We start from the raw sequence: 71,685 nt of genomic DNA, 5'->3' as shown, positions 1-71,685 counted from the left end.
CAAACCCTTTACCTTTCCTGCTGAAATACCTGCCCTCTAACCACTGTCCACATCTCCTGTCACTCTGCCCTCTCCTCGTTGATATGGCTATTATCATTTTGGCTGCGTGTCCACATGGTGGGCTCACCTTTGTCTTAGGATCCTAATGTTTGCTATTCTATACTCTCCTCTCAGATCTGAATTCAGATCTGAACCATCTCCTTTTCTTGTTCATTCAGGCCTTAACTCATGTGAGTGTCTTTCTTGAAGGGGATTCACTGTCCTATTTTTCCCCTAATCTGCCAATCTCTCATCTTTGCCTTTCTTCTTAAAGGATCTACCTGACATTATTTTGTGTCTTTACTCCCTATTTTATGTCTTGTTTACTTGTACCTCTTTTGCTTTTCTTCACTAAAATGTAAGTTCTGTATATGTAGGGACTTTTCTTGTTTTATGTGCAACGGTATTCATTACATGTATTTGTTGAAAATGGTGTTTAACAAATACTAAGTGAAGGAATACATCAAGAATAAAGAAACCTCTTCAGGGACTGTGATTGCCCATAGCTGACATTCTTAGCAAAGGTAGGAAAACTGGGGACTGGGTTTGATGGTCAGGGGTAAGGCCAGGCCATCCTGCCCAGGGTGATGGCATTTTAGCAGGGCACTGGTCTCTGGCACTGGAAGCCAGCTGTCCCTGGCACTCAGGGTTTTGTGCTCTTGCTTTCCTCTTTTTAGGAGGCACTTGGCTGACCTCCAGGGTGTATATCTGGTTCTTCTCCAAGCCACTTGCTCTTGCTGTTGAGAAATGACTAAGCAAATTCTGCATCTCCTGGTGGCTTAGTGCCAGCCTGAGAAAGTAGATGCTGCCAGCCCACACTGGCTTAGGAGAACATGTCTCCTTCTGAAAGAGCCCCTTCTTTTGCTGAGTGTTCAGAGAAAGCACAAGGCATATGCTACCTTTCTAACCCTCTGGGAAATGCTTTTCTGCCTCCTCTGGTTGTCTCCCTCTAGGCTGACTCTGTAAGTGAGAGGGAACTAGAACTTGGTACAGTTCCTTTCCTCAGAACCCAATGGCCAAGCCATTGTTGGGTGTTGCAGAATGGCTGGCAGGAGCTACGTAGATGGTAGCATAATAATGCATTCATCATTTTCTCCTTACTGAGTGTTTACTATGTGTCAGGCATGATAATAGCCTCTCCAGGTACTAGTAGCTCATTTAATTCTCATAATGCTCATTTGAGCAAATGGAGATAAAGAAAGATGAACAAACTTCTCCAAGTAACTAAGCTCAGAAGCAGGTAGCAGATATTATATTTAAGTACAGGCCTCTCTGTTTCCAAATATGCATGCTTTTCTCATTCAGACATTCCTACTCCTTACCATATACATAGTTTCTAAAGCTGAATACAATTGAAGCACAGAAAAAAGCCAGAAAATATCTCTATCATCATCCTCTTAGTTTACTTCAGAAAGACTTCTCCTAAGTTTAGTGCAAAGTAATCAGGTTTAATGTAGAAAACTGGTTTAGTAAAGAATTAAATTGGGAAAAATCATGTATGTGCTAGAATTCACTGCACATTTTCAAGGGGAGATAGATTATACTACAGTACTGAATTTCCCAAGGAAAACCCTTTTTTCCTCTCATGACATCTTGAGTGTCTGACATTCCACGAGAACTATAGAAATTGCTGAGCTAGAACAATATAGTTATGGACCTATAAAGATACCCAAGCATTCCTCTTCATATTACTTGACCCATCTTACTTTCCCCATCTTGAATCGACCTATCTAGCCATCTATCCACTGAACACTTACCACATTCCAAGGACCAACCAAGATGTTTTTCTCTTCTGATTCACTCTTACCACAGCCTTATTTTATAGATGAGAGGATCAACAAGGTCACAAAGCTGGGCAGTTATTGGGCTGGGGTTAAATTTCTACTTTCCAGTCTAGGTTCTCTGATTTTTTACCTGTTCTTCAGAGTTTCTTCTCCTAGTTAGTTGTTTATATTCTGGGCATATCTCAGGTCCCAACTCAGACCTTGTCTCCTTCAGAAAGTCATGGTTCCTTTCTTTACCGTGTACCCTGTGCAGAGTTTCTCTTTCTTCAAAGATTCATTCCACCAGTTCTTAACCAGAATTTGGGACCCACTTCATCAGATTATTTGTTAAGGAGTGTGTGTGTGTGTGTGTGTGTGTGTGTGTGTGTGTGTGTGTGTGTGTGTGTGTGTTGCACATCAAGTGAGGTTTAAACAAGCACTTGGCACATATCATCTCCTTTAATGAGAATACCAGCATTCAAAGAAAGTATTGTCACACTCATTTAGTAGATATTAAAGCTGGTACAAAAGTATGGTTTAGTTATTTGTCCAACATCACAAAGAAAGTGAGTGAAGCAGCCGGCATTTGAACTTAAATCTTCTGGCCTTAGAACCCGCATTCTTTTCAGTGCTCTATAGTGCCTCTACCTTGTTCAACCTCTGTGTCATAGCTGAGGATTCTGAGGCCTAGGGAGGGAGGTGGCTAGACTCAGCTCACACAGCTTACAAGCAGCAGTGCTAAGACCATCTGCAAAGACTCACAGATGACCAGGGCCTCTTCTTCCCAGCAGGCTGCCTCCCTAGGTTTAGTACAGGTTCCAGCTACTGCTGCCAGTCAGCTCCTGTTACCTGGATGCCATGGAAATTATACCCTGTAGCTCCAGAGACAGCAGGAGCCTAGTAATCTGCACCCTGGAGAATAGCCAAGGAAGGTCAGCCTACCAGCCTGCAGACCAAGCACCTAAAATAAACCAGGCAACAGCCCCAATGGAACCCAGGCGGCCAACCCAAAGAAACCACCCAACCTTTTACAAGCCCAGGGCTTGACACAGCTCCAAACAAACAGATCCCTGTGGTTGAACACCTAGAAAAGTACTCCAAAGCTGCTGCTTATCCTGTCTTTTAAAGAAAATAGGGCTACATCACTCTGCTTCTAGAGTTGGGGGGCTAGTGGGAATTTCTAGAGAGGTGACAGAAAACTGAGGAGGGCAAGATGAAGTGGAGCAAGGCCTAATTCTCAAAATATTGTCCACCAAATCTGAATGTTCATAAGAATTACTGGAAGGGCTTTAAAATGATTCAGGTTTCATACCAGACCCATAGAACCAGATTCTGGAGAAAGGGTGTGGAATTTGGTATAAGAATATGTTTTCCAGTTTGGTCTATTTTGGGTCAGACTAGAACCAGAATCCTGTAACCTGTATGCCGTGGTGAAGTGGGATGGGTGATCTGAGAGTTAATATGAGTAATTAAGTTTGGAAGAAAGTTTGCCACAGGCTCATAGCCATCAAGTAAAATGTATCAAGCTATGTAGTTTGTGAACTGCCATCCCAAGTAAGTTCTTATAGCTTTCTTGGTTTGTTAGTGCACTTGATTTGTGGAGCTCTTGCTAAGTCCTTATATAAGCACCTGTGCCTTCAGTAGTCCTTCAGCTCTTCTAGCCCTTTCTTAGCCATTCTGTAACCTGTGTAGCACTGTGATGTGTAATGTGCCATCTGAGAGTTAATGTGAGTAATTGGGTTTGGAATAAGAGAACCTGTTTCCCAATGGCTCATAGGTATCGAGTGGCATCAGTAGTACTTGGTAAAATAATACCAGTGATATTATAGCTTGTGATTTTTTTGCTATTCCATAAATTACTGATATTGTATGTTGCTGATATAGTTCACTTATGACATGACTCCTATCTTCCTCTTTTTTTTCCTTCTTTTTTTTCTTCTTTTTTTTTAAACTACCTTTGGCACATTGGGATTTGAACTCGAGGCCTTGCATGATTTGTAATGCTGAGACTTGAATACAGGGTCGTACCAGTGAGTGAGTTTCATCACCAGCCCTCTAGGCTTGTATAACTGAAATTAGAAATTATCCATGTTCATGGCATTATGGGTTGGCATGCTTAAAATGCCAAATTGGGTTTCTGCTATATATTGTCAAGAGGAGATTTTAAGTTTTCCCATTAAGGTGAATTTTAGGGGGGGTTCTGTTTTGCCAGAGGAGCCCATTTTCCCCGGAGAATGTCACCGCTAAAGAATGGCAATGCTTAAGAAGTTTGTCTCCACAGGGGCCCTTGGTATCCAAGGCCCTTCATATTCCAGGCAGTCTGTAAAAGTTCCAGGTTGCTGGGGGTAACCAGCAGCTGCCAGGAGATAGGCTATTGTATTTAGATTTCTTGTAAATCCCTAGCCAGCAGCTGGAAATACCTGTTGAAACAGGAGAGTTTCTTTTCTTCTTCTTAAAGAAGAGTTTCAAAAGTTACTTTCCTTTAGCTCTAGAGGGAATCAGGCATTGGTGTCAGCTGCAAAAGGCATTTCTGTTTTCCTTCTTTGTGCCCAAGAGGCCTCAGGGGAGTGGTGAGCCTTTCTAGCCGATTGGAAGACTAGAGAGGAAAAGCAAACAGAGGCAAGGCCTTCAACCAGCCAAGACAGATTCCAGGGGTAGAAACATCCCAATGCCTGACCTCCAGTGGGGAGACCCTGTGTGGGGATTGACATCACCTGGATGTGAACTCTGGGGGCTCAACTTGTACTTGTGTGTGGGGTTTGCTCCCAGGGCAGGGATTCTGGGAAGTAGTTGGCAGTACCTCATTGGGCATAACATCGAACTCCTTTCTGTACCCTCTAGCAACGTGACTGGTGGATGACTATCTTGTAAGTTAGGCATCATAGATATTTTGTTAGGTCCAGAGAAGTGGAAATCACTAGAACAGAATTGGTACTTGAGAGAAGTTTTGTCTGGAGGCAAACAGAGACTGGAAGATGAATGACAAAGTAATGGTCATCGAATTCATTTGCCAGCTGGATTGGTGCAATCGATGATGAGTAGCCTGCATTGAGGGATGCATGGCACTTGCTATGCTTGGCTCTGAACAAGTGGCACCATGATTTATGCAGCAAGAGAGAGCTGTGAGTGCCACCACACGGTGGATGGTTCCAGGTCTCTAATGATTCCAATGTTCATGCTGCTTCAAGATAGATGAGGTGGGAAGTCTGGGCAGGGGGATAAGATGGGGGAGGGAAGTCTGGGCAGGGGGATGACTACTCCAGGTTCTGATGATGAGCTCTTATGTGAACTCAGAGACATTTCCCCCTTTTTGCATCCAGATAGTTCCAATGCCTCAGCCCTATCTTATAAAGTAGACCAAGTTTGTCTTTGGGGTTCTCTTTGTTTGAACTCTAGTCCCCTTTTGTCTTTGAGCAGGTTCCTTTTTTATTTCAGGGAGAAAACTGCCAGATAAACAAATTAAACCAATAATGATAAACGGCTCCAGCAAGGCTTCTGTTTAAAAGGCGATGCAGGGTGGAGTGGGGGAGGGAGGGAGTGCAAATGTATTACCAGCTTTGGAGGTTGTGTAGTCTCTGTTGCCTGGACCCAGCTGAGCTCTGTACTGCAGAGCTGCTATCAGAGCAGCTGTAGGCAATACTGGCAGGTGGATGGGAGTGGCCATGTTCCCCTAGACCTTAGCTTCTGAACACAAATTGGAATTTGATGTGTTTATTTATCACGAAGTACAATTTATTTTTGCATTTTCTAACCATTTAAAAATGTTAAAAAGAAGTTCAGTTCACAGGCTATATATACACAAAACCAGGACTGGCTCAGGGAAAAAGTTTTCTCTAACACTTGCCTCAGAGTCTCTCTCTGTATAGCCTGGAAGTTCATCTCACTTGTGCTCAAAACAACCTACAGTGCGGCTGGGCACCAGTGGCTCACCCCTACTCAGAAGGTTGAGATATGACGAACATGGTTCCAAGCCAGCTTAGGCAGACAAATCCAAGAGATTCTTATCTTCAACTAACTGGCACAAAGCCAGAAGTGGTGGTGTGGCTCAAATGGTAGAGTGCCAACCTTGAGCAGGAAAAGCTAAATGAGAACATGAGGCCCTGAGTTCAAGCCCCAGTACTGGTATATAGACAGACAGACAGACAGACAGACAGACAGACAGACAGACACACACACACACACACACACACACACACACACACACACACACACACCATCTATTATGCAATCAGGCTACTCAGACAATAATTCAGAAATGAATAACTAGTGACTGCCCCTAAGGTAACTTCCATTTCCCTGGCCTTGGTGGGAAGAAATGTTAACCAGGCCTCAGTGTTTGCTTCCTTGGACTTAGGAGCTTAGCTTACTTGCTGTACTGAGCTGTGGATCTTAAGCACAGATCTGTTAGTTATCAGCTTGAGGAGAGCTGTCTGGCATGCTTAGAGCTAATACGCTGAGATAGATTTAGTATTCTGAATTCCCAACTAAAAAGTCCAGCCAAAAAAAGAAAAATGAATAAAATAGCATAGAACCCCAAAGACCTTAGGGCTCAATGTACTCTGCTACAACATTCCAGTGGGATTCTGGGATGGTTGTCAAGAGCCATGGCTGCGCTTCGACTTTCCCATGGCCTATTCCAAGACAACCACTGATCTGCAGATGTTCCCTCAGGACCGGGTCATCGCTAAAGCCCATTGCAACAGCAGCTACTGATGTTGCCAGGGCCAGAGGTCAGTGCTCATGTGGTCTCTGGCAGCTGCCCTGCTCCAACTCTTACCCTTTCCCAGGCAGGTGATTGAGAAGCCCTTTGAGGCCAACAGATCCCCTCCATGTTGGGAGGGGACAGATGTGGCTGCACTCAGGCAGCCTGGGGACTAAAAGGTGAGTAGGAATTTGCTCCCACGATTTACAGGGCATCCTTCATGGGGTGGGGAGCTGAGCTGGAGAGGGGAGGGCATAAAGGCAAGAAAGCCATACAGAGAGTTGTCTTTCCTCCGAGGTGCAACAGAGGAAAGATAAAACTACCTGAAAACTTAGTGATTTTAAGACAAAAGCTTTCTCTCTTGAACCCAGGGACTCAAACTCATTTGGCTTTTTTCTCAAGGCTGATGCTCTATCCCTTGACCATACCACTAATTCTAGATTTTTGCTGGTTAATTGGAGATAAGAGTCACTCAGCATTGTCTATCCTAGCTGGCTTTAAACTAAGATCCTTAGATCTCAGCCTCCTCAGTAGCTAGGATTATAGACATGAGCCACCAGTGGCCAACCAACAGAAACATTTTATATATCCCAGCTCTGTGGAGGGATTGGGCTCTGTTAGGTGTTATATTTGTATTTCACCGGGGTTTCTCTTGTGCACTTGTAGTCGGATTGCAGTTGGAGCTGGCGTCATCAGAAGGCTTGACTGGCTGTGTGTTTAAGAAAGTTCATTGGCTTACCTTTTTGGGTGGATGAAAGATCAGCGGTCTGTCAGTGTCTCTCTCCATGTGGCCAACATGGGTTCTGTGTGGCTTGGAAGGGCTCAGGATAACTGGACTTCTTAAACAGAGGGTAGCTTCATAGAGGGAATAAGAAGTAGGAAATTCCTGTTTTCTTCAAGACTAGACTGGATTCTGTTGGTGAAGCATTCTCTAGCCATCTTAGATTCTAGGACATGGAAGATTAAACTCTCTCTCCCAGGGGAATGGCCAGTGTATGCAGGGAGAAGAGAGGACTAGGGTAGCAATTTTGGAGATAAGCTAAAGGCTCTCAGGTTTGGTGTATCAGAGGACCTGGAAGACAGACAGCATTGCTGGGCCAGCGTGAAGGATAGCGTGAACGAGGCAGACTTGATTTACACAGGTCAACTGTGGTAGGGAAATTTAAGGTATTTTGTTTTTAGACTTAATCCTGGGGCACTGTCCTTTGGTGCTTTTTTTTTGCCCAAGGCTACTGCTCTACCACTTGAGCTACACCTTCACTTCCAGTTATTTGCTGGTCAATTGCTTAGGTGGGCTTTGAACTATGATCCTTAGCTCTCAGCCTCCTTAGCCATGAGCCACTAGCATCCAGGAGAGATTTTTTTTTTTGCAGGTCCCGGGACTTGAACTTAGGGCATCTCTTTGTGCTCAAGGCTAGCACTCTATCACTTGAGCCACAGGGCCACTTCTGGCTTTTTCTGAATAGTTTATTGGAGATAAGAATCTCACAGACCTTCCTGCCTGGGCAGGAATGGAACCAGGATTCTCAGATCTTGGCCCTCAGCCTCTTGAGTAGCTAAGATTACAGGTATGAGTCACCGGCATCCAGCTCCAGCAGATTTTTTTTTTTAAATGAGTGAAAAATTTTAGCTGTTCTTCTTTTCAAAGGCTGAAAAATCTTAATCCTAAGGAATTTCCCTTCTTCCTCCTCCTGGTCCATCCCCATTTGCTACCAGTAAGTTATCCTACAGTCCAGTGCTGGTTCTCCTCAAGTTCCCAGAACTTCAGTGAGTACTCATCCTGAGCCAGACTCAGAATTCTCAGCTCTAAGGCCTCTGCACCAAGCTGTATACTTATTTCCCTCTTACTTTTGACTACTATGTTGCATTGGACCCTTTGCCTAATCCTCCTCCTCCTCCTCCTCCTCCTCCCCCTCTTCCTCCCCCTCCTCCTCCCTCTCCTCCTCCCCATCCTATTCCTCTCTGTCCTCCTCCTCCTCCTTCTCCTCCTCCTCCTCCTCCTCTTTCTCCTCCACCTCCACTTCCTTTTCTTCTTCTTCCTCCTCCTCCTTCTTTCTTCTTCCTTCTCCTCTGTTTTGGAGATGTCTCTTATAGCTCAGGCTGCCCTCAAACTCACTGTGTGGCCCAGGCTGGCCTTGAACTTTTGATCTTCTACTTTAACATTTTTAGTGCTGGGATTACAGGTATGTGCCTTTATCTCCCTGACTCCATGGCCTTGTAAATTGGTCATTTTACCCAGAGTATCCTCCTGTGACCCCATCTCTTATCACAACCCTGCCCATCCTTTAAACATACTTCTTGTGTCATTACACTGAGTGTGACCCCTCACTCTTGGGAAGCCTAGTTCTTCCTGACTCAAAATCTAGCCAGTGGTTTGGAAGGAGAAATTACATCTCTTGTTTGTCTCACCCTTGCTTTTATGGGTCCCCTTCCCATTGCCTCGAGCAATGACCTTGTTGCTTCTGCCTTAAGGCTCATGCTTTGCACACAGCAATCATTCAGCTGATGCCTGTTGTATTAAACAGTGGTTTCTCTGGGCCACCAGCCTCCAATTGTCTCCTTCCTTTCCCATGGCAAATTGCAGTATGCAGCTCCCAGCAACTCTGGGTCCATGGCCCCAAGGTTCCTGGCAGGCCTTTCCTGGAAGGATGGTGGGGCTGCTGCTCCCAGATGGCCAGGCCTGCGTAGCCCTGGGCTGGGTCCTGACATGATGGAGAGCTTCTGATTCCACAAGCCCCGGGCTCCTCTCTTTCCAGCTGCTTTGTGCTTGTTTTCCTTGGCTGGAGGAAGCCCTCAGCCACTACTTTATCTTCCATTTATAGGCATATACATATCTTTGTTATTTTTTTTTCACCAAATGACAGTGTTCTCAGCTTGCAAAGGAGGGAGAGACAGAGAGAAAGAGAGAGAGAAGAGAGAAGAGAGAGAAGAGGTAGAAGTACTCAGATTGAAATGGCATTTCATAGCAAATTTCTGGGGCTTCCTACAAGAAGTCTACCCATCATGGAGAATGGAGGCCATCTTCCTGCCTTACCCCTCTTTCCTTCATAGCTCAGCTTATGCTTCAGCTCCTTGGCCATTACAGATAGTTATTACAGGAGAAAGGACGGCTAGGCATGGGCAGTAGATGGGATCCAGACTCTTTTTTTTTTTTTTTTTTTTGTCAGTCATGGGGCCAAAACTCTGGGCCTGGGCACTGTCCCTCAGCTATTCAGGTCAAGGCTAGCACTCTACCACTTGAGCCACAGTGCCTCTTCTGGCTTTTTCTGCTTATGTGGTGCTGAGGAATCAAACCCAGGGCCTCATGCATGCAAGGCAAGCCCTCTACCACAGAGTCACCTTCACAGCCCCAGGATCCAGACTCTTATTACCCAAACAAGACAAGAGGTGTGGTTACCTTGAGTTCACATCTGTATTGTCTGGAGTCTTCCATCTGGAGGACACATCTGTATGTTCCCATTAGTCCATGCGTCCAGTTATTCCCATCTGTCTTGTACTTGCACACCGAAGAGAACCAGTTCTCTCTCCCCACTCTCTCTGCCACCCAGTGTTTTGTAGCAGTTTATAAGTAGCAGCTCATTGAATCATCACAATAAGCCTTTGAAGTAGTGCTGTTAGATAATAACAGATGAGGGAACTAAAGCAGAGACAGGTCAAATCATACCAATGGTCAGTGAGTGGTGCAGCTAGGATCTGCATCCAGGAGGGCTGGCTTCTGACTCTGCCATTTGTGAAGCTGCTTTAATTACACATCGAATTAAAGTGTTTAAATAACCTAACAGGGTCACTTAGTCCTTCTTACATGCCTGAGTGCTCGGGAAAGGACAGCGTGTCTGAGAGTTATGGGCCAGAGGCTGAGCAAGTCTGAACCAGTTCTTGGTACAGGTAATTCAATTTGGTTCAAATTCTGACTTTCCCACAGATTTCTGTTTCTCAGTCTAGCTTTGTGTGTGTGTATGTGTGCCTATTTGGAAGGGTAGATTAGCTGAGGGATTTATTGTTGTATCCAAGAGCAACCTGCTTTGCTTGGCTCTAATTCATGGCCTGGGAATTCACTAAGTAGCCAATTAATTCATTTGCTTCACTCCTACATTTATTCACCAAACTTTGATCCTATATTTTGTGTGTACAAGGCATCTTGTGGGCACAAGGAGGAGGAGGGAAGAACAGAAAAATGAGATGAGACAGGAAAAAAAAAGGCCATGAGAAGATTTCAAGCTGTGGTCTGAACATACAAGTGTATGCTTGACATCAAACCTGATAACAGAGCTGTTGCTGTCTTCTTGCTCATTGGGATTTTTAGTCTCTCTGAGACTATATTCTATGCTGTGGATTTCATGGAGTCTAGAATGCCCATGTAACTGGTTGTCATAAGGAAGTTTGCTGGAGCTTGGATGTTCTTGAAGACCAGTGAGTCTCTCTGCTGTTCTAACTGTATAGACTAGTTAGTCACAAGAATGGTGGTGGTTGATTCCCATGTCTACATGGCACTGTGATTGACTGACTCAGGACATACAGCTGCCTTTATTTTCCCAGTGCTCTTATGCAAATGGAAACAAACTTGATGCTTTTTAGACAATAGTAATTTATTTTCTCATAGTTCTGAACTTAGTGTTCTGAAGTCCAGTTATTGCCAGGGTTGGTGCCATCTGGAGGGTCTTGGGGATCTTGTTGTTTCTGGTTGTTGCTAGCAATCCCTGGCTTGTGGATGCTTCCCTCCAGTATCATTGCATGGCCTTGTTCCCCTCCATGTCTTCGTACCTCAAATCCCTTATTGCCTTTCTCTTATAACAATCATTGGATTTTGGGTGCCCTTCTAAGTCCAGGAAGATCTCACTCTGAGATCCTTAATTATATCTGTTTCAAAATAAGGCCATATTAACAGGTTCTGAGCTTTAAGATATGACATTTTAGGGGGGTGCTACCATCTAACCTACTACACAGACTCAGAATCAATTTCAACTCAGTGTTACTGACAGCTGCTACCAAGTTAGCAATATTGCTACAGAAAATAAAATCTATTTACATTCCTAGGGTGGTAGACATTCATTTTGGTGTCCATATGTGTGCATATGGATAAAGGATAAGAGGATAAAGAGTCCTTATGTATATATATGTATATATGCACACACACATATATACATAGCAATGTATATATATATATATATATTGCTAAGAAAGGTACCTGCAGAACTATATATATATGTATACACACACATATATGTATATATATGTATATATGTATATATGTATATATATGTATATATATACATATATACATATATATACTATATTATCAGTTGGGGGTTCCAGAATCCAATTCAAATGGTTTACATAGAAAGAAAGAAAGAAAGAAAGAAAGAAAGAAAGAAAGAAAGAAAGAAAGAAAGAAAGAAAGAACAAAAGGAGGAACAAAAGGAGGAACAAAAGAAAGAAAAAGATTAAATGAAAGAATGAAAGGAAGGAAGGAGAGATTTAACCCCCATCCTTACCCCCAAAAAAGTCTTAATGAAGAACTACTTATAAAGGTATAGCTAAGTTGAAAGAAACCAGTAAGATGTTTTGCGTCCTTGTGACTAGCAGCAGTGGAAGCTAATAATACACTTGGGCCTTGGGGAGGGAGAGGAAGGATCATTACGATCAGAATTCCAGTCAAATATGGAGCTGCAGAAGAAACCCTACCTTGGTCTCAGAAGATCAGACACTGCCTGAAATATACCTCTAAGTAGGGAAGGAGTGAGAAAAACACCTAGATCTCACTCCTTCAAAATTCTAATCTGTTGATAGTTTTGGTGGGTTTTTTTTTTGGCAACCCAACCAGATCCTGTTGTGAGTGTGACTGTCTCCAACTTTTCATTTTCCATATGAGGAACTGGGAAGCAGGGAGGGAAGGAGAGTAGAAGGGAAGGGGGGAGGGAGGGAAACAGACAGACTAGGGATAGATGAGATATAACCTTCAAAGGGGCATGCCCAGTGACCTGTTTTCTCCAGTGAGACCCCATGGCCTAATATTTCTACCACCTCTCAAAATAGCTCCACCAGCTGGGGCCCAAGCCTTCAACACAGGAGTCTGTGGTGACATTGCATTGTAAATGAGAAATTCATGACATCTTAAGAATAGTTGGGGAACAAGTGTTCTGATTAAGTTCAGAAAAATTCCTTTTCTGTATCTCATTTACCTCCTGCCGTCATCATGGCTGCGTGGACCTATTGGTTGTCATGTATGTTGAGCTACACAAGCAAGAGTGTCCCCTCACCCCAAACAGAGCCACAGTAGAGGAGACATTCTGCATTCAAGTTTCAGTAGCACTGGGCACTGCTCCTGAGCTTTGGCTCTACTACTTGAGCCACAGCACCACTTCTGGCCTTTTCTTTTTATATGATACTGAGGAATCGAACTCAGGGCTTTATGCATGCTAGGCAAGCCTTCTACCACTAAGCCACATTCACAGCCCTGACTAGCACTTTTTAAAAAACCTACACTTATCATCGTTAAGGAGCCAATCTATCCCCCACCAATATGGAGAGTCTTCTAAGGAAGCGGAGAGGAAAGTGACAATGCCCAGTGAGATTTAGAAGTAGAGATCTCCCAGGGTGTTCTCCTGTCCTAGAGCTTCTTCTACCCTTAGAGTCAGGGTTCAGTTCAACAGCACCCAGACAATTAACATTACAGGTGTTTAAGTCCAGAGTTCCAGCTTCCTAGCCTGGACTTACCCTCCAGATGACCTCCCTTGCCTCCTCCTAAGTTCTGAAAACTGTTTCCTCCGAAACCAAACCAGATGTTTTTAGAGAAAGACTTATGTCAGCACGGGAGGTGGAAGGACCTGGTCTCCTGAGATGTTGTTTTTCTGGGCTCAGTATGCTGGGCTGACTTCAGGTCCAGATGTTTTCTAATCAAGTGACAGGCCTTGAGAGTCTCTAGGAGCTCCTAGTGGAGGAGCACGGATGCACAGATGGTATGGAATCCTAAAAGTCAGAGAGGGGCCTGAATGGTAATGAAGCAATCACTAGGGGCATCAGTGGTGTGAGTGACAGTATTCTGTAAGCTCCCAAGTTCCAATCAAGGCTTAGAACCTTTACCCTTTACTTTTCTTTTTTTGTATATATCTCATTGTACCTCCTCCTTTGGTTTTCCCCTATCATCCCTTCCCTCCCCACCTCCCCAACTCCTCCCTCTCCCCCCGCCAAAGTTGTAAAGTTCATTTTCAACATAGTGTCTTGTACATCTCATCGTTACAATGGGTCAACCTGTATCCTTATTTCAACATTTTCTTATTTACCTTCCCCTCCCCAAATTAAAAAAATGTATATACAAGTTTCAGAGCACTGGAATCAAATACAGTGAAAACAGGGGTTGTACCATGGGGGAAGAACATACAAAAAAAACAAAAAAATCACATGGTACATTATAAGTACATTAAAAACAACAGCAAGAAAGATAAAACCACTCGCATCTCTATCTTGGGGTTATTTCGCTTGGCATCATCTTGTATGGTCATATGTACATAGCTTTTGAGCTTTTCTGCTTGTCCTAGATATATACTAGTTATTGCAAATAAGGGAAACCATGGGACCTATGCTTCTTTGGTCCTGGCTTACTTCACTTAATATAATTTTTTTCCAAGTCTTTCCATTTCCTAACAAATGGGGCAGTGTCATTCTTTCTGATGGAAGTATAGAATTCCATTGTATATATACACCACATTTTCTTGATCCATTCATCTACTGAGGGGCATCTGGGTTGGCTCCATATCTTAGCTATGGTAAATAATGCTGCAATAAACATAGTTGTGCTGGTAGCTTTAGTAGTATTGTCTTGTTTGTGATCATTTGAGTAAATGCCCAAAAGTGGGATTGCTGGGTCATAGGGGAGCTCTATGTGGAGTCTTTTGAGGAACCTCCATACTACTTTCCAAAGTGGTTGAACAAGTTTACACTCTCACCGACAATGCAGTAAGGTTCCCTTTTGGCTGCATCCCCTCCAGCATCTGTTGTTATTAGAGGTCTTGATTAGATTTCATATTAGATTACTATGGCTTTGTAGTAGAGTTTGAAATTTAGTATTGATATTCCTCCAGCACTGTTCTTTCTGTTAAGTATTGTTTTTTACTATCTGGGGTTTTTGGAAGTTCCCTTTTCTTTTCTGGAAGGATTGGAAAGAGCAGAGATGGTGGAGCCCTTGGGACACCTAGAGGGTGGTGTCATGTGATAGGTGTATAGAATGGTGTTGATGATAAGGGGCCATGGAAAAAGATCTGGGAGATTGTGTGAGGAGCTCATAAAGTTTGAGACCTGACCTGGAAGAGATGTTTTGAGACTCCTTTCCTTCATTCCTTATTTCATGGGAGAAGACTGACTGGTTGCCAGAGAGAGGGAGAGAGGGGACGGGGAGAAGGAGAGAAGTACTTGCTGCCAGGCTATGGTGGCTCGCTCCTGTAATCTTAGCTACTTAGGAAGCTGAGATCTGAGGATTGCAGTTCAAAACCAGCCCAGGTGGAAAAGTCCATGAGACTCATCTCTAATAAACTACTCAGAAAAAGCCAGAAGTGGTCCCTTGAAGAAAACAAGCTCAGGGAGTGTGCCTCAGGGCTGACCAAAAAAAAAAAAAAAAAAAGCACTTGCTAAAGGGTTCCATGGAAGGCATTGGTACTTGTTTCATAGGTTCTGTGGGTCATAAAAGTGAGTAAGTCTTAGCTGGGTCCTCTGTTCCATCTGAGTCTTTTAGGATGCAGTCATCTATGTGTTTAGAAGGGCTGTGTTCTCATCCAATGTCTTGATTGGGGGAAACTAGACTCAGCTTCCCCTCTGTGTCTGAGTCTGGAGGTGCCATGGATTTCCAGTGATGTTCCACACACAAACCTTCCCCACTTTGCACCCAAACTTTTTTTTTCTTGCTGCCTCCTGGATGCTGTGGGCTGGTGGTTCACCTTCTCAGGTTTGTGAGCAGAATCTTTTGCATTCCTGCCTTCTCCAGACTTCTACCCTGGAGCAAGTCCCCCCAGTTCATTCTGTTGAGGACTCAATGGAGTCTGAGGTTTAAAAGAAACTTCATCCTTTTCAAGGGCAGGCTCTATTTCTCCCTCCTCCCCTCCTCCCCCCCCACAATAGCTATATAGTTTTCTGATTTATTCTAGTTCCCTAGCACAGAGATCAACCCTTTACCATTCTGATCACCCTCCTCAAATCCCACATTTGACAGTTACAAGGTGAATGCTCAAGATTCAGTGGAATGCATTTGCAGTGAAAACCACTCTAGAATCCATAAAAACCTGAGCTTGCAATTGAGAAGGAATGGACAATGAATAAATGCTTTTAACAAGTATTTATTATGTCATCCAGGTATGATAGTGAGTGTTGGAGGCATTAGGGACCAGCAAGAAAGAAACCAAAACCACAATCAGCCAGTTCATAAATTATGTAATAGAGCCTTGAATGTGAAAAGCTATATTCAAGGGCATTTTTGTGCTTTAATAATATAAAAGAGCATCTAACCTACTCAGTGGGAGTTGGGAACAGGAGAGATGGTGGTGACATTGCGTGGAGGACTTCCCTAACAATACTTCTACATATAGTAATTTTTGCTAGAACTAGGGCTCCAGGTGTCCCAACTTCAGGTTCAGTGTTCTTTTAGTTCTAACATTTAACTTTGGTTCTCAATTTCTAAACAGGAGATTGGTCCAGAAAGACTCTAAAGATCCTCCTGACAGCAGTATTTTTTCTTTCTTCTTCTCCTCCTCCTGATGGGAGCTTCAAGGAGTCCCTTGTCAGAAGCTTCATACCCATCAATTCTGTCTATCAATTCCACATGTTTGTGGAACAATTCTGATGTGCCAAATACTCTTCTAGGGGATGATAACATGGTGAAGTCCAAATCATTGCTTTTTCTCCTGGAGATGTCCAGGCCTAGAGTACTAGTCAGGTTTACAGAGCTCTCCTCTTTGATCAAATCAATATTTAGGAGTTAGATATGGAAAGAGCAGCAACAACCTGGGGATCTAGGACAAAGCATAGCTTCTTTGAGGTACTGAAGATGTCCTTGGTCTTGGTGATGACCTAGTTCTTCAGGGTTGATACCTTGCTCACCTTCAGGCATAGAATTTAAATGGTATAAGGGGTGCTGGGGCCCCTCTAACACAAGCCTAATATATGGTGGCTTTCATTCATCAGATGTATATGGAACATTGGCAACTATACTGGAGCGAAGTGGGGAGCTATAAACACAGCCTGGGTACAGGATAGATGTTCAGCACACCTTTATTGACTTAGTGGGGAGGATATTGTCCCAATCTGACTGGCCCTATCACGAGTAATGTAGATGAGACGGAGCTGATGATGGTCTGACTTGAGGGACACTGTGCTCCATTAGGCCCCCAAGACCAGAGCCCTGTAGCTAATCATAATAATATTGCACCCATAGGGGCTGAGGACTCAGAAGGGCAAGCATACAGCGAGCCAGAAAGTGAGATGTGATAAAGCCCATTTGTTTCTGCCTAGGTTGATTAGGTAAAAGGCCTTGGTGCCCTGTCGTAAACTATGGTAGGAATTTCAATGAGAGAGGCGACAGTGAAATAGAAAAGAGGTCTGGTTGCAGCGGGGTGGGGGGAGGGGGAGGCAGGGGCTCTCCTGGGTTTCTAATGACCTACTAGTTGACACCATGGAAGTCAAATGGAGGCAGAAAGACCATACTTAATAGAGTTTGGGTGTCATGGGCTGTCAACCTGTTTGTCTTCTGTCTGTTGGGGAGGAGTGGGGTCTGTCTGTGTTATATGCAGGGGGCTGGGGAAGCTGGGCCTAGAACGCTTCTCTGAGGATGCCATATCAGGTATCTGACTTTTAGTCAGGGAAGTTGAGGCAAGGCTTTAAGTCTGAATATCTTTACAGGTGGAATTTAATAAGCTAAAATGCAAGCTGAAAGAGACATTTCTCTTTTTCCACATCTTTGCTCTCTGCCAACACCTGTCCCCACCTCATGAAGCCCTGCCACCCACCTGCCCTTGCAACACACCAGGCTGGGCATGAAGCCAACCTTTCTTAGATGAAATTGAGACTGCCAGGTCGGCCGCCCCCCCCCCCCCCCCATCCCTCAGCCGGAGGCTCCACCCTTCTTCCTTCTCTGGGGAGACACAAAGGGCTTCTGTGACTCAAGCAAGACTCACAGAATCCTCTTTCTAGCAACACCAATGAGGCCACAGGGCACATCTCCTGGTGCTCGCCATCGCTTAACTTGCCACTCATCAGTCCTGGGGCAACCCCAGACTACATGCTGACTTACTCTACTCCATTAGAGATCCTTTGGGTCCCCTATTTGGTTCTAGCTAATGTTGTGGGGAGTCTGGTGAGGAGGTGGGGGATTCTAGAAAGAAACATAAAGAACTTTGCATTCACTGCATGTGTATTTTGTTCATTGATCTTGCTCAAATCCTCATGTTGATTCTTGAAAGAAGTGCCCTTGACACAGTTTTGCAGAGTGACAGAGCTCAGAGAATTTGGATAACTTGTCCAAGGTCCCTTAAATGTGATGAGACTCATGCAGATGAACGGACTGGTGCCGGCGCCTTTGCTCTTTCTGTTGAAGGTTTGTCACTTTGGGTTTGGGTCAGTTGGTGCTGCTCCTGCCAGGACAGGAGAGATGAGCAATCTCTTTGCTTTCCTCTCCTCTTTTTCTCTTTAAGAATCTTAACTCTGCTACTGAGATCCCTGTTGACTTTAGACACTGATGTGGTCTGGTTTAGGGGGCAGGTGACTAGGGAAATATTCCTAATTTTGTCTCTGTCACTCAGCCATCTGGCACATGAACTTTCTTCCAGTCCTCAGGTTTTAATCTCTTTACCTGATCTTACTGGTTCAACACATACAGGGAAAAGATGGCCTGGTTTAGTACTAGCCTGAATGGTCACTAGCCAAAGGACCTTGGATAAACTACTGGAACTTTCTGTGCTTTAGAAAATTCCTCATACCTACTTCATGTGACTGTGTTGAGGGTGAAGGACGTTGGTACGTATGAACCTTGTAGCATAGTTCTAGGTACGTTTTATAGTCTTATTATTCTTAGGTGTAAAAATTCCTGAAATTTTAGCGAAATGAGCTTCCTTCCCATAGCTTAGTCCACTCCTTCCTTTCTCCACAGCTTAGCATGCTCCCTTCCTAGGCAACACTAGGCCCATGTAGTAATCAGCCTCCAGACCCCCTTTACCTTGGAATGGCACTTTTCTGGGCAGCTACCACCATATAAGGCAACAGGAGCCCCTTAAAGTGACCTTCAGGTCTGGGCAGTTGCAGGACCCCTTACCTACTATTTGGACAGCAGCCATACATCCTAGTCTGCCATGATGAAGCCCCTGGCCCCCACGTCCACACCAGGGTCCACCTCCTAGCCCCTTCTAGCCCCTCCTAAACCTCCTAGGTTATATAGTTCACCCCAGACAATGGCCGGGGCTTCTCACTTCTCCCTTGTGAGAAGGAGTCTTGCCAGCCCCCTTTCCTGCAATAAACATTTCTTTGTTGTCTGTACCTGGATGTTCTTGTGGTTCTCGGGCAACGTCTAATTACTCTTTCACAAACCAATACATAGTAAATGATACATTTAGAATTTAAAAGACGAGTGCTACCCACTCATTTTTTCTTCTCTGATTTGTGCCTTTCCATATGCATGACACAGAGCTAGCAGGTAGTGATGGATTGGATTGGATTATAGTGATACTGAAAAGTCTTATATACCCTATGTCTCAAACTTCTTAAGATGTAAAAAATGCAGCTTAAACATTTTTATATATTAAATGTTTTATGAAAAACTAAATTTGGACCCATTCATTCGAACTAAAATTTGTCTGGGTAAAAAAAAGAACAAAAATGTACAAAAGTGTAATTTCCCCCCAGATATGCAGATTTGTTGATCATTTGGGGACATCCAAGAGACAGGATAGGCAGAAGAGTACAGATGCTGCCTCCCAAACCCTTAGTTCTAAAGGATTAAGTTTAGAAAGCAGCAGAGAGACTGAGGGGTGAGTGGACAGACAGAGAGGGGAGGGAGGGGCAAGGGGAGGAGTTGGGCAAGGTGGGTTAAACAATGGTTTTTATTCATCTCCCTGCAGTGCTGCCTTAGCACAGCCTAGCTTAGCCTGGCAGTGTAGGGCATGAAAAGTTAATGAACTGTAAAAATCGAGGGGATCCTGGGCCAGGCCAGATCTGCCCATGGCGGGGGGGGGGGGGGGAGAGGGAATATATATGTGTGTGTGTGTGTGTGTGTGTGTGTGTGTGTGTGTGTGTGTGTGTGTGTGTATACATATATTTATATATATGTATATGTTTTACAAGTCACTTTTGTAACTTGGACTTTGATTGGTACATTAAAAAAGAAGCATGTAACATTAATATTTAGTTCTTTAACCTACTATATCTAAATATTATATCAGGACACAACATAAAACTTAGCAATGAAGTATTTTGCATTGTTTCCTTATACCAAGTTTCTGAGAGCTGGGCACTTACATTTTAGGTAGAACGTATCTCATTTTGAGCTGAGATACATTTTGAAAGCTCAGTAGCTACCCATGATCAGTGGCTTCTACACTGGCACAAGGAGCTTTCATCTGCTAAATCAGGTTACTCTTACTTCCTGGATTTCTGGAGTGGAAGGAAGGAAAGAGTGCAGTCATTCTACTTAGGAATCAACATGGGAAGGGAGTTCCCCAAGGTCAAGGCTTCCTCTATCCACCTCATCTTTGTCTTTTATGGACATTATAAGGTCCATCTCACATATATTCAGAGTCTGACTTGTAGGATCATTGATGAATGCCAAGGCATGAATATAAAATGTACTCATCCACAAATGCAAGTGGCTTTGATCTAGCTAGTATCAGCTCTGCAGTATAGCTCTGTGACTCTCCTTGGTATGTCTCGTCTGTTAATGCTTCTGATGTTGTTAACAATTGCCTATGTGGGGGAAAATCAGCTACCTTCTGGTTCTGGTGGTGAAAATCAAATGTGGGTTATATATGCTAAGTAAATCTTTTGTGCTGACATACCAGTTTTACAGGAAAAGCTGTATGTTATAAGAGTGCGCACAGAGTTACAGGTTCAAGAAACTGTTCTATGCTTAGAAATGCTATGTTCTTTTACCCTGTGTGGTCAGTACTCTAGAATTCTTTGCATAACAGAGTAATGGTTTCTTGTGTCTGGAGATGATTAAATCTCTTGGGGTAACTAGCATACATATTCTTCTCTAGCAAGTGTCTTCCTTTTTTTTTTTTTTTTTCAAGACCAATCCTGCCCCACTTAAGCTGAACCACCATGTTCTCTCTCCTGGGACTCTGAATTTTGGGACCAGTGATGTAATAATGGAAAGTAAGCTGAGTCATTTCAGTTAGACAAGAGTGTGTTGAGTTTCTGTGAACCTCCCTGGCTCCCACAGAGAGGCCCAGTTGACCAGCTTTTCTTTCTATCCACTGACCTCTTGTATATCCTCCAAATGGATTCTTCCTCCTCTCTGCTTCTGAGTTAGAGAGAGCCTGTTTCTGTTGGTCTAAGCCCAATGCAAGTGGATGTACATTTTGATCAGCAGGTGGGATGGGATGTGGCTCAAAATTGTGCAGCCTTGGGAAGGCCAACAGAAAAGGAAAGGGGAGAAGCCTTACTGTGTGCTAGCTATTTTCTTGTCTCGTCTCTCCCTTTCTCTTACATATTCCTGGGAAATAGTGCTTTCTACATTGAAGTAGTGTGGCTCACCCAAGTTCAGAAGCATCAGAGAAAGACTTAGTACAGGCCAACCCTCTGCAGGCTTCACAGTACTGTTTTCAATGCCAAGAGAAAGCTGACAGATAGTGATCGCTGGGCTGTATTTTTCTGGTCCTTTCCATCTCTTGGGACTTAAACAAAAAGATCAAGGCACCAATGGCTAACTCCTGTAGCCTACTAGTAAGGCTGAGATAAGGAAGATCAAAGTTCCAGGTCAACCCAGGCAGAAAAGTCTATGAGACACCATGTCAATGGAAGAAGCTGGGCATGATGATGAGTGTTTTATCATTGCATATTAGGCTTCCTGTTTTAGGAAGCCTAAAATAGGTGGATCACAGTCCAGGTTTGCATCTGGGCAGAAAGTGAGACCCTATCTCAAAAATAATCAGTACAAAGAAACCACAATGGCAAGAATTATATTTCAGTAGAAAGGATGCTTGTTGGTTTAGGGTCTGCTTTTGGGTGTCTAATTAAATATCCTATTCACTCTAATATTTGTTGTGTGGTTCCTGGATCAGAGTCATTGCCACTAGTTGCTTAGAAATGTAGACTCTTAAGCCTATTCTGGACGTGCAGATTTAGAATCTGAGTCTTATTGGCATCCCTGATTTTTTGCACATCATAGTTTTGGGCAGTGTTGCATGGTATTGCTCTGGGTTTCCAAAGGAAGCAGTGGTTCACTAAAGTTCCACTTTATTCAATCAAAGGGCCCTTCAGTGCTGAGGATAATCCCCATGTATTATGAAATCCAGGCTCTTTATGTTTTCAGTAAACCTTCACAGCTAATTAATTGTAGAGATTCTTGTCTATCGAGAATGGAAAACAATAAGCATGATCCTAATCAGCGAGTTTATTCATCATGGCTCCTTTTCAACATTTATACTCACATTTTTGTTCTCTACAACATACTAAGTTTTGAGGTGGCTTCATGGCTTTGTTTTCCAAGACACATGACTGTGTCTTAATGTGACTCAAGGTGCTTCCTCATGGATGGTATTGCCTCTTTCTCCAGTGTAGTTGGAAAAGGAAGACTATCTCTAGTTTCCACATTTCATAGGAGAGGGAAATAGGTTCTGGGGGAGATGGGAGCATTTGCTCATCTCAGGATCTAAGCAAGCACCAGGCTCAGGGGAGGGTGAGCGAGGCATTGGGTCACAATAAGAGCCTGGAGCTACTCTGTGTAGGGTAAGCTGCCTCTCTCCCTTAGCAGTCTATGCACAGGTAGACAGCTGAGCCTTACCTGTGTGCACCCTGAGACAGAGGTCTGGGAAGCAGTGCATGAGTTAGGTCAGGCAGATATAATGGTACTGAAGGGGCCATTTTGAGAGAAAAGAGTTTCTAACTCATTCAGGACCTGTTATTTCTAGCATTGTAAGTTTTTCAACATATGCCTTGTGAAATAGCTATTACCACTGGCACTTTTACAGATGTGGAAGATGAGGCTAGTGGAGGTTAGAAATTCACCTCAGATCACACTAGACTAGGCCTTCACACACACAGCCAGTGCTGGTTGGTCTTATCCTCTGCCTTGCCAGCTGCCCAGGATTTCTGATTCCCTTATGCCTAAGGTCAGGCTCCAAGTAGCGGTGATGGCTGGGCTACAGAAAGAGATGAAATGGCCTCAGTTGTGTGTGGGAGAAGTGGTCGGTCAAGGTCACAAACCCAGAGGAGTGGCTCAAATGGAATGCAGACACCAGATTTAGTGTTGGGACACTCACTGACTTGCTCCCAGACAGAGTGGGAAGAGAACTTCTCTGAATTGTGTTGGGGTCTAAGCAGAGAGGAGGGGGGCAGGAGGGAGAGAGAAAGCAGAGGTTGGAGAGAGACAGAGGACAGAGGTGGGGATGGAGCCAGATGTGAGGAGTGGCAAGCTCTGTCAGAGCAAAATAGCAGCTTCACCACTCATCAACCGGGCAAAGCACACACATCTGGCACCGAGTGCTCCTACAGGTCAGGAATTAAAGCCTGGTTCTTTCCCCAGGGTAAGCCTATCCTCAAGCACTCACACTAAAAAGCCAAAGAGCAAAACAGAGTCTGCAATTTGCCTATTTTGGTGACCCTCACAGCCAACCTCAAGGGTCATGTCTGATGTGTACCAACTCACCCCAGACTCCTAGCTGCCATTTCTGCCTTCACCTCCCCAACTCGGCCCTGAGCTTTTCTCCAGAACTTCCTGTTTGCCTCATCTGGCTCTACAGACCTACTGGTCCCACCCAGGGTCATCTGGAGGGTACTCAGGGCAATGGGGTGCAGGTCACTGGGCTACAAATCCTCTGGGCTTTACCACTCCTATGAGACCCTACAGAGAGAAATGAGAAATATTCTATATCCAAGTCAATTCACAGGAAGGTCAAGGTGACCCAGAAGAACTTGCAAGGCCAGATTTTTTTCTTCATTTTTTTTTCACCTTCCAAAAAGGCCAAACAAATGATGACTTCAGGACATGGCGTTCCAGAGAAAGTGGGAGAGGAACTGAGGAGATGGAGAAACATCCTGCATCCAGTCCGCATGAGGTCTTCCAGGCTCTCTAAGGCATGTTACGGTGCTCAAAAGACCCACAGGTTCTCAGTCTGCTGAAGCCATAAAAAGGGACAGAATGCATGTTCCCAGAGGACAGGGACTGTCAACACTGGGGCTGGAAAAAGTCCAGCATGGGCCAGGAACATGTTGCTCCTACAAAGCAGAGTTTCCGGGCGGTAACACCACCGTCTAGAGGGCAAGACTGAGGTCATCAGGGGCAAGGAGCAAAGATCTGTCTGTCCTGACTGGCCTTGGGCTGCTTTCCACACGTCTCCCTCCTCACAAGAGTTTAGACTTTCAAGGGGTCTCCATTGTCCAGTCTGTCACAGATTGGACAAAGTGGTTAGGCAGTCTGTGCAGGAAAGTCTATGGAGTGCCAAAGTGCCTGGGTCCTGAATTCAACTCCAATACCAGCTCTCTTCTCTCTCTCACACACACACACACACACACACACACACACACACACACACACACACACACACACACACACACACACACACACACACACAGCTGGAAGTTGAACTGTAGAGTTCTCTGAGTTCAGGTAAGTTCAGGCCACCCCCCAAAAAGAAAAACCTCTTGTGATGTCATTGGCCACCCACCCACCCTTTGAAAGATGAGTCTTGCCACTATGCTGGGCAAGCAAGAAACTAGTCTTTAGGAATCCTTGCAAGGAATGCTAAATCTTTGGCTCAAAACTCCTATGGAGAGAAAGAGATGTACATTGGGACAAAAACAACAGTAGCCAGGCATTGGTGGCCAATGTCTGGAGATCCAGGTTCCAAGCCAGCCTAGGTAGGAAGGTGAGAACTAGGCTATACTCAACAAACTGAGTTGTGCTCAGCCTTGAGGAAAAAAAAATTCTCAGGGACATCACCCAGACACTGAGTTCAAGCCCCCGGACCAGCCCAAAACAAAAAACAAAATCCCAACCCCCATCTGACAACAATGACTTCATGGCCAGAGCTGGACCACCACGGACCACCATGAGGAAGTGTGTTGTATCTTACTTAACAATTCAATACCATCCAGATCTTACCCAAGCCTGTCAGCTTAGAAACCAGTTCCCCTCCTCCCCCAAACCAAAAGATCCAAGAAAATTTTTTTCCCAAGTTTTATTGAGATGTTGGGGGAGAAACAGCCCACATATACATTCTTCATTTCCGTCATTGTCTGTTGCTTTGATCTAACGTGAGGTCTCCTTGGCCGTCTCCCTCGTCATCTTGTTGCTGCCCCATGGTGGTCCAAGTTCACCGGGGCAAGGCTCTGTGGCTGGTCACAAATGGGAGCGATGCTTGTGATGGCCTGGTTGGGGGGGAGGTGGGGAGTGAGGAGGGCAGGTTGGCAACAAGGATCCTTTTCAGCATCTGCCCATTTCAAAGCTCGTTCCCACCCCCCACCCCCGACCAAACCCCACCCCAAACCAGGGGTGTGACCAGGACCCTGAGGGGCCTCTCACTCACCATCATCACCATGTTTCCTACATTTTAGGCTGACCTTCCGGCATTTTTTTTTGTTGCTGCTCCTTTTGACACCTTTGTGAGGAGATCGGTTCTTGGCCCTCCTCGTGCCATGACTCTTTGACTTACAGCTGGTCGACATTGCAATTTCTGCCAAAATGAGGGCCTTAGCGAGGCTGTGAAGCCTCTGCGTATTTAAGGCCTCCGCCTATTATGACTGAGAAGGGGCGTGGCTTAGAAGCTGGGCGTGGCAACGGCCCCTTCAGTACAGCTCAAAACTGGCCTTCAGTTTGGGGAGGGTGAGGGGCTTTTAGTTTAAAGGAGGCTTTCCATAGGGATTGTCATTGAACAACTCAATCTGGGCCCTGTGCTAGGCATGGGGGAGGGGAAAGAAGGGGGAAATAATACAAGTGATCATTAAAGTGTGTCTCCAGCCTGTAGAACATTTAAGTTATTGTGTGTGTGTATGTGTGTGAGAGTGAGGAGTGTGTGTGAATGATTGAATCTGATAGTAGCATGTTATTTCCATAAGCACTGACTTGGAGAGCTGAAGCCATGCCACCAAAAATATAAATTATCCTTCTCAGGGTTTCTCACATCTTGCCATTTTAGACACCATGGAACTGGGTAAGTTTTGGTGGGTTGTCCTGGATATTGTAGGATTTGACAATAACTTCTGGCTAGATATTAAAGGGCAGAACACTGTCATATGGTACGCTTTTTTTTTGGTGGGGAGTTTCCTGGGGAAAAGGAAAGTCACCATGACTAAGAACCATTGGCTTGATAATTAAAATGTAATCATATGTATTGCTTGTAATGAGTATCCCATGCTCCATGAACTTAGGTGCTAGGAAGAGTGGTAAAAAAAAACAAGTATGGATCTTATGGACATCAAACTTTCACAAACTGGATAATTTCTTTGGTGGTTAGGAGACTGTGGGAACTTTACAAAATGGTACAAGTTGGAAAGGCTGACAGAGACCCAACTCTCCTCAAGTATATCGGAAAGCTCCAGAAAATGTTGAGGACCACATGATGTTCTGAGAGACGGCTCTGTGAGTGATTATGCAGTTGGGAAACTGAGTGAGGGGAGAGGCTATGTCCACAGCAGAGCCTCAGGAGGAGGGACTTGATAGTGCTGTAGAACTGAGTTCAGGGGGGTCTTTGGGATGTAGAGGTAGACAATGGACTAAGTCTTAGGTTGGGTTGGGAGAGAGCAGATGATATAGAGGGTGTGGCTTTTGTTTCTGTGTGGTACAGCTATATGGATGCTTATGACACTGGCTAGGATAAGACTGGGAATGACAGTGATGATAATTAAGATGTACTACATTGGATTTGAAGTGCTTCTGAGATTTCCATGTATGCATAATGACAATTGAGTATATGAGTCTTGTAGATTTAGCCAACTTTTTCATCTTTCTCTGTAACTCTATAAAAAAGAACTTCAATAGAACTATTCCTTTTGTCCCTCATTCTTTCCCCATAACTGTTTTCCTAATTTAAGAAAAGAACATCTCACATGCATTTGCTAGGCAACCATGCTACCACTGAGCCATCCCTCCAGCCCTTGTATGTCTGATATCTATAGATGTCAACATATCTTTTGTATTCCAGATTCCTTCAATGGCCACCATGAGTGACATTTTTCCATGTTGCAAGTTCCTGACTGTTGGTGCTTTTATTATAAAGAGGGAGGGGGCTTTACAAAACAGGCTCTTGCCTTCCTTGAATCTCAGGAGAGCTCATGTCCAATAGTTTGTTCCTCCTACAAGTAAGTTCCAAAGCAGGGACTTCCATAAAGTCAGGAATTTAGGGATTGTATTCACCCCTCTGTAGCTCTGCATACAGAATAGGATCTCAGTCTTTGTAGAATACATTTGTTGAACAAATAAAAAAGAACCTTTTCTCTCTCTCTTTCTTTCTTTCTTTCTTTCTTTCTTTCTTTCTTTCTTTCTTTCTTTCTTTCTTTCTTTCTTTCTTTCCTTCTTTCTTTCTTTCTTTCTTTCTTTCTTTCTTTCTTTCTTTCTTTCTTTCTTTCTTTCTTTCTTTCTTTCTTTCCTTCTTTCCTTCTTTCCTATCCTATTCCCCTCTACTTTGCCCCATAGTTCCCAGGAAGACTTCTACTCACCAAATTTACTCAAAATCTATTGTCCCCGTAACATTGGCCATCAAGTCTAGTTAACAAACTCTTAATTGTGGGAAACCCTATTTGGTGTCCGGATTGCCATGTATATTGCAATTAGTCTCAACAGGAAGTGATGTGTCTTAGTTCTGTTCCTAACTGGACTTCCTTGGTTTATAAATCAGCAGGCTGAACTAGATGGTCCCTGAGATGAGTCGGCTCTGGTGGTGGTGGTCTCATAGAGATGGGTTCTTTTTTCCTTCTATACTTCTTACAGGTGGTAGCATGAACTACAGAAGATGGTCAGTAAATATTTGTGCAGTCTAGTCACTTTGGTGTTTTATAGGAACAGAGAGTCCAATCCAATCAGATTGACTGTACAAGTGGCAGCATTTCTGAACAGCAAAAGGAGGAAAGGAGATTGTCTCTCCATCTTACTCCTCTGGTGTTCACCTCTGATATCTGACTCTGCAGGCTAAACTGCTTCAGAGGAATTGGTCTTTCTGGCTTGAGAGACGTTTTCTGGGTGGTCCTAAAGATTGTATACTCTCTGGTTCCTTGCCGCCTCCACCCCCCACCCCCAGACCTGCTCTGCGAGGAGAAGCTGAGATCACAGGCAAGAAGGCAGAAGGATTTGAGAAATGATGAAGAAACAAACAAACAGAAAGGGCTCCTTTGCTCAGTTGAGCAGAGGTCCTGGTGGCAGACACCCATGCTGAGAAACTTGAGCTGTAGAAAGCCCCGTGTGGGGAGCCGATTGAGAGGCCAGGGAAGGGTGAGGCTGGGGGAGTATTTGGGTTGGCTCTTGTATTGGACCTCCTGGGGTGAGGACGGAGCAGGGTTGAGTATCAGCCACTTCTGCCGGCTCTGTTTCTCTTTCCATTTCTGCCCCATGAGCCAACAGGCAATTTAGATGGAATACTATGAGCTCACTCTTGACTCTTAGCAAGCCCAGAGTGAGCTCTTTCCTTAAGAGCCATCTGTTAGCTTGATAGGATATACCCACTGTCTCCTTACCTTTTCTTCTTTATTCTTTTCATGTGGAAGTAGGCACAGAAAGGATACCGGGGCTATGTCAAGTAACTCAGTAGAGAAGGAGAGGCAGCCCGGTCAGCATCACCTTACCTAATGGAAGCTAGCTTTTGTTCCTTCTTGTGGATTTTCTTCTGGTTTTAGATTTGTTTCTGATTGATTAATTGACACGGATATTGTTTGATAGTTGTTGGCAGAAAGAGAGGTGGGAGGGAGGGAGAGGCAGTGTTTCTAGCCTTTGGAGAAGTTACCAAGTACTGAGTTCTTGGGGTTGAGTGTGTCTTGCTAGGCCCAGGTGGATGGACTGCATGGTGTCTTTATCTCCTAAGAGGACAGCCAACGTTGCACTGCAGGGAAGGGCTAGAAGGCCAATTCTTCTAGAATAGGGCTGGCCCCATTCTTAGGTTAAAAAGGCCAGGCACAGGGTGTAATTATTTTGGAAGTCAGACCTCTAGTTGGAGCCTGTCTCACCTCTGCAATTCAAATTCACTCTATTAATTTTCCTGAGAAGCCCCATAGACAGTTTCATGGGGTTGGATCTGCCCAGCAAGCTGGGACTTGGAGTTTATTAAGAAGGAACACGGAAAAATTGCTGACAGACCTTATGCATGCTCATGACTCAGTCTGAATCCCTCTCTGAAATCTAAATCTCTCCAGATGTTGACCTCAGCTGGGGAGTGGGGATCTTCTACCCTGTTTGCACACACACTCTCCTGTACTATTGTGGATGCTGCTGTTGCTCAGACAGGGAAAGGGCACTGGGACAAGCTGAAGGAGGTGGAAATGTCTGGGAGAGGGGCCTCACTAAGGGGGAGAGCTTTCTGAGCCTGGAACATGTATCTGGCACCTTTAGTGGGGAATCAAGTGTTGGGAGACCCAGGCCAAGAAGTAGATTTCAGAGAAGAAACAAAGGGGATCTTGACCCTATTCACTTTTTCCACTTGGTGCTGGAGAATCAGGGTCATGTTGGTTCTGAGGATGGTCTGGATTCTACCTAAATATCTGTTGTTCTTTTCCAGTTCTCTGCTGCTAGCTGTTACATTCTTTCTACTGAATTCTCAAATTATCTTCCCACAAACAACCCCTAAGATTTTAGAAAGAGATACCGGGCTGCCTAAAGGTCAGAGATGCATCACAAGAGTAGTGACAATGAGGGATGCTCAGGGACCTCGCTCTGCCCTTCTTTGAAGGGTCTCAGTTTCTCTAATGGACTGCACCTAGGTAGAAGAGTCAGGGGTGAATTCAAGACTACCTACTGTTCCACCTTGCCTTCCCTACTGATATCTGGCATTGACTATCCCCTTTGCTTGTCATTTCTCTCATCTGGGTGCTATTAGGATCCTAGCAAATGAATCTCACATTGAAGGTGGGGGAGGAGAGGAGAACTGGGTAAAAATAGTATATTCCGTTTAGAGGCCGGTTGTAAATCTGGAGGCCCTGTGGACAAACTAGAAGTTCTCGTTTTGAAAATATAACAAACTTTCATCTGATTTTTAGTTATTTTTGGGCTTCTGAAAAATTACTTATTTTCAGCCCCCTTTCCTTCCCAAATCACCACTAACACAAAGGCCTCGTGATGAGACATCAAGAAAATCCAAATTTTATGCTTCATAAGGCTCTGAATAGTTTTCCCTCCTCCCATCATTTTAATATACCTATAATACTACGGAAGATGTCCCTTCCCAGAATACACTGGGAATTCTTAAGCCAAAGTACAGCTGCATGTCTAGGGTGTTAGAAAGGGGAATTATAATACAAAAATAGCACACATGTATTAAACCATTTGGCTTCATTTTGTGTTAGGAATGAATGTGTTTTGATCCAGTGCAAGAAAATTGGAATTAGTTGGCCTTCCATTTGAGGCATGTCTCATCCCTATTGCTTTTATTGTTTGCTTTTCTTTTTAAAATAAGGTTTTGCATCTATGCCCAAGGCTGGCCTGTAACATGATCCTTTTTTTTTTTTTTTTAACTTTTTTTAGGTGTAAAAAGCACCTAACTTTTATTGGTTAAGATGGAGATCTCATGAACTTTTTGCCTGGACTGGTCTCAAATCTTGTTACTCTTGATCTCTGCTTCCTGCCTCCTAAGTAGGTAGGATTATAGGCATGAACCACTGTGGGTGGCTTCCTTTGGCATTTTAGAATCATGTCATCATCTGAGGAACATTATCAGTTCCTTAAGTTCTAGGCTGTCTGGCCCTTTGAAAAGAGAGTGTGCCACCAATAGGGGAAAAACTCCAGAGAGACAGAGTAAGACAGAGTAAGGTTGCTACAGGCAAAGGCCTATGCCTTCACAATAGATTTCAAAGCATTATGACCCCACTGGTGTTTAGTGCATTGGGCAGAGGAGGTACTCAACACAGTCACGTGGTACTTAAAGAGGATATATGCCAAGAAATATGATGTGTTCAGTGATTTTGCTGTGTGAATATCATGGGCTATTCTTGTACAAACTAAGATGGCTATAGCTTCCTGTAACTAGTGGCAATATAAGCTTAAGGAACCACTGTTGTACAGGCAGTTCACCATTGATTCCCTAATGAGAAACATGACTATTTCTAGATTATTTTTTTTAACATAAATGCCTGTTTTATAACTCCACTGACCAGAGCTGAGGTGCCTAATAGAACTTTCCTGACCAGGGTTGGATCAAAGAGAGAATATGTAGACTCAGTCTTATCTCTTTGGTGTCACCTGCTGGACCTCTTTTTCCTGGTTTTTATGATGAGCAATGATGACAAGGGAAGAAAGGAAGAGAAACTGAAGGTATGATGATTTTGCTTTGTGAGTATTGGATAGAGCAGGGCAAGGAAAGCTTGCAGAATATCTCTCTCCACATACTTGGTTTCTCCAATGTTCTTTTGGGCAGAATTTTTATAGGAGGTTTAGTTTTTATTTGTATTTTATTTATTTTTGCCAGTCCTGGGGCTTGAAATCAGGGCCTGGGCACTGTCCTTGAGCTTTTTGTGTTCAAAGAGTGCTGTACCACTTGAGCCTCAGTTCTACTTCTGACTTTGTGGTGACTTAATTAGAAACAAGAATTTCAAGGGATTTTCTTGCTGGAGCTGGCTTTGAACGGAAATCCTCATATTTCAGCCTCCCGAGTAGCTAGGATTATAGGGATGAGTCACAGGAAGCCCAAACAGTTTAGTTGTATTTATATGGAAGAAAGTAAACAAAGTAACATATTGGCTACTTTTTCTGGTCCTGGAATTCTTCAGTCCAAAGCACAAAGGTTTATTTACATTTGAACTTTTCTACCCTGGTGCTGGGAGAGCAGATAGAAATTGTCTAGAGAGGGCTAGGAATGTGGCTTAGTGGCAGAGTGCTTGCCTAGCGTGCATGAGGATGTGGGTTCAAATTCTTAAAAGTGCCACATAAACAAAATAAAATTGTATTTAAAAAGGAATTGTCTAGAGAAATCTTCAAAGTCTTCGTTTTTAGAAAAGACTAAAGATGTCCACAAATGCAGTAGTCAGATTTTATTTTTGGTACTGAGTAACCTTATTTTATTTTATTTTTACTGAGAAGAAATACAAAGGGTAATGACATGACCATCGTTTGATGTTTTGGAGCAAATGGTGTAGAAATACTTGTTTCATCAGAAAACCACTATTCTGCAATAGTGAAAATGATACTTCCTTCACATTTTAAGGATGGGAAGACGAAACTAAGGTTTAAAAATTCCCTGATTAGGGTGGAAGAGGCTAGGAAGGACTTTAGATGGACATGAAAGGCCATTCAATGATTTCTATATATTCCCAGATCATTTAATTACCCATTTGGCTGTGGTTTGGTCTATCTTACCATTTTGTGTAACATTTGCTCCAGGCAAAAAGACATGTCTTCTCAGAACCAGTTACGATCTTTATATAGAGTATCAGACAAGATGAGTATGTTGGCCTCTTGTTGAAAATTAAGAATTTCACTAGTCAGTAGTGGCTCACACCTATAAACCTAGCTACTCAGGAGGCCAAGATCTGAGGATTGCATTTTGAAGCCAGCCTGGGCAGGAAAGTCCATGAGACTATCTCCAGTTAATCATAGAAAAGCTGCAAGTGGAACCGTGGCTCAAGTGGTAGAGTACTAGCCTTGGGAATAAACAAACAAACCCTCTGAGACAGTGCCAGGCCTTGAGTTCAAGCTCCAGGACCAATGAAAAAGAAATTAAGAATTTTTCAAGAGTGATAGTGGAATATAAAATTAGCATCCCTCTGAGCATGGGGCACTTTGCAAAGAATGAGACCCATTTCTACAACCACCATCCTGGCTCTTTTTTGTCATGTAAGACACTTCGCAGATACATACTCATGCAGTTCTTATACAACTCTACCAACTTCCCTTTCTTCTCTTCTCCAGCGGTGTGGCTCGTCCCAGGATTAAAACTTTGGGTCTTGGGTTAAAAACTAATGGAAGAACTATAGATTTTTCAGCCTCTAGAAAAATATCTTTCTTTCTTTGTGAAGAGTAGAAACTCTGCTTTAAAGAGAGGAAGAACATCTCCTGGGACCCTTTTGCCAACTTGATATTGCTGGTTGAAGCAGCCTGGCAGTGACTTTACTTAGGCTTGAAATCCAGGCGTATTCATGGACTCTTCCCTTTTCTTTCTGGCCTTTGCCAAGTCTTCAAGATTATCATATTTCTATGACCCAAGGCACGAGCCCCTTGATCATTCCTTCATTCCTTGTCACCTTCAAGTTACATTATTTAAGAGGTTACTTGAGTTTCTCTTCTTGAAAAATGTTGACCAATAAAGATCAAGCACTGAGTGCTGGTGGCTCACACTTTTAATCCTAGTTACTCGGAGGCTGAGATCTGAGGATCATGGTTCCAAGCTGGCTCTGGCAGAAAAGTGTGTGGTTCTTTAATTAGCTGTGGCTCAAGTGATAGAGTGCCAGCCTTGGGCAAAAAAACGTAACATAGTACCCAGGTCCTGAGTTCAAACTCAGTGCTGGCACACATGAAATGACTGGTCATATTTTTCTGCAAAAAGGTTGGGGAAGTCATTTACTATGTACAGATGTAGTTCATTTCTCTCTTATTTGTTTCTATGCCTTCCTCACAATTCCTTAATCCTATTGTCAAGCCATATCTTCATTTTCTCCCTTTGGCAATCTCTGTCACTATAGTTGAGCTGGGTTATTTCCCTGCACACTAACAAGTGATTTAAAAAAAAAGTTTCTTAGCATCATTATCATCTGTTAAATTCCTCTTTACTTAAAAAAAGGGGCCTAAAGTTTATAGTTGATTTTTTTCCCATATAAACTTCTATAAGGCATATTTTGGGGCACATTTTACTTTTACCTGATTCAGTCTCGTATATTATATATGTATCTTCTCAGACACAAAGCCTTGTTAGATTGAAGCTGTCTCTCTTTGGGGTTCTGGGGAAATGGAGCAGTGATAGTGGGTTCAAACATTGTGCTAGTCTAGACCTTTATCTGCCATATTGTTGAAGACTGAAGAGGGATTGGAAAGGAGCTAGGGAAAATCTACACAGGGACGCAGGGGACCACTGGGAGTGGCAGCTAATCAAGCTTACCACCTCAGTTAGTGGTGGTGGATTCATGGGTGTGTACCTGTATCAAAGCTCAAATTATACTTGAAATATTGTATGCCAACTATTCATCAAGACATTCATTAAAAGTTCTACATTGTTCAAGTCCTTGCTAGAGACTTCTAGAAATAGGACAGCAAAATCAGAAGTGCCTACCCAAATAACCCAGTAGACAAGGACTTTGAAAACAATGGATTCATGTTTGAGAACAAAGGGAATTTTACTTGGTTTGTGTCATTCACGGAGTTCCTATGGGTTGTACTGATAGCAGGCATCCATCAAATATAAGGAACCCTTGTGAGTGCTTTCTTGATTTTTATCTACATGACTCAGTTTTCCCCTCAATACCCAGCAAAGATCTCCTGTTGACTTCTAGTCATTGTGACCAAACATCATAGATCATCAGGTCCTCTTAGCAGAAGAATCTATGTCACAGTGACTTATATAAAAGGAGAGATGAGTGGACTGCTTTGGATCAATGGACTTGGGGTAAGGAAGGGGAATGAAGGGGAGGGCAGGCTATTGTTCCAACCACAACCTTACTGCTAGCCGGAGAAGATGGTGAAAGTCCGTAGATGTAGGTGTTCAGCATGTCGCCTGAAAAATTTCCCACAGAGACAGAAAGCAAGGAAGTTATTCCAGAAAAGAAACACAAACAAAAGGTATTGCACTTTTGACACTTTCTGATTACAAAAAGGAATGTCATAACTGAGGGTTTGTCATCCTAGTGTGGTCAGTGCCACAAATGTGTGCCTTTCTGGAAAGCATGACTCTCCATACATTTTCCGAAAGAATGTCCTGGATTCTCCCCCAGCAACTCCTTCCCTTATGCCCCCTCTACTCTCTTTCTAAAACACCGGACCCTTTCCACACTTCCCTCACTCACACTCCTGCAAAAAGCCAGATTCCCTGTGTTCATGGGTTAATTATATTTTGTGTTGGATAGCCTCCCTCTAGACTTGGCTATTCAGTAGAGATTAACACTGGACTTAACTCTTGAAGATGGGTTTCACAGATTCTTCTGAGAAGAAACAGAAACACTGATCATCTATCTATCTATCTATTTATCTATCTATCTATCTATCTATCTATCCATTCATCCCCCCCTCTAGATACAGATAGATTAAATCTATCTGTTTAGATATCTATCTCTATAGATATACAGATATCTTTCTCTACAGATATATTTCCAGAACATATACCTTACATGTTCTCATTTGTCTCCTTAGTCAGGCACATATGTCAATGATTTGGCTGAAAACATTGCTGGAAGCCATGCGTTTCAAGGTCAAGTTTTCTTCCTCGGCCAGCACAATGAACAACTCTTTCTGCTGCAGGCCCAAGACCACCATAATCATCATTGAGTTCCCTTCTCCAACCCATAGGTCTAAATAAAATTTGTTTCTTTTCTCTGAAAAAAAAACCCAGTGGTTTTAAGTGTAATTATTTAGCTGAGGAGTGATCTATGGTCCCGGGAGGACCCTAGCTGTCTTGTTCTTCTTTTTTTCCATGTAATAGGATAGTAGGGTGTGGTAGGTGGAGAGAGGCAGTGAGTCAGGAGGAACTACATCGCTTTTTCCTTTTGTCTTGTTTCAGAGATTTATTAATGAGATTTATGGTTGGGCTTTGGTTTGGGATCAGTTGAAATGCTTTCTGGATATGAAAAGAATTTACGTGGTTTGCTAAACCTTATAAACTGGGCCAGATAAACTGGTATGTGGGTGATAAGGGGTACAAGCAATTATTATTGCTTATACTATTAGCTCACATTCCCAGTTTCATCTGTCAGCAGCAATGAGGATGTACAGCTTTTGTGTAACCAGTGTATGATCCTGAGTTCAAATTTGACTACTTAAAAAAGTATATTTTTTCTAGAAACAAGCCAGACCTTTCCAACATGGAGCGTAGGAACTGAAAGCAAGAAGAAGACCAAAGGAATTACAAGAACCTAAATTGGTACATGTGTATTTTGAACATTCTTATAGGGCAGCATTATCAAGCTTCTTCTAATACTGTACTTCAGATCCAATGTGGTGTTGGAGCATTTAAAGTCAAATACATCTTGGAGCTATTTACAATTCTTCGTGTAATTGAAATTAAACCTTGTGCATTTTACATAGAGTTACTGGATCACCTCTTAATTCCACTTTATTTCCATTAAACATCAGAAGCTCTATTAAACATAGCATGTTCCCTCTACAAATCACATCTGTAGTCATTAAAAATCACGTACCAACAAGGCCAAAATTAATCAGCAACTCAGTGCAAGGCCTCACAACTCAATTCTCCTACTGGTTGTTGGACATGAAATATGTAGAAACTGGAAAGGAGAAATGAATTGGCTTTCAGTTGACTTAGACTTGACCACTTTGGCTCCTTGATGGCTGCATTTGGACTTGGTATGGGGTTGGAGAGCGATGACAGTTTACTGTCTGAGCATGTGACAATGTCCCTGGTTTCAACAAAGAGTATCTTGAGGTGTGTATATTGTACAATGATGGTAATATCAGTATATCTTGTGGTAGTCTGTGGTATTAATATGTTATAAGTGCATCATTTGGAACTAGATTGTGGTGATATGTTACAGGTACATAATCATATTCAAGTATATCTTACAGTAAGTAGTAGGTTGTAGTAATACATAATAATAATAGGTATAGCTTGTAGTGTAGTAGATTGAGGGTAATGTTGTGAGTGTATTAGCATAGCCTTGGCAGAAGTCAAAGCTAGACAAGGTCAGTAGCCTTTCCTGCTTCATTTTGGTACTGGTCGTATAAACCATACTCACTAGTGTTGCTAACTTTATTTGTGGTTGGCTGACTGATTGCTGGTACTGGGGCTTGAACTCAGGGGCCTTGAGTTCTCGCTTGGCATTTTTGCTCAAGGCTAGAAATCTATCACTTGAGCCATACCTCCACTTCCAGCATTGTGCTGGTTAATTGGAAATAAAAATATCACAAACTTAGGGCTGGGAAGGTGGCTCAGTGGTAGAGCACTTGCCTTGCATGCATGAGGCCCTGGGTTTGATTCCTCAGCACCACATAAGCAAGAAGAAAAAAGCCGGTTGTGGCGTTGTGGCTCAAGTGGAAGAGCGCTAGCCTTGAGCTGAAGAGCTGAGGGACAGCGCCCAGGCCCAGAGTTCAGGCCCCATGACCGGACTCCCCCCCCAAAACCCAAAAAACAAACCCCACAAACTTTTCTGTCTGGGCTTGCTTTAAACTATGATCTTCAGAGCTCATGCTCCTAAGTAGCTAGGATTACAGCCATGAGGCACCAGTGCCCCACTTGCTAACTTGTTATAGTTTGTTTTACTATTGAATAATGCCAATATAGCTATTTTCTAAGATTATCTAATCATAATTAGAAAAGTGTAAAATTACCAGTGTAAAGGATCTCTGTATCAACTTAGTAGAAAACTTATATTGAAGTTAGTAACTGTGGAGGAGAACTTTTAGGATATGAACATTTGCACCTAGTGTCTAGGGCATTTCATATTTTATTGATTAAAGTCCTGTGAAAGATAAGCAATTACAACCCAAATTATACTCTACCATAGTGTTTCCAAGTCATGTTAATCTTTGTGGGTACAAGTGGATGGCTATGGCTATGATCTGATAAAATTACAATGATGTCTGCAGACTGGATTTGGCCTGTGGGCTGTACTTTGGTCAAGTTCTGCTCTAGAACTTATTTTATTTATCTAGCCTGTACCATCCAGGTAACTATTATATCCAATTTAATAAGTGAAACAGTCTGAATAATTAACTTGCTTTAGGTTATATGGCTTAGGTTGTGCTTAAGTTATTAGCACCTATGTCTGATTATATCTTCAAAAACACGTGAAGATTGAGCTAGACTCCAGTAGTCTTCTGGTCTACTCTCATAGGCATCTAACCCCTGGGGTAATGTTTTTCCTTTCTTTGGGTCTTCAAAATCTTTATTATTAATTACCCGTAACTAGTTGCACAAAGGGGATTCAATTCAACACATCCGTTTGGGTGTACAATACTTCTTGATCAGTCATTCCTTTCATCATTCTCCATCTCTTCCAACCTCACCCATCCTCTGTTTTCCTAGAATTTTCCCATATGTACATTGAATATTATGCCTACGTTCATGCCCCTTTCCCCTTTCTAATCATCTGATCCCCCTCCCTTTGACCAAACTGCCTCCCATCCCCTGACAACACATGTTCCAGCTTCCTGGGATTCATTCTGTAAGTTAGTTGTTCAAAGGAGTTACACCAGTGAAATCCTGTGGACTGCCATATACCTTACTTAATATTGTTTGTGTACGTGTGCATATGGCCCTACATGTTTATATGTACATTTATAATTTATATCTAACTTCCATATAATCTTTTTTTTTTGTCAGTCATGGGGCTTGAACTCTGGGCCTGGGCACTGTCCCTCAGCTCCTTAGCTCAAGGCAAGTGCTCTACCACTTGAGCCACAGCACCACTTCTGGTTTTCTGGTGGTTAATTGGAGATAAGAGTCTCTCGGCCTGGGCTGGCTTTGAACTGTGATCCTCAGATCTCAGCCTCCTGAGTAGCTAGGATTACAGGCATGAGCCATCAGTACCTAGCCCATATAATCCATAATCCATTAACTCTGTGCAAGCTTGTCTTCTACTAAGATACCCTTGCCTCTTGCTGGACATCTTTATGTGATGGCTTATCTTTCTACTTGTCTTAGGATGTTGATGTTCTGTGAAAAGGGCCGCTTTATGGGAAGGTGAAGGGAGTGAGGCTAAGGCACAGAATCTACTAGTTCCAACCAGACACTGGACACTGGCAGGCCAGTGTCAGGAAGAAAGCAGCAAAGAGGCTATTTTTAGGGCCAGAGCCTTATGTGATACAATGCTGGCCATCACATTACAGTCTCATTATAACATTAGCCACTGAAACCAGCTCCAAATTAAAGATCACAGGATTATGAATTTGAGTGCAATTCCTCTTACCCATTTTCAACACATTCCCTAAAATATTTCTTCATTTTTTCCATTTAATTTTTTTTTGTTTCAGGCACAACTTTTTTTATTTTTATTTTTTCCGTTTTGTTTTTAAATCACTAAAAGAAACTGGGCGCTGGAAGCTGCAGTGATCTAAGCAGCAGCAGGTTTGTACATTTGTCCTTTTTTTGTTTTTTGTTTATATATATTATCCCACTGCTGGCACACTTTATTTGCATGAAATTCTGTACCATATATACTAGTTGTAGTAAAATTATTTAATCCCAATCTTGGGGTGGGAGGGACCTATTCTGGAAGATAATTTTCACTGAAATTTAATCAAACTGTTAAATGGATTGTGACAAGATTATAAATGATATGAAAAATAACATTTTAACATTTGGCCATCAACTTAAGAAAACAAGTCTATTTGGCCTCCATTTAATTTTTTGTCTATTACAGTGTTTGTTTGTTATTTTTCAGCACTACTGGAGTTTGAACTTAGCACTTCCCACTTGCTAGGCAAGTGCTCTACTACTTGAGCCAGACCCCCAGCCCACTTTGGGCTTTCAAATACTTTATCCAATTACAGTAGATAACTCTACTGATGTGATACACAACCACCTTGTGGCTTGGGAGTCAACTATAACCTACTTGACATTCTATGTAGGCCAACAAAGGATGAGCAAAAAGTCATTTGAAGTAGGTGCTATCACTGTGATTGCAGCTGTTTTCATGTAAAGTTTAAATTTTTGACTTCTTGACTGATTTTAAAAAATAGAGTATTTTTCAATACAGGATCTCAACTGCCTGGAGCTGAGTCATCTTTCAGAGGGGAATGCTTTCTTCCCTTTGCCCTTGCTTCCACAAATCTCTGCTCAGGTTACTTACATGTTACCTGCTGGACTCCTGTTGGCTCTGTCACCTCTGCACTAACCCCTCATGGCTGGCACTACTGACTCTGCCAGGCCCCACTCACACGGGCTCCCATTGATCAGATGGTCCTGAGGCCACTTTGAAGTCTGGAAGGAAAGTGGAGTTTGTATAAGGCAACCCTCTCCCTTGGATTCCCATCCAAATCTCTATCTAAAACCATGCACTGTCTATCTACTTCATCCCTTTTTTTTTTTTTTTTGAGGTACATAAAGGAAATTCAAGAAATTATACCCAAGAAGAAAGGAACCCAGCTGTCTATTTGGATGTGGCTTGGGCTCCAGGTTGGAAAACGGAAGGAGACTCATAATAAATCTCAGCTCTCCTGTGGTTGGCACTCAGTATTGTAACTCTGTGGTCTCTAATGCTCAATCACATTCTAAGAAGCTGGAACAGCAACAGAATTTCTTAGGGATAGAAGAACTGCTTTCAGCAGGTCCTAGTCCTCTGAGTCTTTTTAGTGTTATAGGTCCCTGAAGGGCAGAACTGTCTGACCTGGATCATGTCCCTGGTGTCTCATAATCATAGTAGCAGTGATAAGCATCATAGGATAATTATAGGAATAATAGGATAATTCAACGAATTGTTAGTTTATATGTATTTTTGTGTATTTCTCCTCTGCTTGATCTAATTAGAGAACCATATTTTCCTTTTGTGGGTTTTTTTGGGGGGGGATCTGGGCGCTGTCCCTCAGCTCTTCAGCTCAAGGCGAGCACTCTACCACTTGAGCCACAGCGCCACTTCCGGCTTTTTCTTTTTTCTTATGTGGTGCTGAGGAATCGAACCCAGGGCCTCATGCATGCAAGGCAAGTGCTCTACCACTGAGCCACCTTCCCAGCCCCAGCTTTTGTGTTTTTTCTTTTTATTTGAATGAGAAATGACCCAGAAGCTTGTTGTGCATAACTCCAGTCCTGAGTTTTTGATATCCATTAATCTGTATGAAAGGGGAAAATATGTTTTGGAGATGTCTTAATTCTATCTCACCTTCTAATGGAGCTTGGGATAAGGATGTGAGTCTAGGCTTTACAATGGAAGAAGACTTCAGGAAGAAGAGAGAAGGCAGGATATATGGGAGATAGAATGAAGAAAATAGACAATATGTTTCTGAGTTGATTACTATTGTGAGTAACTGGGGTTCCATTCCATTGGGTACTCTCTAGGGGATTCTGTGGAATGTGCCTCAGATTTTCTCTTTGAGTTGTGGGAGACTGAGTCATACGACCATGATTTCTGTACCCTACTAGTTCAATTTCACCCAGGAATATTAAGTACCCTGTACCTGACTGCCTTGCCCCTGTGATATGTGGAATGCGTTAATTCTAGCATTCCTGTTATTTTGTTCTCTTCTCTTTAGGTCCTTAGCCAAAACAGAGACAGAAAACACATCGTTTTAATATACTTTGGCATGTGTATATGTGTGTATTATCTATGAATACAAAATGTTATATTACTTTGATTTACATAATCTGTTACCAGTATCTGATATTTAGTGACTTCTTAATGATTTATTTTAATTAAAGTGTATACAGAATTTATGTCTTTATTCAGTAGTTTTTTGGCATTAAAAAATGGCCAAACATATGAAAATATTAAGTGGGAAATTCTAAGAATAAACAAATTATAAGTTTTATTTTGTGTGCTATTCTGAGTAGCCTGAAGAAATTTCACAGCTTCTTGCTTCCTTTTACCAGGACACCAATTATTCCTTTAGACAGGGTGGCCAAACTGTATATGCTACTAATTCTTCATTAATCACTTAGTAGCTTTCAGGCTAATCAGCTTTCTTGTTAAAGTACCACTATGCTTGTGTTCAAGAAGCCCTTATTTTACATAATAATGACTCAAATGCAAAAATAGTGATGGTGGCAATTTGCATGTGCCCAAGAGAAGCCATAAAGTGCTTCCTCTATTTGAAAAGGGGAATCTGGAATCTAGAGGCCCATACTAATAATCTTAGTTATTTGGGAGGCTGATATTCAAAGGATCACAGTTCAGAGCCAGGCCAACCCAAGTAGAAAAGTTCGAGAGATTCCCTTCACAACCAGTAGCTGAATAAGGTGGTGTGTGCCTACCATAGATGTATTGCACTCATGCCCAAGGAGAGAGGGAGCTTTTATGTGAAAAATAATCAGCAAAAATCAAGGCTGGAGGCATGGCTCAGTGGTAAGAGTACCTACCTACCAAGTCAGAACGAAGTGAATTCAAACCCCATAAAGCAAATAGGTAGATAACTAATAGATAGATAAAATTTAAAAAATAAAAATCAGAATATTGTGAATGTATACACAGGATTCAATACTATCTGTGGTTTTAGGTATTTCCCCTAGAGGTCTTAGGATGCATCCTCCATGAATAAAGGGGGCCACTGTGACAGATGCTTTAAAAAGAATCCCAACTTGAGGATACTGCAGTCTTTGGTGGTTCTGAATTTACTCAGATAAATGTGGAACTCTTTAAATTTCAATTTGCTTCATTAAATACTTTGAAGAAATTCTGATGGAGAAAAGGGTTAAACTATTCATTGAGCTATTTGTTGAGCAAGAGACTTGATTTTTCTTGCCACTTCCTTTCCCAAGGAATTAGACTCATAATGAGAGCATGATTACACAATATAGATCAAGGGAAAGAGCAAAACAAACCCTAGACTAACCTACATTTCCGTTTAGGCCTTGAATTAGGGAGCACAGGCCATATTTCTTAGAACTTAGATGAGAGAGGGATGAAATGATTCCATTTTTCCTCCCAGTGTCTCCTCTGTCTTTCTTCCTGACTTCCTTGTTGTGGGGCCTATTACCAATAAAATATGGACCTGGTGTCTCTGGAAATGTGGAAACTGGAACTGAAGAACTTTCGGACTCAGACAAACTCAGGTTTCCATATCCTCTGGGGCTTCCCAGGTCTTTTGTTATTTTCATAGAGGAGTTAGGTGGACTATTAATTCTAACCTGGCTGATCTCCCACCAGGGTCTAAGACAGTCCATTCCTCCAGAACACCAGGGGGAGCTGTGGTGCCACTAAGTCCTGGCACCAATGTCTTTCCAAGAAGACATCTAAACCATCAAGACACAGGGTCTTAGGACATACCCACCACAGATAGTAAGATGTATAGAGTTGGCGTGGTTCTGTGGTAGACAGCAAAACATCGCACTTGTATTCAGTTACTTCCCAGACTTTTCAATCACTATTTTGCAATGCGAAATTCAGCTAAAATAAGTGGAAAGGGAGACTCTCTAAAGTAACCAAGAGAACATGTCAGAGGGAAGACAGACAATATTTCTCTGTCATAGTTTTATTATAAGAGTTTTATTCACTGATATTTTCCAAGAACTTATTCTTGTGGCCAGAACAATAGATTAAAGCATGCAAAAAGCCTCCAAAAGGGATGTGCAGGTTTCTGTACAGAGTCCTAATGATTTCTGCTCTGTGGGCACAGATAGACTGAGAGGATGCAGGGCCAGATGAGTGATCAGGCAATTGTGCTTTGAGAGCTCAGGGAATGGAAATCTTAGGAAGGTCAAAGGGATTCAGGAAGTTCCTCAGAACAGGTTGAGAGAGTTTTCTAGGTTGTAAAACCAGTCACAACAATGATCAAGACAAATCCTTGGGCACAGATTACTTTGGGAACCTTTTACATGAGGCCAAGGACATACTTTGGTCTTTGCTTCTGTGTGGGTACCGGGTACCATATTACAATGTTATCCTCAACAGTCTCTCGTTCTTTCTCTTCCTTTCTCCCTCCCATTCTTCCTTTCTTCCATCTTTCTGTCTCTTGCCCTCTCTTTCTCACTAACACACACACACACACACACACACACACACACACACACACACACACACACACACACACCACAGTCACTCTGTATGTATCCAGTGACCCATCAGTTTTCAGAAAAGCCAGGGTGAGATAAAGATGAACTACCTTCAATAAAGGCCCAATCTTTCCTCTGCCACCTTTAGATAATACTGAACCAAGCCCCTGTGTTGTAATCTTCGGAAATAGACATCTACCTTGATTGTTTGCAGGAAAATCTGTAGTTGGTACCAGCATGTTTGCTGCAGAAGTGGGGATGTTGATCAGCTGGAAGGGCTGCTCAAGACACTTGGCTTTCCAGCTCTTTAGCTTTCTACTCCCTGTCATCTTGATTTCTTAAAGCTGAACACTTAAATAAGTGGATATACCTTGCCTGAACACTTACTGAATTCATCTCTCTCTCAGACGTAGCCTGGGAAAATAGATATTGTTTCCACACAACAGATTTTTCAGGATGGTCCCAACTGTAAATATGCTGTTTTGGCAAGAGTGGTCATGGTGGCCTTTCCCACACTGTCAGAAAGAATTGTCTCCCTCCCAAAGCGGGGTGGATCCACCTTCTCTCATAACTGGGTGCTTTCATGGCCAATGCATGCGGTTACTATGGAGGCACAGACAAAGCAGTCCTGCCTTTCCTGGGCTGGTAGTGAAGAAAAGAAGAATGGAAATGGCAAGTGTTTACAAATGTATTAGCTGTAAAATGGCAGATTCATGGGAGATCTCACATAGTGTAATTCCTTAGAAAGCAAAAATCAAAGATCAGCAAAATAAAATACCAGGAAGAGAGGGTACTTGAAAGGGGTGGGGTGGGGCCAAGGGGAGAGGGATAGATGAATGAGGAGGAGAAGAGGGGCAAAGTGCACATAAAAATCCAATGAATATCCTACAAAATTAAGAAGAGTGAGTAGCGAAGGGACAGGTGAGCGTACTGAAAGAGGTGACATTGATCAAGTTATATTGTATTCCTAAACTGTTTTGTTAAGTGGAAACTCTTTGTACAATTACTTAAAGAGAATAAAAACTTATTTAACAAAACTAAAAAGTTGGGCACCAGTGGCTCACACCCATAATCCTAGCTACCCAGGAAGCTGAGATCTGAGGATTGTGATTCAAAGCCATCCAGGGCAGGAAAGTCCGTGAGACTCTTTTTTTTTTTTTTTTTTCAGGTAAGGGGTAGGTTTATTCAGTAGACCTGCTGGGACCAGGCAAGGTTGGTACTCCACGTAGCTGGGAAAGGCCTGGGAATGAGAGAGAGCTGGGAAAGAGAGGAAAGAGAGAGGAAAGAACTAGAAGAGAGTAGAGAGAGAGAGCAGAGAGCTAGAAAAGAGCAGCGAGAGAGATAGAGCTAGAAAAGAACAGAGAGCAGAGTGAGAAGAAAGCTGGGAAAGAAAAGGAAAGAGCTGAGAAAGAGCTAGAAAAGCAGAGAGAGAGCTTATCTCCAATTAACCCCCAGAAAACCAGAAGTGGCATTGTGGCTTGAAGTGGTAGAGTGCTAGCCTTGAGCAAAAAGGTGTAGGGACAGTGCTAAGGCCCTGAGTTCAAGCTCCATAACTGGCAAGAAAAAAAAAAAAAAAGAGAAAAATGCAAAGTAAGCATAATTGGAGAGTGGGATCATTTAGCTCCCCACAAAGGGTAAATCTTTGTGAATCTTTTATGAAAAGGGAGGCACCATTCATTACTCTCATTTCCAAATCCTGCTTATTTGCTGTGGACAGGGGTTCAGATCCATGTCAAGGTAGCTGTGGATGCGCAGCATAAAAGGAATAAAGGGAGGTGGAGTGACGAGTTCCAAGAGGAACTAGAAAAACAGAAAGGGGTGAGGCAGAAGCTGTGGAAGAGTGGAGGGGAAGGGAGGATGATGGGGGAGAAGGAAGAATGGAAGAGATGGACAAAGGAGCAGGGAGACCTGAGGAAGGAGAAGAAAAGACCTTTGTTTTCTATTTCTGGTACGAAGAAATGCGTCTGCCTCTCAGGCTTTCCAAGGATGGGGTGGGCCTGGGAAGACTGTAAGCATTTCTCTGCAAGCAGCTGGGGTCCTGGAGAGCTTTGCCTGCTAACCTGGCTTGACCTGAGAGGAAGGCACATCTCCTTTCCACCACATAATACCTGTCATTAGACAGCTATGTGTCTTGCTTTTCCCTCCCCACCCCTCCTTCCAATTCTCAGAACTCACTCATGGGATTCCAGGAAATGGCTGGTGCAACTTGGTAACCAAATCCTCTGAATCCTTTTGTATATCTTTCTGCTGGCCTGCCTCCTCCTTCATGTCTGTCAGGGCTGTGTCTGGTTACAGAGTAGGGCCAGGCCAGGCCAGGCTGGTCTCAGATGGGCCTTGTGTTCCAGCTCCAGGCCTGGCCGCTCACATTCACTACCCCGTGGGGTGTCTTTATAGCTCCCTAGCCCCAACACAATCTTCTCGGAGCTCAGTGGGCCTGGCGTCCTGCTGCCGAGACTTCTTCCTAAATTTCCATTGCATTTAGAGAAATCTTTGGTGCCTAAACTATGCTTCAGGCTGCCGTTACTGTTTTCTGTCTTCATTGTCTAGATCCTTCTCTTTGTGGGAAATATTTTGCATAATTAGGTTGTTATATCAGAGAAGAGAGTAGGTTAGGCTGGTGGTCAGCAAAGTTTCCTTTGCTTGCTTGCTTCCTTCATTTTTTTTTTTTTTTACAGTAAAGATTAGGTAGGGACTATTTTAGGCTTTGCAGGGTTTTCCCTTTGCATATGTTTTCCCTTCTTCCCTCTCCTCTGATGTCCTCCCTTCTTCTTTTCTCCCTTCCTCTCTTTTCCCTCCCTCTCCATTTTGTATCTCCTCCACCTTTCCTTTGGCTGGTTTTGCAAGTAAATAACTTGGTGACTGCAGATTTCCCTTTCTTAGTAGTTTGTCTGGACCTGGATAAGCAGAGCTATGCTGGTCTCGAATGCCATAGAAACAGCACCCCGAGAGTCGGTGACGGAAAGTGCCACCAGATCTCTTCCTACAAGACTTCAAAGAGCCTTTATTCTGTAAAACAGGTCCTGAATCTCTCTCAAACTAGACTCCAGGAGTTTCAAAAATGTCTCTCTTCAAAAGCATCTCATGACAGCTGTTTTGTGGAATACCCTAAGAACAACACCGCTACGTGTGAATCTCCTCTCAGTTCTGCTTTGGATAATGGTGAACCTAATTTTTGCCAAAAGTTTGGATTTTGGTCATGCCCCAAGTATCCCCAGTACCAGAAGAAGGACGTGTCTGCTTACTGCAGCATCTTTTCCTTAGAATAGTGTAGAGGGGCCCACAGGCCGGGGAGGAGGATAGTGCATTCATTGGAAGTGTTGCTGGAGGCCACCCAGTGCATTCAAGAATCCAGTGATTTCTAATGCATCCCTGGGTCTCATGGCGAACTCATTCGTTGTTCCCCCCTCAGTGAGTGCCACAGAGGCCTAGCAGCCAAGGCAAGTCTGGAGCACCAGGGTTTCCGTTCCTCAGCCTCACAAGGAACTAATTGTTCCTACAGTTGGGCACCTCCTCTTTCTTCTTGGGTCCTCAGCTTTCCTCACCTGTAACACTAGAAGAATGTGCCTTAGGCCAGCTGTGTGATTTGTTAGTGACAGGCAAGGGAAGACCAGTATGAGAATCTGGCAGGGCAGAGGAAGGACACATGGGATGACTACCGAGTGAATTCTGTGGAGATGCACAGTCTATAGACTGCCACCAGCGGCAGGGGTCTGTGAGCACGTACCCATCTCTCAGTTGTGGAAACGGAGGCCCACGTTCTCTCTGTTCCCCTCTGGATGTCAGAGAGGAGAGAAAGTGGGAAGGAGTTGGGGAGGTGAGAGAGTAAAGACTAAGACTTCCTCTGCCTCGAGGCTGTCATTTGGAAGTAAGAATAGTCTGCCTGCAGGGTTCTTTGTTCTCATACAAATATAGAATTTGGCAAGGTCTCTATGTAAGTGATAGAGATCTTTCTAGAAAGTTAGAGGCAGGCCTTGGGTCTCTTCTCAAGACCCCTTACTGTTCTTGAGCCCAAGCTGGGACAGGAGCAGCAGAGGCTCCAGTTAAAGCTGGGTGGGCTTGGAAGCTCTATGTGGAGAGGACTGTGGCTGAGATTCTGTTCTAGAGATGCACCAGAGGGTGCTAGATAAAATGTGGCAAGTGGAAGCATTACAAAGTGGGTCAACATCTTTTATTTGTTTATTTGTTTTGGGTCATTGGGCTTGAACTCAAAGCCTGGGTGCTGTCCCTGTGCTCTTTGCTCAAGGCTAGTACTCTACCACTTTGAGCCACAGCTCCATGTCTAGTTTTCTGGTGGTTAATTGGAGATAAGAGTCTCATGGACTTTCCTGCCCAGGCTGGTCTTGAACCATAATCCTTAGATTTTAGCCCTGTCAAACTCTTGATCCACAGAATGATAATTCTGCTTTGATCTTAAGCCTGGGGAGGAAGACTGTGGTGGATGTAGAGATGTCTTTGGATGGGACAAGCACTGATGTGAGTGAATGAAAGGACTGGAAGCTGGGAAGTTAAAGATGTGTTTAATACAAGGGTCTGGTGATGGAGAGAGCAGAGCTGGTCTGGCAAACTTGCTGGGGGAGCTTGCCAGTCCTTTCCCTTTCACAGAATCTGGGAAAGGGCTTCCTGAGAAATCACTGTACCCAACCTCCTCACACATAGATGAGGAGAGTGGACCATGGTGCTATCTCATTGGAGAGAGAGGGAATGGCTATTCTTCCCCTACAGGGTCTCAGGTGACCTTTGTTTCCTAAGGGTATTGCAGGAGATGGACCTGAGCAAAGGCAGCAGGTAGGCTGTGGGTGGTAGATTTTGTCAAAGGCCTAAGACAGCAGATCTCAAAGAGTGAGTGGTACCTAGACCAGCAGCGTCAGCATCAAATGGAAACTTGTTAGACACACAGATCCGTCATCTCTTCTACTTCTGAATAAACAGCTCAGCATAGGACTCAGCCACCCTGATTTTAAGAAGTCCTCCAGACCATTCTGATGCTGTCTGGATGTGGAGGGCCACAGTCGAGGGTGAGAAGCCCAGGGTCCCCATCTTGAATGGAATCACTTGAAACCCACAAGGAAATGTTCAAGAGAGAAATGTTTCCCCTGCTTCCCTCTCACCTGCAGTGTTTCTTGGGTCTCCATTCTCCTGGGCACAATCCCATTGTCACCCCTCTAGGGCTATAACCTTATTTGCTGCTCCTAGATAAAAAGTGAATTAGCTCAATCAGTCTACCTGGACTGTCTGGCTCCAGGGAGTTTTGTTGGCTGGTGTCACAGTCAGAGACAAAGACATTTGCCCAGCTAAACCCCCTTCCCCACCTGTGGGGTCCTACCACCACTGCCATCTGTCACCCAGAAAATACCAGTCCTTCCTTAGAGTCCTGCTTATCAGTCCCTAGCAACTTTCTTCTCCAGAAAGATAGGAGGTGACTTTGAAGGGCTTCTTTAAAAAGTACATTCACCATACCTCTGTCAAGGTTAGGTTGTCAAGGTCAAGCTGTCTTAGGGGTGGCTGCTGAGAAAAGAGGAATTGGACTGGAAGGGAGTCTGCCACAAAAGCAAAACAGTCTTGTCTTTGTGTCTCTCAACAGTAGTTCAGGATAACTGACACTTCAGATTACTGCTGATTCTCTGCCTGTGTGAAGGATTGTCACCATCCTTTGGCTACTACCTTGCTTGTTATTATGATTCGAAGTTAAGTAAGGTGATAGGTCAGGGTCTCCTCACATTGCAGAGAGGTGGAAACAGACTCGGGATGCTTGCTGAGTTTCTCCTGGCCCTGTTAAGCCATCAGCAGGACCCAAAGTTCCATCTTGATGATATGGTAGGAACCAGGGCTCATTTCCATGAAAGGATATCTGAGAGGCAGGTTGGCTAGGGTGTCTCCCAGATATGCCTCCGCATGCTCAGTCTGTGTGACAGGAAGGATCAGTTAAACGGATTTGTAATCCTGAGGGAAAATGGCCCTTATTCAAGGCTGGATCAAAAATTGGTCATGCAGGACTCTAGACATTCACACACACTGAGACCAAAGGAGGAACACAAAGGTATAATACCTCAGTGCCTCTGATCATATGATACAATATTTATTGAAATGAACTCCAGGGAAAAAATTGGTCATATTTCCTGTGAGTAAGGAGAAAGAGAAAGGCCAAAAAGCTAAGAGTGGTGTCAAGAGCTGTAGAATGGGAAGGTGTTGGGCTGGGCTGGGAGTAGAGGATTGGCAGCGTTGTCTGAGGGTATGTCCATGCTGTGCGGTGGCAGATGTGGGACTTGTCTGGCAACCTCTGCTCTACTCCTGACTGTAGCTTTCTTTTTCTGGGTCTGAGTTTTCTATCTCTCTCCTTGTTCCAGAACTGGGAGCAGAAAAACATCTGGGTAAGTGTCATATTCGCTGTGAAGGCAGAGAAAAGTTAGGAGATGATGTCTGTACAACTAGAGGCCAGAGGCTAATGCTTGGGGCTCTTGGTATTTGGGAAATACGTGTTTCTTCCAAAGCATCAGGTGACTCCTCCAGCGTAAAGCTTTAGTGTACGGTGTTCTATGGCTGATTAGGGTGGGGACAGAAGGCTTGTGTTTTCAGCTTGTCATCAACCTTCTTCATGGTTCATGGGACACAGTCTAGTAATCATTGAGAAACCTAATTCATTCTGCAATTATTGGCTCATCTAGAACTGATTTCTTACCACGAGGTCTCAGGAGGCTCCTGAGGCTCTTGCTTTCCTCTGATTTGCCCATAACCCAGATTTTGAAGGATTTACATAGGAGGAACACAATTGACTCCATAGAACTCTAGGTTTTCTGGCTCTTCACATGGACCTCCATCTACGGACTGTTCTTCTACCCATAAAGCAAGCTTGAGAAATAGTGTTGCTTCTTAGCCCCTGCTGGAAATTCCTACCCATTACGACCGTATCCAGGATCCTGAGAAATCCTGGCTTCTCTGTGCTCAGGCATACCTCACTTTTCTTTGAGAATCTTGTTTCACATGCTTTTAGGGAATCGATTCTACATCAACTTTCTCCTTTTCGCAGTCTACACTACCATTGGGGTACTTGTTAGCTGCCTCTCTTCCTTTACTTAACTTAATCTCCATCAGAGCAAGGACTTTATCTTAGAGGAGTGCTTTGTACCGAGTGGACAACAGTTGTTGCATGAAAGTCTGATTAAACTGGGTGCTAGGACATGCGGCTCTTTGAACCATGCCTTTATCCACACTGTCCTTCTTTGACCCTGCTCTCCTCGACTAATGGCATCACTTCTCTCTAGTCTCTAACTCACATTAGCTATGGAATCGTCTTGGCTACCTACCACCTGCTACCATCAGTCCTTGAATATACTCTCTTCAGACACCTGTTCCTACTTTATCAGATCCTGCTTGCTTGACTTTCTTCTTTGGGTGAACTAAGGAGACCAGGCTCCATTTAGTCCTGTGAAGGCTCACTGTCCAGTCTGGGCTAAGATCAGGGCCTATGCTTATCTATCTAGGCCTTCATCTTAGGAGATCACTGCCCACTGTAGAGAAGTCACTGAAACCAGCCTCTACCACGTCTCAGGAGCGCTTACAGAGTCCCAGTTGTCATATTTGTGGAGTTTTGTAAAACAGTTGTCAAGCACAGTACTTTGCCAAATAATGGTTAAGCTGTAATCATAGGCTATATAGAAATTAGACTATATATATTGGCTATATAGAAATTAGACTATTGTTATCTTTTATTTGTTGCATTTATTTGTAAATTGTGTGTTACCTATCAGCAAAATTTGTTTTATACCTACATTTTTCTTCCTGGAGAGCTAGTTGTTAACAGCACCCCACTGGCCAGTAGGGTATATTGGGATCATCCTGTGTTTAAGCTCATTGTGAGAGATTCAGTGCTGGGCAATCAAGGGGAGAGGGATTTGCTTGGTCCTGTAGGGTTGGAAAACTCATCTGAGCTCTGGAGCTAACTCAGAGCTAGAAGTTCACTCAGGAGGCAAGATGGAGAGGCTCAGACTTGCTCACAGGACAGACGAGACCCAGTTCCACAGTCCAGACCCAGCTTCCTGGCACATGCCCACCCGCATGCTAGCCTCCTCCAGGCTCTCTTATGCTTCCAGGGAGCATGAAGGTTCTCTTTCCCAGTTCTTGCAGGTTGTACAGATGCCCTCTCTCCAGAGAGGGAGGAAGACACAAGGGGAAGGGGCATCTGAGTCCCCTTGAGCCTTGCCTTGTAGAGCCTTGCAAGGAATATCTGCCACAGCTGGGCTCCTGGTCTGCCAGACACCCTTCAGTTAAGCTCTGACAAGTGCATCCAAATAAGTCAGTTCACAACAGAAAAGGGGACTGGAGAGTTCCAAGCCTAGTGAAACTAGATCTGGTCTAGAATGATAGAGAGAGAAAGGCAAGAGAGGCAGACTCCAGGCCAGGGTGGGTACTAGTGCATTGAAAGAAGCCCCAGAGGCAGCTCTCCAGAGCCGCCAGTTACTCCTTTTCTCAGGATATTCTCTCAGCCTCTGCTTTCTCACCTGCACTTTTGAGCCATTGATTCCAAGAACTTCCTGGAATCAGGAAGAGCATGTAGTTGTCTAAGAGCATGTATCAGCCACTGGAGGGCTCAGGGGAAGGGTGAGACATGGGTTGTGTATGGGTGATGTTAACAAGCCTGTGCAAGGCTCACTTGTCACTGGCTAGCTGAATTTGAAACCTTCTGTTTACCTGCTACCACTGAAAAATAAGAAGACCCATTAAGCTGGGCGTGATAGTTCATACCTGTAATCTTAGTAAATCAAGAGGTAGAGGTAGGATCACAGTCTAAGGACTGAGACCCTATGCAGTAAACTTAAAAAAAAGGACCATGAGTGTGGCTCAAGTGATAGGGTACTTGCTTAGAACTTAGTACAAGTCCTTGAGTTCAGACCCAGTACCATGACCAAGAAAAAAGAATATCAGCTTGGGTTCAGAATTTTTCCTGTGGAGGTCATGTGTTCCGAGTGTCCATTCAGACACAATGCTGGTTTATTCTTATGGCACAACAGAATCACAAGTATTGCCTTTCAGGAGCTTTTCTTCAGTTCCTACCACTGTGCCTTCATCTGAGTCATGAAGTTCAAAGACAGGGCTCTCTATGACCGTCTTTAGTAACTTGTCCCACTATCGCCAGTCTGTCAGACTAAAAAGACTCCGAGCCCAGGGGGGATGGCTTAAAAAAATTACATAAATACATACATTTTATTTGTTCAGATTCAGAGAGAACACTTGAGCCTTATTACCCCTGGCGATGATCACAGGGGTAGGTGGGAATGAGTCTGGTTGTACAGAAGAATCATTCAGGCTTGTGGGGCACCTCCGATGGGGTGGCTGACCTGGATTCAGAGGCTGGAGTCCAGACAGGTGGCCAGAGGGACACTGGAGGGCCAGCTTGGGAGTGTTTTCCAGGCCTGCGCCAGCTCCCCGTGGGTCCTCTTACTGATACACAGAATTCAGGCCACGTCTCCAGCCAAGAACCATGGGAAACAAACCTGTCCTTTTACTCTCGCCCTCACCAGCCTGCTAGATGCGGATTGTCGCCAGTGAGAGGCGAGGAGCCAGCAGGTGAATGAATGGTACCCCGGCGGAGGCTTACCTCACCCAGCTGGCATCAGGGCTGGCTCAGAGGACAGGGTCTTGTATCACGGCTGCCTCCCATGACCCCCTTGGCAGCTCTGCCCCTGAGCAAAGACCAGGCCAAGCTGGACAACACTTACATAACGGAACCTGGTTGCACCTAATGTGTAAGTGACGGTATAGCCCTAAAATAAACACTATTGACTGATAACAAAACCAAGTGCAACTTAGAAACAGGGGCTGGAAATGAACAGGTCTGAAGTTAACAGGTATTGGTAATGGCAGTGAGAGACAGAAGGCTGGGCAGAGGCCATCTGAAGTTCTTTTCTTCCCTTATCCATCAGATGCCCTTGGTAGTCCCCTCCCATTTCTTTGCTTAAGTAACAATAATGCCATGGCCAGATGGGTATATCATCCTATGTAGTTTTCAATTATTTTCCCATTGAGAAAGAGTGCTGAGGGTCATCTGAGAACTAGAGTAGGGAGCTAGATGGGGATTGTTATTCCTACTTTCCATACTAGGAAATGGAGACAGATTTAGCCAGGGGTTCAGCTTATAAGAGAGCTGTTTCTGGAGCAAGGTGTTCTGATTTCAAATTCAGAACTCTTCTCCTCTGCCTTGTGCCCCATGCTTCATCAAGAACCCATTGCTTAGGTTAGTACCTAGTAGATCTGATAAGCCAAGATACAATGAGGCTGGAGTGGTTTGCATGGTGGTTTAAAAAGAAAAAGTAAAATCATGGATGCCGAGTTCAATTCGACTTTCAGAAAAACAGTAATCCCTGCCCCCTTTTTGTTGTTTTGTTTAGTTTAGTTGTTTAGTCTGCCTCAAATATTGCATATAGTTTATTCTAAACATCTGAACTTCAAATTGAACTGGGTATCCTGCAGTTTGCTTGGCAAAGCTATTTCAACAGCCCCTAAATCTAGCATATGGACATTATTTTGACGCTATTTTTATTACAAGACTGTATCTATATTAGATTATTAGAATTCCCTTGCTAAGAGAAAGCAAGGCTGAAAGCTGATTTTCAGAATGGACTTGAAGTTAATTCTGTTTAACTAGAGAGAGATGCACATGGTTGAGCCGTACATTCTCTCAGTCTATACAACTCCTGCCTTCCCAGCTATTGGGTTTATTGTTCTAGAGCTCTCAGATAATAGGGTTTTTTTCCCATTTATTTTTGCCTTTGTATTTTAGTTTGTTTAATTTCCATTGCTCCCTCTTCAAGTTCACAAATTCCTTCCTCGGCTGTGTTGAGTGGATGAATGAGTCCACAGTGGGCTTTCCACAGCAAGAAACAGCTCACCCATATGAACTGAGGCTGGAGCAAAGTGGGACTGGTCACAACAAATGGCTTTCCTGCGGTAGAAGACATCACATTTTCTGAGAGAAGACTGGATACTCTGATCTCCAGATACAGCTATGAGGAGGTTTGTGGAGAAGGAGGCTAGATGCTAAGTGGGTCAGGTCATTGCTAGCCAGACACTTCCTTTACTGTGGTTAAGAAGTAAATAGAGGAGCTTTTCTGCTGTTATCCCTAAAATGTCAATGCAGATCCCACCTGGAGACTGGACATAATCTTAAGCCTAGGGTAAGACAAATGAGAAATGATGTTAGAGTCAAGCATGGGAAGAATGCTACCCTTAGTCTTTGTGCCCTGATATTGAGAAGAGCTAGGTTGGTTGCCTCAAGCCCTTTGAACACATGACGATAGTGACTGTCATAGTTAGTAGTTCTGGGAGTCTTGCAAAACAAGAATGTGTTAGGTAGGTCCTGGAGGTAATTGTTTATATTCTAAATGTCACAGATAACTAGTCTTTACAGAGTGCCTACCTTCTAAGGCATAATTCTAGGAACTATCATGTTAAATAGAACCCAGTTCCTGCTTTATGAAGCTGTTAATCAATATGTATCTAGTGATACCTCTCCCAGATCTTTGGGTTAATGCATTTTCCCCTGTTGTCACTTGGATGGCTTAAATGTCTGCTGTTGTGATGGGTCATTCCTAAAAGTCCAGTACTCTTTTCATTATTTTACGTTGCTCCATTGTAATCATCAAGATCTGGTACTTTCTTGTCTTTTATTATTTATTGCTTGTTTCCCCCATTCCTGCAAGGTTCTGGGGCAGGACCCTACTGTTCTCTTCTATACTACCCTTGTAGCAAGTGATAAGTATTTCATAAATTTTATTTAAAGGATGAATAAAGACAAGGAAAAATTTCTGACTATAGGTTTGCTGCAGTCAAATAAACTAATATTTGACTCTGGAATTCTTTTTAAACATCCTGCTATGTTTTATTCAATTTCCTGTTTCTTAGATGTGTTTTGCAAAAAAGAAAAAATAAGAGGATAGAGGATAGCTTTTAGAGTACTGTGACTATGTAATTTTTTTCCTACACTAAAAATCAGAGCTTAACAGATGCTTTCCTTACTGATTGATTAATGACAGTTTAAACCTAGAGAGGCTCTGACCCAGTGGGATATTCCTTTGTGAGCAGCACTTCCGCATTCTGCTTCATTTCTATAGAAGGAGGATGTTGAGTTCTTGAAAACCCTAAAGGATAATGAACAGGAATTTACACAATGATAGATACATGACAATATATTTACATGATTGAAAGAGCTACAACTTCACTTTAAACAAATCAATTCATAGCCCTGCTTTTGGAAGTATATGCCTAACAGGAAATCAGTATGAATTTAGACCCTCAAACAAATAATAAAATCCAGCAATGCTTGTCAGTTCTGTGAAGTCTCTCTGGAGAGCCTGGCTGAGCTGTTGAGGAAAGAAGAGTCCTTTGCAGCGTTTAGGTCAAAGGTCTCCTGGCTCCAGGTGCTAGGGTCACACAGAATTTGACCTCAAATCCCTCTTAGCTAAACAGACTTGACTGCCCAAAAGAAACAGGTTGAGGGAGAGTAGAATGAGGAGAGGAGTAGGCCAGCAGGACTGAGAGAGAAGTATGTGTGTGAGAGAGAGGGAGAGAGGAGGGGAAAGAGAGAGAAAGAGAAGAGAGATTGAGAGGAGAGAGAGACAATGTGAGGGCTTGAGCTAGAGGCTGCTGGTTAATTCGTTGGTCTTATTAGTTATTCTACCTTGTTTATTTGTGTCTTACAAAGGACTTTGATATATTTCTGGGCCTTGAAAAAAGTGGAGAGATGAATGAGATTAAGGCTTCTCACCTTAAAGACTGTGTCTTACAGGGATCAGAGAAATTAATCTACAGTCCTCATCAAGACCAGGGGTTTAGATTGAGATATTTGGTTTGTAAAGTCACAGACATTGAGTTAAGGCACCCAACTGTGAATTTACCAACTGTGGGCCCAAGGCTGGCAAACCCCATCTGCCTAGCTGACCTTTCTTCTTGGATGTTTTATTTAGCATAACAGAAGCCGAATTTCTTCTCATACAAACTTCCTGTACTATAGTTCCCATTCTCTGGGAATGGGACCACCATTTGCCCAAGCCTAAAATCCAGGAGCCTCCAAACCCTTTGTCCTCCTCCATTTCTAACTTACCTAGTTCTAAAACCCTTTGATTTCATTTTTAAAATGTCTTTCAAATATTCACCTTCCTGCTTCTACATCTTGGCCCAGGCGTCCATCACCTTCCATATGGAATCCTGCAACGGCCTTTCTTCTCCCTTAGGGTCCCCTTCCTCTTGGGAAGTTGAGCAAACTTCTAAAATAGCTCTCAGGGCATATCGGTTTTGGCTTCTGTTCTAGCTTATTGTCTGCCTCTGTTCTCATTTGTTCTGTTTAAATCTCATGGACCTTATTCTTCTCCATAACTTTTTTTCTTCCCTTCTATAAGACTGTTGAGCACGTTATCTGTAACAGCAAAATAGTCATCCCCCCCCTCAAAAAATGCATCTATATCTTAATCCCCAGAACAAAAGGCAAAGAAGAGATAAGGTTATAGACGAAATTATGGTTGTCAATCAGTGGACCTGATCAGAGGGATCATCCTGGATTATACCAGTGGATCCAGTGTAGTCACCAGAATCAGTTAAGGGTGGAAGAGTGAGACTAAGAGGGTAGAGTGATTTGACGAGATCAAGACTCAACTTGTCATGGCTGGCTTCAAAGGTAGATGGGGGCCACAAGCCAAAGAATGCAGGCAGCCTTCATTGGAGGCTAGAAAAGACAGGAAAGGGATTCCCCTGGAGCTTTCAGAATGCAGCTGGACCAACACCTCAATTTGAGCTTAGACCCATGTCACATCTCTACAAAATTGTAAGGCCAATAAGTTGATTTAAGCCAACTGATTTAAGCCATCTGATTTCTTACAGAAAGCTAATACACATTGCTGTTACTTTGCCTGGAATACTTTTCTCTTCTCGTTTAGTCAGTTTTTTCTGATCTTAACTTACCTCCTACTCCATCAAGGACACAAGTGCCTCTTTAGGTCCTACTATTTAAAATTCTATTTTAAAACAGACACTTTATTTAGGTTTGTTTTCCCTTCCTTTTGAATAATTTGATATCATTCCAGTCTTACATAATTATAAGATGAAGATTAATGAGCTGGTTAAAACACAGCTGGATCTTGGAGCCTAATGTCCCCAGCATGAATCCTGATTCCATAGCTTATTGACTGTGGGACCTTGTACAAGTCATATAACCTCTCCCTAGTGAAATACCTGTATTATCTCACTGGTGTAAGAAATAATAATACCAACCTGTAGGGCTATTGTAAGAACTGAATGAATTGGTAAAGTTCTTAGAACAGTGTGTGCCTTAAAGAAGTGACTTGGAGTGTGTATTCTTTTTTTTTTTTTTTTTTTTTTTTAGCCAGTCCTGGGGCTTACACTGAGGGCTTGGGCACTATCCCTAAGCTTCACTTGAGCTACAGCACTACTTCTGGCCTTTTCTGTTTATATGGTACTGAGAAATTGAACCCAGGGATTCATGCCTGCTAGGCAAACACTCTACCATTGTGTATACTTAATGATGACCTCTCCTCTTTGAATGCAGGGACTGTGGATACTTATATTTGTCATTTTATAAAGCAGGACTTGGTATATAGTAACAGGCCATTAATCTATGGATATATAATAAATGAAAAAGTGAATGAAAGAATAAATTCAGAACTGGAGCTTGACAGAGAATGGGTTTGAATCTAAATATTCTCAGCCAGGAAGTTGAAACATGTCTTGTCTGGGGTGTAGGTTCTAGTGGGATTAGGGAAGAGGGTCGGAGATGGGGAGGGAGTACAAATATAGTCAAAGTACTTCCTGTACATGTATGAGAATGGAATCAGGTGAGAGGACGGAGGAAAGAGGAGGGAGAATGATCGAAAGGGTGATTCTGATCGAGATGCATTGTATACATAAATGGACATGTTAAACAGAAACATGTTAATTAGAAATAAAGAACACAAGTCAAAGTGGGAAGTTTCATGAGCTTATTTACAAAACTAGATTCTTCCCAAACGAGTCACTCTACAGACAGCGTTTCTCAACCTAGATGCAACTGACATCTTGGGCTTGACACCTGTGCACTGTATTATGTTGAACAGCATCCCTGGCCTCTACCCACTTAGCTACTAGCTTCCATCCAATTGTGATAAGTATAAATGTTCTCAGATATTGCCACATGTCCCACAAAGGGCAAAGTCACCCACAATCAAGAGCTGCTAGTCTAAAAGTACAGCCAACATGTGAAGTAGCAAATGTAAGTGTGATGAGCATGTGGGTGCAATGCTGTTCATGAACCCATGGCAATGTCTGTCTGGCAGGGCTCTAGGGTACCTGATGCACAGAACACCCCTCCCAATCTGTAAGGGCTCAGTTGCTTAAGGTCTCTGAATGTGAGGGAAGGGTATGGTGTGGGATGAGAGTGGGACTTCCTGTCTTCAAGCCATAATGTAAACCTTTTCTGAAAGTAGGAAGGGTTTGTCTCATGGCAGGTAGTTGTTGACCTTTCTTGAAGACAGATTTTCATGCTAATCTACATGCTAGACATATTTGAATAAATAGGATAATATTTTGGATAAGCAATTGACCTTCACTTTTGTCTTCCTTCCTTAATTAGCAGCTTAATTAGAGCAGTCCTTTTGTCTGTTTTCATTTTTCTCCTATAAAGTGGATCTTTTCAAATGTTATTTTCAGAAAAAAAATTACTTTGGTAAACCCTGGAAGATAAACGTGGACTATAGAAATAGGTGCTGAGGGCTGGGAAGGTGGCTCAGTGGTAGAGCACTTGCCTTGCATGCATGAGGCCCTGGGTTTGATTCCTCAGCACCATATAAGCAGAAAAAGCTGGAAGTGGCACTGTGGCTCAAGTGGTAGAGCGCTTGCCTTGAGCTGAAGAGCTCAGGGACAGGGCCCAAGCCCAGAGTTCAGGCCCTGGACTGACAAAAAAAAAAAAAAAAGAGAAAGAAATAGGTGCTGAAAGGAGATACTAGCAGTCTTCAGTTGTATAAACAGTTTAGAGTGTCATCCAGTGGGTGGGACTTCATTGAGATAGATGCTAAGTGGGGAAATAAGTTCCCAGCATCCTTCAGTGTGTGGGATTCCTAACTGGGTATAGTAAGTATGGCTCTGTATTCAGCACAACAGGGCTGTGAATCTACATTCCTTCCCATACTACTCCTTGTGCTGAGACTTGTAGGCCCTGATTGAATTTAAAGAGAAAGAGGGAAGGGGAGAGAGAGAGAAAGAGAGAGGAGAGGAGAGAGAGAGAGAATTTAAGTGAGAAGCAAGAAAATCCTGACCTCTACTTAAAAGGGATCCTGAGGAGGGAATGAACCAAGAGTGAAGTTAAGACCAGAAAAACCAAGGACAAACCTGTTTCGCCACTCTCTGAAGTAGTGGGATGGATGGAGATAAGGTAGAGTTCCCTAGGCAGCTCGGAAGAAAGGGAGCTCAGAAACAGGGCTGAGTCTATTTTTAAAATGGAGCCAAGTCAGCACTGCAGGTTGGAGGCCCCAGGAAAGACATAATGATAGGTCTCTTTGCTAAGGAACTATTTTCATGGATGTTATTTATTAATATCCTAAGGAGTGGAATGGAAGTTCTAGGGAACTTACCTCATCCCTAATTACTTTGTCTTCTACATCCTTTATGTGGTGAACACTAGGGGCGTCCAGAGAGTTGAAGATCCTGTCAGGATCCTGAATGTGATCTCAGAAGGTAGAACTCAAGATACAGATGATTATAAAGAACACAATGTGTTTTGAACACAGAAGATGGAACGTAGGCAAACAGAACTTAGAAGTTCAATCTGCCCATTTTACAAATAGGAAAGAGGCCAAGTTGGTAAGCGATTTGCTCAAGGCCAAATATCAAAGTCAGTCCCAAAGATGGATCTCATTAGGAATCTGTTGCTCCCCATAGCCTTCAACAACTGCACTCTGTCCCATTGGCATTCAATAACTTAGTGATCTGTGCATCATCTAGATAAGATAGGTAGGGTGTCTTTTTTAATAGTTTAAATTTTTATGGACCAGTAATTTATTAATCAATAGTATTAATTAACTTATTAATTAATACTAGTTGCTAAGAAATTATTAGGATTAAAAAAATAAATCCACAAAACTATTTTCCTAGGTGTATTTCTTTCCAGAAAAAAGAACCATTTATCTATTTTTTAAAAAAAATACAGTCATTACAATGGGTTTTGGTGGTTCAGGTCTGTAATCTTAGCTACTCAAGAGGCTGAGATCTGAGGATCATGGTTTGAAGCCAGCTTGAGCATATAAATCCAAGATATTCTCGTCTCCAATTAACCAGCAAAAAGCCAGAAATGGAGGGATAGCTGAAGTGGTAGGAGCACCAGCTTTGTGTGAAAAAGTCAAGCAAGAACACAGGCTCTCAGCTCAAACTCCAGTACTCTCTCTCTCTCTCTCTCTCTCTCTCTCTCTCTCTCTCTCACACACACACACACACACACACACACTATTTATGAAAGAGTGAAATCATTTTGAATGAATTGTATTGACTTAACAATACATTATTTTATTGATATTCTTCATCTCACAGGTTTGAGTGTAGGAAAAGGGCCTGGATTCATTTGTGTGAAAAATGTTTGATATACCATCTTCTGAGTCAACATTACAAAGATTACTATACCACAATCTTCTTTCTGGGTTTTGTACTTGAGTTCTTTCTTCTGTAGAAGAAAGACCTTCTTTAGGAAAGTCAACAAGAGTGAGAACAATATTTCAATTAATTCTCCTTTAAATTGAACCTTAGGTAGAATAAATGACTTATCTCTGAACTTGTAGAAAAACACATCTGTACTTTTAAAAAACTAGTTAAAAGAGATCCAAGTGACTACCATGTTATGAGGGATGTGGAAGGAAACAGTTGGTAAACCATCCCTCTCCTCTCCCCTTCCCACCACTGTCCTCCCTTCCCCTCTCTTCCCCTCTCCTCTCCTTTATTTTCCTTTCTGTATTATTTTTAATGATATTAATCTTGAAAATACTGACAAATATTCGTTGAATTTTGAAAGCAAGAAGTCCCAGGTAGAACAGTGAACTTAGAACTTGCCATAGAAAGATAAAGTCTATAATGAGCAGTAACCAGGTTGCAATACAGTGAGGTGTACAGCCCAAGCATGGGGATAGTGCAAGTACACTCTTTGAACTTCTAGAATCTGTAACTTCATATCCTTTTCTTACAGTACTCCAGTTTTTCCTTCTGACTTCCCTTTTGCCACAGGGATGACAAAGCAGCTAGGCTTTCTTTCTCTTCTTACTGGCTGATCTTGAGCTCCCTCCTGCTTATTTTGGCTTCAATTTACTACTAGACACCTGAAATATTTCCCCAGGAATTAAGAATGCTAGATATGATTTGGCCCTCTGCCACATCTCCTGTATAGAAGCTCTCCCTACAAGATTCTCTTTAGTAGCCATAAAAACAAAGTGAAAATTAATGCCTGCTCCCTAGGCTTATGCTTTAAAATATTCCTTATAGTGTAATCATTGCTTTTAATGCATTTTGAATAAGTCATAAAAATGAGATCTTGATCTTTTATCACCATAATTTTCAATTTCTGGATAACTTTGATTTATGACATCCCAAATGAAGTAATAATTTCTTGTATTCTAGGTAATTCCCTCCTGTCATTATCTATTTTGTGCTGCTACATCAGAGTACCTAAGACTGGATAATTTATAACAAACATATTGACTTACAGTTACAGTTGTTGGGAAGGATGTTCTCAAGGTTTTGGCATCTAGAAAGGGTATTCTTGGTAACACAATGTGACAGAAAGCATCACATGGCCAAAGAGCAAACAGAAAGGAGAGAGAGAGAGGAAGAGAAAGAGAGAGAGGGAGAGAGAGAGAGGAGAGAGAGAAAACAGGAAGGTATGAATGAATCTACTCTGGCAGTAAACTTCCTCAATTATGGCATTAGTTCATTTAGGAGGGTGGAGTCCTTATGTCTAAACGCTAATTACATAGTCTACCTCCCAATGAAGTCACAATAGCAATTATATGTCAACATGAGCTATGTAGGAGATAAGCATTCAAACCTCAGCACCTCTTCTCTCTATTCCTAATTGTATATATCATTGCTATTCAAAGTGAAATCTGAGAAATGCCAGAGTCAATAATCCTGGGAGTCTATTTAAAATGCAGAATGTCATTCTCATTCTTCAGTTACTGATCCAGGTCTGGCATTGTAGCAAGGTCTTTCTATGCACAATAAAATTTGAAAACTGTTTCATTCTTGGCCAATAGCTTCCAGATATTAGGCTGCTCTCTCTGATTGCAAAGTAATTTTGATACATATTTCATGGATTATTTATGTCAGCATTAAACAGCAGTACAGATTTTTGATGAATATATGTGCATATGTATCTATATAGCTCTAGCTTTATCTATATATTGTTCTTTCTTAGTCCAGTCTTTCAGTCTCTATTTTTTTTTTTTTTTTTGTCGGTCATGGGGCCTGAACTCTGGGCCTGGGCACTGTTCCTCAGCTCTTCAGCTCAAGGCTAGCGCTCTACCACTAGAGCCACAGTGCCACTTCTGGCTGTTTCTGCTTATATGGTGCTGAGGAATTGAACCCATGGCCTCATGCATGCAAGGCAAGCACTCTACCACTGAGCCACCTTCCCACCCCCAGTCTCTATTTTTTATGGGGAAAAAATTAAGCCATTTATATTGAAAGTAAGGTGGCAAGGGTGAAGAGAGAGGACAAAGGGTGGTAAACGTGGTCAAAATACTGTATGTACATGCATGAAGATCGAACAATTGAGCTTGTTGAGATAGGTTTAAGAATATGGAGGGGAAATGAGGGAGGATCACAGAGGGGGTGAATTTGATCATGATACCTGTGTGCATATATGGTTATACCAAATTGAAGGCCCTCTATATAGCTAATTGAAGCTAGTAAAAATGTAGAAAAAAAGAAAAAGAGAATTGATATATATGTAGCTACTTTAATTAGTTTTCCTAATTTCTCTTTTCTATACCTTCTTTTATTCGAATTCAGCATTTTATGTGAGTCTCTTTTCCTCCTTTGGCTTTTTTTGCAGCTGCCCTATAATTTGTGTTATACAATTACAACTAATTAACTAATCCAAGACTGCTTTCAAATGTCAGCATAGTACATGGGCAGTACAAGTACCTTTTGAGAACAAAATATTCCTGATTCTTCCTTTTGCCTTTATAATATTGTTGTCATTCACTTTGTTTAGCTATAAGTTATAATCACCAAATGTATTTTGGTAATATTATTTTGAACAAACTTTCAAATTCATCTGCTGTATCAGGTAAAGTAACAAAAATAAATTGCCTTATATTACTTCCATCTATTCCCAACATTTTCTTATTCTTTACATAGATATGATATTCAGACTTATGTAAGTTTCTTTCCCTCTGGAAAACATTTATCTCAAGACAGGTTTACTAGTGGCAATTTTCTTGTAATCTTTATTTCTCCTTCATTTTTAAGTAGAAGAGATATGGAAGATAGAAACAGAATTCTAGGCTGTTATTTTCCCCCAGCATTTTATTTCAATCCATTTACTTCTTGCTTGCCTGGCTTCCAAAGAGAAGCTGAATATAATTATTATTCTTCCATAGGTAAAGTCCTTCCTCCTCCATCCAATTTTCTCTTTGTATTTTATTTTCATTGCTAAAATATGATAAATTTAAGCATATATGATATTTATCCTGGCTAGAGTTCTCTGAGATTCTTGTTTTGTTTTTGTCTGTTATTAGATTTGTAGAATTGTCATCCATTATTATTTATATCTGTTCCTTTTCTTCTCCTCTGGCATTCTCATTATCTGAAGATTATACTGTTCATAATAGTCCGGCAGTTCTTGAACATTTTATTGCATCTTTCTCATTCCTTTTCACTCTTTACACTTTAGTTTCAGAAGTTCTTCTTGCTATTTTTTTGTTTAGCTCGCTGACTCTTCCCTCAGGTGTATCTAGGCTGCTAAGTTCATCCAAGGTATTTTTCATTTCTGCTATAGTGCTTTTTTCCCCCCTTCTATTTTTTTTTTTTTGCAGAAAGTTTATTAAATAGTGCTAGGCTAGAGCAAGAGAACTTCCTATATGACAAATTTGCATATGTAAGAAGAGGATTAAATTTAAAATAATTTTCATCTAGTTTCCAAGGACAACTATAGCTAGAGTACACATCTTTGGCCAATATAGGAATGAAATATATTAGCTAATAATTTATCATGTGCTATTTAAAGTTTGAATTTCCCCCATGTAGGCACTTAACTCCCAGCTTGTGTACATTGTTTGAAAGAAATGGCCTATAACAACAGATGCTGAGGGGATGTGGACAGAAAGGAACTTTACTGCATTGTCGGTGGGAGTGTAAACTTGTTCAACCACTTTGGAAAGCAGTATGGAGGTTCCTCAAAATACTCCACATAGAGCTCCCCTATGACCCAGCAATCCCACTTTTGGGCATTTACCCAAATGATCACAAACAAGGCCACACTAAAGCTACCAGCACAACTATGTTTATTGCAGTATTATTTACCATAGCTAAGATATGGAACCATATCTTATATGCCCCTCAGTAGATGAATGGATCAAGAAAATGTGGTATATATACATAATGGAATTCTATGCCTCAATCAGAAAGAATGACATTGCCCCATTTGTTAGGAAATGGAGACTTGGAAAAAATTATATTAAGTGAAGTAAGCCAGGCCCAAAGAAACATAGGTTCCATGGTTTCCCTTATTTGCAATAACTAGTATATGTCTGGGACAAGTAGAAAAGATCAAAAGCTATGCACATATGACCAGATAAGATGAAGTTAAGTGAAATGAGCCCCAAGATAGGGACACAAGTGATTTTTTCTTTCTTGCTGTTGTTTCTAATGTATTTATATTGTACCATGTGATTTTTTTGGTTGCTTTTTATGTTCCTCCCCCACAGTATAACTCCTGTTCCTCCCCCACAGTATAACTCCTGTTTTCACTGTATTTCATGTTGATATAATTTGGGGAGGGGAATGGAAAAAACAAAATGTTTAAATAGGGGCATAGGTTAACCTGTTGTAACAATGAGATGTATAAGACACTATGTTGAAAAATGGACTTTACAATTTAGGCGGGGGGGGGGGGAGATAGTGTAGTGTGGAGGTGGGAAGGAAGGGAAAGGGATGGTAGGGGAAAAACAGAGGAGGCAACAATGCTTGATAGGAAATGTACTCATTATCTTGCTCATGTAACTGTAACCCCTCTGTACAGTATTTTCACAATAAAACACTTATTAAAAAAAGAAAGAAAGAAGAAAGAAAGGAAGGAAGGAAGAAAGAAAGAATTAGCCTGATGGTCCACACCTGCATTACCTGGCCATTCAGCCTGTTCTAGCCATGACCTTTAGAAGAATGCCCAGTACATCTATGCATTGTCTTCCTTGAGGCAGACATCTTCTTACAATTTTTGTTGCAATGCTTTTGATTTATAGCACCCTTTAGATTTTTCCTCTGAGTCTCCATTTCTCAGCTTATATTACCCAGTTGTTCTTGCATATTTTTGTCTGCTTTTCCCATTAAATACTTTAGCATGTTAATAATGGGAATTTTAACTTCCTGATCTGATAATCCCCAAAACTCTGTTTTACAGAAGTCTGGTTCTGATGATTGCTTTTATCTCTTCAGACTTGTTTTCTTCCCCTGCTTTTTAGCATGTCTTGTTTTGTTGAGAGCCTTATATAATATAAATATAATAATAAATAAATATAAATATAATATAAAGGAATTGAGATAGATGTGGATTTTTTGGTGTGAGTTGTGAGGCTTGAACTCAGGTCCTAGCACTGCCTCTGAGTCTCTTTGTGCTCAAGGCTTTTAGTGCTCTATCACTTGAGCCACAGCACCACTTCTAAGATATGCCTTTCTATATAAAGTTTTGTGTTTGTTTGGCCAGGAGTTAGACTGTGCTCACTATTCTCAGTAGCTGTGATCTCAAAGGCTAAGTGTCTTCTAGAGTTTGTGTTTTGACCCCTCTGATTTTGGGTTTGCCTAGTGAATTCTAAATGGAGCCTTAAACTTGTATTTAAAAAATCTGTAACCTTGTTATTACACAGAAGCCCTGTTAATTTGGTGGTAAAATATGGGGAGGGGGTGGAGAGAGACTTTCTAGTCCTCTGACTAGGTCTTAATCTTTCTTTGAGTTAAGAGTTACATATTTCCTCTGGTGGTTGGATTTTGGTGAAAACTTACTTGGGTTAGGTTCTAGTAAAATAGCTACTTTTGAGGGCAGGACTTTTTAATGAGAGAAGAGAACTCTGGGTATAGTTCAAAAATGATTATTTTCTCTCTTACATTTCCTGACAGAGGAAATGGAAAACAAAAGCAAAATATAAAAATAGTAGAAGATGCCAAGGTCTCACTCCACACCAAATTATCCAGGACGTTTGGGAGATTATTCTGCTTCAAAAACTCTCAGATGGGGGGCTGGGAAGGTGGCTCAGTGGTAGAGCGCTTGCCTTGCATGCCTGAGGCCCTGGGTTCGATTCCTCAGCACCACATAAGCAAAAAGAAAAAAAGCTGGAAGTGGCACTGTGGCTCAAGTGGTAGAGTGCTAGCCTTGAGCTGAAGAGCTGAGGGACAGCGCCCAGGCCCCAGAGTTCAGGCCCCATGACCGGACCCCCTCCCCCCAAAAAAACAAAAAACCCTCTAAGATGGCTCTAACCTTCAGCCAGAATTGAAGGAGTTTGTTTCTCTTAGATCTCAATTCTAGAATACCCTCCTTTTAGGTCAATACCATGGATAAATGATCATTTCAACCTCAGAGTACTAACAATTCCACTGTCAAGACAGTATAGGCTTAAACAGCATCCCTGCTCTGGATTCTATCCTTTGTGACTATAACTTCCAGAGCTACAACTGAGGGGAGGCAATGTGATAGGTGGAATTCTAAGGCTGATAGCTCTCACCCACAGTCTCTACCCTCTGGCATTCAAATCCTCTGAGTGGAGGAGGGACCCAAGGATGCCTCCAGTCAAATGAGTATAGCATATAGCATATAATATATCAGATCTGAAATCAGTGAAATTTATTTGATCTGAAGGGATATTGACCCAGGTGGGCATATTCTAATCAGGTGAAAGCCCTTAAAAGAGGGATTGGGCTTTAGCAAAGGTAAGAGATTCTCCTCCAGTCTTGATGACATTCTATAGCCAAGCTTCCAGGTGAGAACCCAGCCTGACCAACACTTTACTTACAGCTTGATGAGATCCTGAGCAGAGGATCTAGCTATTCTGTTCCCAAGCTCCTGACTCACAGAAACTAGGACATGAAGAATATATGCTGTTTTAAGCAGCTTCGTTCATACTATTTGATTATGCAGCAATTGGAAATGAATACAGATAGTTTATCAACTACCTGTTAGATATATATGGATTCATTAACCAGCTCTAGTAAATGAACGTGCCACCCTGAATTATGTAGGGCTCATTCAGTCTCAATTTTCTCCTATGCAGAATAGAAAACAAAGATTCTTATTTTACTTGAGTGGAGAGAGGAGTGTGAAAATGTAGGTATATGCAGAAAAACATGTTGCTGATATGCTCAGAGAGAGGTCTGAGAGCTGATACTTTTGTAATCACTAACATGGACATAGCTATTGAAGCATAGGATGAGTTAGGCCCGTGGCATCTCAGAAAGCGCTCTTAGCTTGAAAATTTCTATACTGAGAACACTTTTTTTCCCACAGGGAGAAGTAGTTCTGCCTTACCACCTTTGAACTGGAGTGATTTTTTTAATATATATTTTTTATTGTAAAGATACTGTACAGAGGGGTTACAGTTGCATGAGTAAGGTAATGAGTACATTTCCTATCGAGGGTTGTTACCCCCTGCTTTATTTTCCCCTACCAACCTTCCTTCATCTCCCCCCATCCCCCCACCAAGTTGTAAAGTTCATTTTTAACATAGTATCTTGTACATCAATGGGTCAACCTGTATCCTTATTTCAGATTTTTGTTGTTTCCCTACCCCTCCCCAAATTAGAAAAAAATGTATATATAAGATGCAGGGTGCTGGAATCAAGTACAATGAAAACGGGTTATACCATGGGGGGAAGAACATACAAGAGAAACAAAAAAATCACATAGTACATTATGAACTGGAGTGATTTAAAAGAAAGCTCTTCTGAGGAGTTTTGAGTTAATTCCAAACTTGGTTCTCCTTTGTAACACACTTTATGGGGGGTGAGGGTCTTGGGGCGGGGGAGGGGAGGCGGTGAACATTCTGATGCTCAGTTTGAATCTCTATTGCTTATAGTGGAGACTCCTCACATTTGTTTTGTAAATAAAGCTTTAATCCTTTCAGATTTTCAGCTGACAGAAATTTGGAATCTTAGCCGTCAGAATAATAATTACAAATGTCTTTAACTTTCCATAAATGTCACTTCATTTAGTCCTCACTGAAGTGCTGTGTAACAACTATTATTTTCTTAACTTTGTAAATGAAGGAATGAAAACTCAGAGAATATAAACACCTTCCCCAAAATGCCTGAGCCAAAAAAAGGAAGAAACGAGGATTGATTGTGGTCCATTTTGCTAGCGTGCTGTGCTTCCCCTGTACCACATTGCCTTCTGATCCTCTGAACAAACTCTCTTCCCTTTCTCCCAAGAAAACAAGCCCACTTGGTTCACACTTCTGAGGGACTTAACTCCTGTGACTTTCCAATCATAGAGTTAGTTATTAACACAATTTTCAGCCCATAAAACCAACTACCTGATTACCATATTGTCCAGAATTGTGGACACATGTGAGCCATTTGCATGAAGCTTTACCATTCCTAATCATCTAGACTTCTATTGAACAGTCACACTCCTGGTATTAGTGTGTGTGTGTGTGTGTGTGTGTGTGTGTGTGTGTGTGTGTGTGTGTGTGTGTGTGTGTGTATGTGTGTGTGTGTGTGTGTGTGTACTTCTTTAGGAGGAAGATGAATTTTCTGAAAAAAAAAGAAACAATGAATAGGTACATACTGGAAAAAAAGAACCTATAAAAGAGTAAGAAAATTTACTAATTTATTTTTAACAAAAGTAAAAGCACCAGTGGGGAGAAAAATAGAGTGTAGAAGTCTGAGGCCACTAAAATAGAGTGTAGAAAATCCATAAATGATAATAAACAACTATATTTACTAAGTAAAATATAATGCTCTTAGTGTTCTTGTTAAAGATATTTTACCGATCATCCTGGTACAGTATATGTATTATTATCTTTAATTTGCTTTTCTTTCCCTTTGTTAGACCTCTTGAGGATTTTGCTCCCTTGCTGTTTTAATGACAGGCTTGACAAACATTTTACTTTGCTGCCTTTAATGAGCGTGTTAAAGTTCATTGTATCTGCTCTCTACACAAATGCCTAATGTGAGTTTTCAACCAGGACGCTAATGCAGCCTCTTAGACTCAGGAAGGTCTTGGGAAGTTGGGCTGTTTTAATGCTTCAGTTACCTTCTTTGAATTTACTTGGAAGTGCTGAATGGGCCTTTTTTCAGGCATCCTTCTCCATATATGTGACTTAAAAGACTTAGCCCTGTGAAGTCTTCCTCTCTACTCCCCATATTTAATGGCCCTTTTTCTTCTAACACACAGTATAGGAAGATGCTGGGAGCAGGATTAAGATTTTGTCATCTACCTTTATTCTATGACACATATATATCATAGCTAAAGTCTCAACTTTCCAAATCTAACGATTTTTGCCTCTTTTCCTTGTGAACAATGAACTGCTCTTTCTGCTTGTCCTCAATAGAAGAAGTTTCTGAACAGAACTCAAGACCTCAGAAAGGAGGTAAATGTAGATTCCAAAAAGAGCCATAGACTATAGATGCACATGCTACACAAATGGAAAATGGAACTGGTTAGAGACAATGTGTGGAAAATTTGGCATTTGTTAAAACTTTTATTTTTCCTTATGATACAAAAACATCTTGTGGACGTCTAGATATTTTTTTTAACTTTGGAGAAAAAATGGCATTCCAATATACTTCATTCACAAAAAATTCTAGTATTGTTGTAAAACTGTAATGTTTGGGAGATTGCTAACAATTTGAAACAAAAAATTATATGATACTTTGAGTAACATATTCATAAACTGGTTTGTTAAGCAAATCCTTTGTACACTACTTAAAGATAATAATTTTTTAAAAAAGCAAAGAAAAAAAGTAAGTGAATGAATCCTATGCTTTTCATCTACATCGTGATGAGAAATAATAGTACAAAGCCAAGTGCTAAGCTGTGTGGCCAGGGCTGTGCTGACAAACCATACCATATGGGATGATTGATGGGTTTTGGATCATCTCTGGGACTCTTATTCTGTAGAATAAGTTGAACACCATGATTCCTCTGAAGTCAATACTCTGAGATCTAGGACTTTTTGGGAAAATGGAGTAAAGATAAGTAGTAAGTTCCATTGCATGCTGTCTGTCCTTCCTGTTTCCTTTCTACCCCAGCAAGACAGAAGCAGTAAACACCAAGATCTGGCCTGGATGAAGGAAGGAGGTCAGTTTATGCTGAGAGCCCCTCTTTCCACTTATCTGCTGCCTGGTGGTTTTCCCATGTCAGGCCCTGGGCTCCTCTTTCTGACTAGACTCCCAGTGGCCTCTCTTCTCATCGGCTCCATGTTGGCTGTGGGCCGCTGGAGCAGCTGCTGCCCAGGCGGCTCTGCCCATGCCTTAAGCTGACACATGACAACTTGTATTAAGCTGAGGTGCTCCATGGGAAGCCAGTGGGCCCTACCAGCCATCTCCCTTCTGCTTCCCCATCTGCTGGCTCCCAGGGAGGTGGTGGCAGAGCTTAGGTTAAAGAGCACATCTGAAGCAAGGACATGGGAGAGATCCGGAGTGCTAGCACTCTCCTTCTTTGTGAGATGCTGCCTGGCAGGAGTGGCACCAGGCCTCTAGGAGAGGATGGGCTAAGCCTGGACCATGCTCAGGGCATCTAGTGTGCCTCTTACCATCCTGACTTCATATGGCTGGGTTTAACAGAGGATTCTTGGCATGTTAATGCACTTGTTTGAATGTTGTAGCTTTTAGAATT

General features: G+C 42.4%; 1 protein-coding gene and 2 long non-coding RNA genes across 3 annotated transcripts in view; 1 reads left to right on the top strand and 2 right to left on the bottom strand.

Annotated features, from left to right (window-relative positions):
• Positions 1-10,196, bottom strand: part of LOC138823979 (uncharacterized) — an 11,060-nt gene extending 864 nt beyond the window's left edge. Inside the window, exons 1-2 of the long non-coding RNA XR_011370968.1 lie at positions 9,902-10,196; positions 7,244-7,359 (exon numbers count right to left, since the gene is read on the bottom strand). This is a non-coding gene — a long non-coding RNA (uncharacterized lncRNA). The remainder of the gene's footprint in view (positions 1-7,243; positions 7,360-9,901) is intronic.
• Positions 10,197-24,857: 14,661 nt separating this feature from the next.
• On the bottom strand, positions 24,858-25,412 carry Tnp1 (transition protein 1). The gene is made up of 2 exons (XM_070026617.1): positions 25,221-25,412; positions 24,858-25,062 (listed from the first exon to the last, which is right to left on the bottom strand). Exons 1-2 carry the CDS (start codon positions 25,357-25,359, stop codon positions 25,034-25,036), a joined length of 168 nt encoding a protein of 55 aa, XP_069882718.1. The 5' UTR covers positions 25,360-25,412; the 3' UTR covers positions 24,858-25,033.
• Positions 25,413-30,769: 5,357 nt separating this feature from the next.
• Positions 30,770-53,359, top strand: LOC138830106 (uncharacterized). Its single transcript, XR_011372874.1, has 3 exons — positions 30,770-31,141; positions 35,808-35,888; positions 53,141-53,359. It is a non-coding gene; the product is annotated as an uncharacterized lncRNA (long non-coding RNA).
• Positions 53,360-71,685: the final 18,326 nt, after the last annotated feature.

Source organism: Dipodomys merriami, unplaced genomic scaffold (assembly GCF_024711535.1).
Source record: "Dipodomys merriami isolate MVZ:Mamm:240054 unplaced genomic scaffold, mDipMer1.0.p SCAF_1, whole genome shotgun sequence".
NCBI classification, from domain to species: domain Eukaryota; kingdom Metazoa; phylum Chordata; class Mammalia; order Rodentia; family Heteromyidae; genus Dipodomys; species Dipodomys merriami.
Note: the sequence above shows the minus strand (reverse complement) of the source record. Positions and strands in the feature narration are given on the sequence as shown.

What these genes read in the sequence shown, in the direction of transcription:
- Tnp1 (XM_070026617.1), bottom strand. Translation starts at nt 25,359, where the DNA reads ATGTCGACCAGCTGTAAGTCAAAGAGTCATGGCACGAGGAGGGCCAAG. An exon ending in TAGGAAACATGGTGATGATG is followed by an intron (nt 25,063 to 25,220) that starts GTGAGTGAGAGG and finishes CCCCCCAACCAG; the next exon opens with GCCATCACAAGCATCGCTCC.